The 72,089-nt window shown below is 41.0% G+C and overlaps 2 protein-coding genes across 2 annotated transcripts; both read right to left on the bottom strand.

The window, feature by feature from the left end:
• Positions 1-6,220: 6,220 nt before the first annotated feature.
• On the bottom strand, positions 6,221-27,809 carry LOC128066174 (UDP-glucuronosyltransferase 3A1-like). The gene is made up of 8 exons (XM_052659270.1): positions 27,716-27,809; positions 25,131-25,232; positions 20,112-20,226; positions 17,252-17,783; positions 14,097-14,162; positions 11,366-11,597; positions 6,857-7,076; positions 6,221-6,497 (listed from the first exon to the last, which is right to left on the bottom strand). The coding sequence occupies exons 1-8, from the start codon at positions 27,807-27,809 to the stop codon at positions 6,221-6,223; spliced, it is 1,638 nt and encodes a 545-aa protein (XP_052515230.1).
• Positions 27,810-42,649: 14,840 nt separating this feature from the next.
• Positions 42,650-71,598, bottom strand: LOC128066175 (UDP-glucuronosyltransferase 3A1). The gene is made up of 7 exons (XM_052659271.1): positions 71,505-71,598; positions 69,355-69,456; positions 57,433-57,547; positions 49,955-50,486; positions 47,033-47,264; positions 45,398-45,617; positions 42,650-42,926 (listed from the first exon to the last, which is right to left on the bottom strand). Exons 1-7 carry the CDS (start codon positions 71,596-71,598, stop codon positions 42,650-42,652), a joined length of 1,572 nt encoding a protein of 523 aa, XP_052515231.1.
• Between the last annotated feature and the right edge of the window lie 491 nt (positions 71,599-72,089).

Below are 72,089 nucleotides of genomic sequence, written 5' to 3'. Positions count from 1 at the left end.
GTCCTGTACTAAGTAAGAGTTTGTGTGAGACCACATACATTTCATTTACTTCCTTCCACTTGAATAATTGGTTGACATTTAAATAAATAATGTAACCACCTTGCAATAACTTGCAATTAGGGCATGATAAACCAAACAAAGAAAGGTTGACATACATTATGACAGTATGGTACTGGCACAAAGACAGAAATATAGATCAATGGAACAAAATAGAAAGCCCAGAGATAAATCCACATACCTATGGACACCTTATCTTTGACAAAGGAGGCAAGAATATACAATGGAGAAAAGATAATCTCTTTAACAAGTGGTGCTGGGGAAACTGGTCAACCACTTGTAAAAAAAAAAAAATGAAACTAGGATACTTTCTAACACCATACACAAAAATAAACTCAAAATGGATTAAAGATCTACATGTAAGACCAGAAACTATAAAACTCCTAGAGGAGAACATAGGCAAAACTCTCTCTGACATAAACCACAGCAGGATCCTCTATGACCCACCTCCCAGAGTAATGGAAATAAAAGCAAAAATAAACAAATGGGACTTAGTTAAAATTAAAAGCTTTTGCACAACGAAGGAAACTATAAGCAATATGAAAAGGCAACCTTCAGAATGGGAGAAAATAATAACAAATGAAGCAACTGACAAAGAATTAACCTCAAAAATATACAAGCAACTCCTGCAGCTCAATTCCAGAAAAATAAACAACCCAATCAAAAAATGGGCCAAAGAACTAAACAGACATTTCTCCAAAGACATACAGATGGCTAACAAACACATGAAAAAATGCTCAAAATCACTCATTATCGGAGAAATGCAAATCAAAACCAAAATGAGGTACCGTCTCACGCCAGTCAGAATGGCTGCTATCCAAAAGTCTACAAACAATAAATGCTGGAGAGGGTGTGGAGAAAAGGGAATCCTTTTACACTGTTGGTGGGAATGCAAACTAGTATAGCCACTATGGAGAACAGTGTGGAGATTACTTTAAAAACTAGAAATAGAACTGCTATATGACACAGCAATCCCACTGCTGGGCATACACACCGAGGAAACCAAAACTGAAAGAGACATGTGTACCCCAATGTTCATCTCAGCACTGATTATAATAGCCAGGACATGGAAGCAACCTAGATGTCCATCAGCAGATGAATGGGAAAGAAAGGTGTGGTACATATACACAATGGAATATTACTCAGCTATTAAAAAGAATATATTTGAATCAGTTCTAATGAGGTAGATGAAACTGGAGCCTATTATACAGAGTGAAGTAAGTCAGAAAGAAAAACACCAATACAGCATATTAACACATATAAATGGAATTTAGAAAGATGGTAACAATAACCCTATATGCGAGACAGCAAAAGTGACACAGATGTAAAGAACAGACTTTTGAACTCTGTGGGAGAAGGCAAGTGTGGGATGATTTGAGAGAACAAAACTGAAACATGTATATTACCATATGTGAAACAGATCGCCAGTCCAGGTTCAACACATGAGACAGGGTGCTCAGGGCCAGTCCACTGGGATGACCCTGAGGGATGGGATGGGGAGGGAGGTGGGAGGGGGGTTCAGGATGGGAGACACTTGTACACACATGGCTGATTCATGTCAATGTATGGCAAAAAATCACTACAATATTGTAAAGTAATTATCTTTCAATTAAAATAAATTAATTAATTTTTTAAAAAGAGAGGTTGACATAAGGGAAAATCACATCTACAGAGCACTGGTATACATGAATACACAAAAGTATCAATATGAGGTCACAGCTGGAGGTGAGGCAAAAACAGGTAAGCACAACAATGAAAGGAAATGTACATGACATCTTGAACTTCATCTCAGAATCTTAAAACGAACCTCCAAAAATAGGTATTTAATGCATAAATCCTTAGTTTATATCATGTTTAATGTCCATTAAAGCTCAAAATTAAATATTTTCCTGTGCTTATAATTTCTCAAATGTGTAATTCTATGTCATAATTATGGAAGAACCCAGGAAACCACTCATAAAATAGACATGGATTAGGTCTGAGTATGTGAACTTGACCCCTAATCTGACCAAAGCTTTTACAATTAGTCCTCTCCAGAAAATTGCCCTAGTGCTTGCACACATATACTCCTCCTTTTTCAAAATTTGGAAATTATAATGTATTTGCCTTTTCAGTTATATTTGAATGCAACAATAACTCCCAAATACTAAAATTTGAGGTACTCAAATAGAAAAACGCTTAAAAACATGTATTATCCATAGAGATTTTCAAATCAATTTTAAAGCCTAATCTGTGTATAAAAAAATGGCATCCACTTTTGATGGGTATACCCAGATACAAAGCCACCACTGAAATCAAGATACAAAACACTTCCATCACCCCATTTACAGTCCACCTTCCCACAGCCTATAGCCCCATGCAACCAATAGTCTACCTTTTGTCAGCAGAAGTTGGTTTACATTTTCTTGAATTTATATAAGTGAATCATGTGGATACATATTTCTTTGAAGTCTGGCTTCTTTTGCTCAGCAAGATCATTTTGAGATTCATGTATACAGTTGGGTACATCAGTAGCATGCTCCTTTCTATTGCTGAGCCATAGTTCTTTTATGGATGTTCCACAACGTGTTAATCCATTCACCAATTTTCTTAAGCTGAAGCTGTTACAAATAAAGCCACTGTGAACATTTATGTTCAAGTTTTCAGGTGGACACATGTTTTCATTTAATTTAAATAAATACCTGGAATTGGAATGGCTCAGTCAAATGGTAAGTGGATGCTTAACTGTTTGGGAATCTGTAGAGCAACTTTCCTAAGTAGCTGAATCACTTTATGTTCCCATCAGCAGTGAAACATGGATTCCAGTAGCCCTATCTCCTTGCCAACTATTGGTATTGTCAATGTTTTGAATAAGAGTCGTAATTCAATAACTACCTGCACTACGAAGACTTTCTTTTGGAATTTTCATATTCTCAACATTTATGTTTAGGCCTTTTTGATACACTTTGAGTTCATTTTGTGTGGTATGAAGTCCAGTCAAAATCCTTTTGTGAGATACATGTACCCTTATGTTCATAGCAGCACAGGAAACAACCTGAATGTCTATTGACAGATGAACGGATAAGGAGATGTGGTGCACACATACCATGGAATCCTGCTCAGCCATGAAGAAGAATGAACTAATGCTATCGGCAGCAACACAGATGAAACTAGAGATTATCATACTAAGTGAAATAAGTCAGAAAGACAGAGAGAAAAATGCCATATGATCCCACTTATATGCAAAATCTAAAATACGACACAAATAAACCTGTCTGAAACAGAAACAGACTCACAGACATAGAGGAAGACATAGTTTTCAAAGAGGGTAGGGGTAGAGCAATGGCAGCCCACTCCAGTACTCTTGCCTGGAAAATCCCATGGATGGAGAAGCCTGGTGGGATGCAGTCCATGGGGTCGCTAAGAGTCGGGCACGACTGAGCGACTTCACTTTCACTTTTCACTTTCATGCATTGGAGAAGGAAATGGCAACCCACTCCAGTGTTCTTGCCTGGAGAATCCCAGGGACAGAGGAGCCTAGTGGGCTGCCGTCTATGGGGTCACACAGAGTCAGACACGACTGAAGCGACTTAGCAGTAGCAGCAGCAGCAGCAGGGGTATGCAGGGTTGGGGAAGAGAGGAATCAGGAGTTTGGAATTAGCAGATGCAAACTATTATATATATAGAACGGATAAACAACAAGGTCCTACTGTCTAGCACAGGGAACTATATTTAATATCCTGTGATAAACCATTTTGGAAAAGACTATGAAAAAGAATATATGTATATATATATATATATATTTATATATATATTTATATATATATTTATATATATATATTTATATATATATATATATACACACACACATATATACATAAATAACTGATGTCCAGCAGAAATCAACACAATCCTGTAAATCAACTATATTTCAATGAAATACATTTATAAAAATATCCTTTGTGTATATTAAATTAAGGCCAATCCCATTCAGATATACAATTGTTCCAGTACAGTTTGCTGAAAAGATTTTTCTTTTTCCATTGAATTGCCTTTGCACTTTTGTCAAAAATCAACAGAACATATTCAGTGGGTCTCTTTCAGAATTTTCAAGATGTGCCTGCTGCAGTTGCCAGAAAGAGATCATGGAGACCTTGTATTCCCTGCAATGGGGGCCAACAAAGGACTGTGATCAGAGAGTGATGGATCAGATTTCCATGCCATCAAGCCCTGCAGAGGGTACTTGAAGGAAACAAGCTGGAGGCCTCATTCTGGCTCAGTGACTGCTATTGGTCAGATTTCCTGGACTGGGACAGAGCCTAGAAAGTAGCAGAAAGGGTTGGCTTCACTGAGTTACCTGATCATCGGGGAGGATTTTGTGGTGAGAGCAGGAAAAAGGGAGTTACCAGCCAGGGAGCCTCATCCTTAGGTCCCTGTGTTGCCTATGAGGGGAATAAAACTCTGGTCATTCATTCCAGTGACAACCCAGATAGGGCTGCATGTCTGTCCCTCAAGAAATTTACGTCAGAGACCAGTTTACGAGATTTCATTAAGAATTATAGAAATAAAACCTTATCTCTCACACACACAGACACACTCACTTCTGCATCTGACATGCTCCTGACTGTGTGGGACTCCCTTGCAGCGTAAGAACTCACAGAACTGGTAGACACTGGGCACCCACTTCTCCATACAACCAGGCAGACCCCATCCCAACATTAGCAGGTGTGGTCTTTTCCTATCTCTGCAGGGAGCATTTGTAGTAACTGCTTCTTGTTTTCCTTTGAACTATTTTGACATGTGATTAACAACCCAGAATTAAGCAACCCAAAATTGCAGTTGCCAGGGCTATCTCTTGTTTCTAACATTTTCTTCATCATGTTTTAATCCACTGGATACCACATGATGAAACTTTTAAGGAGGAATTTAATTCCATTTCAGAATGCAAAAGCGAACAGGAAGACAGGATCACCAAAGGTAAAATATTTCATGAGAGCAACAAACCAGAGAGGCAACTTAGAAGAACAGTACAGGACAGGTGTTCAAAAAAAAATTTTTTTTAAGCTACAGACAGCAGGATGAGTCAACACCCCAGCCCTCCACCACCTATCTCCAGGCTGTGTCCAGGAAATAAAAAAAACACTTTAAAACTCCAGAGTGTTTAAGCCACTCTTTTTCTAGCTTCTGTTACTAGGAACTGAATGTCATCCCTAAGGGTTTACCACATGTAGGGATGTTCTTTGCTAGGTGGGATGGTAGATGGAATGTTTCCTGTATCAAGAGGTTTGGGCCAGCCATAGCTCCTGGACCTAAGGCCCCAAGCCTTGCATGGAGGTTCCATTTCTCCACTTAGGTTTTCGTAACCCTAATTATTCAAGTGGGGATCTTGAGGATGGAACATTGAAACGTGGGCAACAGGTGGCCTCAGCTGTGGACCGAAGGAGGTGCTCTGTGCAGGAGGGGACCAAGTCCTCACAGGGGTGTCCCTGCTAACCTGCAGGACAGAGGCCAGGCTTCCTGAGCTGTGAGGTGAGATGAAAACGCAAGAGGAAGGCTGACAAGGAAGAACTGACCAAACAGCTCGAGTGAGTTTTATGAAAAATGAAAGAGAAATGGGGAAAGAGTCTGAGAAGGCTCCTGGACAAGGGAGGCTAAGTCGTCAGAGCACCATGTGCAGGGATCACAAGGGAGCAGGGAGCAGGCTGGGCTGAGGAGAGGCGTCCCTTGGTCGGGGCAATCCAGAAACTCAAGTGTAGATTCAGACACAAAAGTAGACATGGGCTGCTAGAACCTTGATGGTGGTTAAGGGAAAGCTGGGGGCGGGGGCGGGGGTGGGGTGCGGTATCATTTAACCTGTGTGGAATGTTAGTTTGGAAAGATGAGTAGAGTTCTGGAATTGGAGGATAATGATGTTTGTGCAGCTGAGTGAATGTACTTCATGCCACTGAACTACTACTTAATGATTAAAATGGTAAATTGCATGTGATGTATTCTTTACCACAGTATCTTTAAAAAGCACCCCAAGAGTTCTTCAGAAAGATTTCTAAACAGAGACAAAAAGGAGGGGAAATGCATGTTCTATCATCAAGTAAAAGTGAAGGGGAGGAGGCAAGTACAGTGCTGGGGGAAGACTTCAAAGAGCCAGTGGCTCCCCAGCACACCCTCTCCAAGGCTCCACTTGGCCTCAGGCTTTCTTTAGTTTCCTGGCCCCACACAGCCACCTGGCCACCAGGCCCAGTAGCTTCCCACAGAGCCACACAGTGCCCAGGGTAACCATCAGCAGGAACAAGAGGATGTCCAGTAGGTACTGCTCATACCACGGCTGCTGGAAGGCATGGGGCTTGAGGTGGGCTGCACCCCCTGTCTGGAGGATGTGGTCGATCCAGCCCACCAGCCGCTGGGCAGGAGTCAGGGGCTGCGAGCGCGCGATGATGCTGGTGGCCTCTGCGGCAGATTTGTACCTGTCAACAGAGACAGAGGGGAGGTGTTAACTCAAGTGGTCTCAGAAGTCTTAGAGACCTTGTATCACACACACATGCACACACATACTTTCTACCATAGGCACAGAAGACTTCCTTTCAAGGAACATTGTTGACTTGGTCTTGCCACTATCCAACTGGGTTCGCTTGAAAAGTTCAAATTGATTCCTGCACGCAAAGACCCATGCTTAGTGCTGAAAGTGCTAACATATAAAAGTACACCCATATTATTCTGTGTCCTGGAAGTTTCAGCTTTTACTGCAATAAGACCCACGTGGTGCCCATCATGGCTTATGCCTCCATCAAGCATTAAGGAACCACAAGCCCCAAGAGCTGCACACCTCTTGTCTTCCATGACTTGCTTCATCTTCAGAGCCAACGTCTCAGCCTTCATCTGCTCTAACTTGATAGAGACACCAAACTGTCTGGTTTCTACTCGGAGCAGGTTTTCATCCTGGTCCTCAAAGACAGGAATCCCCACCATGGGCACGCCATGCTGGATGGCCTCCATGATACTATTCATCCCACCATGAGTGACAAAAAGGCGGATGCAAGGGTGCGCTGTTGCAAATTAGAAAGAGAGTAGGACACCTCAGGATCAAAGTTTCAGGACAATAAGGAAAGCAACAAGGGCAAAAACAATGTAAAAAGGGATCTCAACATGCTGTGAAAAAAATGAATTTACTGACTTATCTCAGGACACATTCAAGGGTGAATATTCTAAGACACAGATTCTGCTCTTGTCTCTGTACAGAAACGTCTCACCTCAGCCCTAATCCATCTAAGACTCAGAACCCAGGGAAAGCTGCAGAGAAGAGTGAAAAGTAAGGCATATTCCTCCCCACCTATTCATCAATCTGTCCATCCATCCATCCATCCATCCATCCATCCATCCATCCATCTCTACCCTGTCTCTTTACTTCTCATCTCTGTTCCCTATTACTTTCTCACACAGTCATTCTCTATGCCTCTGTTTCTCTCTCTCTCTCTTTCTGTCTCTTTGTCTTTAGCTCACTTGATTTTTTTCTCTCTGGGTCTCTCCCTCTCTTCTCCACTACCGATTCATTTCTCATTTATCTGAATTCTTAACACTATCATTGACATAACAACTCATGTGGCATTTATAAAACTTAACACTACAAGTATTTTCTCCTCAATTTTATGAGAAATCTTTACGGTAGGGAATAATGGACCATACATTTCATTATTTCCAGTTCCTCTTTGCCTATCTCACCCTTACTTTTGCCGTTGTTCAGTCACTCATGCGATGCCATGGCCTTGGCTTCCCTGTCCTTCACCATCTCCCACAGCTTGCTCAGACTCATATCCATCAAGTTGGTGATACCATCCAATCATCTTGTCCTCTGTTTCCCCTTTTCCTCCTGCCTTCAATCCTTCCCAGCATCAGTGTCTTTTTTAATGAGTCGGCTCTTCGCATCAGGTAGACAAAGCATTGGAGCCTCAGCTTCAGCACCAGTCCTTCCAATGAATATTGATTTCCTTTAGGATGGACTGATATGATTGCAGTCCAAGGGGCTCTCAGAGTCATCTCCAACACCACAGTTCAAAAGCATCAATTCTTGTGTGCTCAGCCTTCTTTACGGTACAATTCTCACATCCATACATGACCACCAGAAAAACCATATATGGACATTTGTAGGCAAAGTGATATCTCTGCTTTTTTATATGCTGCCTAGGTCTGTCAAAGCTTTCCTTCCAAGGAGCAAGCATCTTTTAATTTCATGGTCGCAGTCACCATCTGCAGTGATTTTGGAGCCTAAGAAAATAAAGTCTGTCACTGTTTCCATTGTTTACCCATCTGTTTGCCATGATATGATGGGATTGGATGCCATGATCTTAGGTTTTCTGAATGCTGAGTTTTAAGCAAGCTTTTTCACTCTCCTCTTTCACCTTCGTCAGGAGGCTCTTTAGTTCCGCTTTGCTTTCTGCCCTAAGAGTGGTATCATCGGCATATCTGAGGTTATTGATATTTCTTCCAGCAATCTTGATTCCAGCTTGTGCTGCATCCATCCTGGAATTTCATATGTACTCTGCATATAAGTTAAATAAGCAGGGTAACAATATACAGCCTTGACCTACTTCTTTCCTCCTTTGAGCCAGTCTGTTTTCCCTTGTCCAGTTCTAACTGTTGCTTCTTGACCTGCATACAGGTTTCTCAGGGGGGAAGGTAAGGTGATCTGATATTCCCATCTCCTTAAGAATTTTCCACAGTTTATTGTGAGCCACACAGTCAAAGGCTTTAGCATAGTCAGTGAAACAGAAGTAGATGTTTTCTGAAACTCTTTTGCTTTTTCTATGATCCAACAGATGTTGGCAATTTGATCTCTGGTTCCTCTGCCTTTTCTAAATCCAACTTAAACATCTGGAAGTTCTTGGTTCATGTACTATTGAAGCCTAGCTTGAAGGATTCTGAGCATTTCTTTGCTAGCGTGTGAAATGAGTGCAACTGTGTGGTAGTTTGAGTGTTCTTTGGCATTGCCCTTCTTTGGGATTGGAATGAAACTGACCTTTCCCAGTCCTGTGGCCACTGCTGGGTTTTCCAAATTTGCTGACATATTGAGTGCAACACTGTCACAGAATCATCTTTTAGGATTTGAAATAGTTCAGCTGGAATTTCATCACCTCCACTGGCTTTGCTCCTAGTGATGCTTCCTAAAGCCCACTTGACTTCATGTTCCAGGATGTCTGGCTCTAGGTGAGAGATCACACCATCGTGGTTATCTGAGTCATGAAGATCTTTTTTGTATAGTTCTTCTGTGTATTCTTGCCACCTCTTCTTAATGTCTTCTGCTTCTCTTAGGTCCATAATATTTCTGTCCTTATTGTGCCCATCTTTGCATGAAATGTCCCTTGGTATCTCAAATTTTCTTGAAGAGCTCTCTAATCTTTCCTTTTCTATTGTGTTCTTCTATTTCTTTGCACTGATCACTGAGGAAGGCTTTCTTATCTCTCCTTGTTTTTCTTTGGAACTCTGCATTCGGTTGGATATGGCTTTCCTTTTCTCCTTTGCCTTTCAGCTATTTGTAAGTCCTCCTCATACAACCATTTTGCCTTTTTGCATTTCTTTTTCTTAGGGATGCTTTTTTTTTTTTCTTGGGGATGCTTTTGATCACCATCTCCTGTACAGTGTCACGAACCACCATCCATAGTTCTTCAGGCATTCTATTAGACCTAGTCCCTTTAATCTATTTGTCACTTCCACTGTATAATAGTAAATGATTTGATTTAGGATATAGCTGAATGGATATACCTGAATGGTTTAGTGGTTTTCCCTACTTTCTTCAATTTAAGACTGAATTTGGCAATAAGGAGTTTCTGATCTGAGCCACAGTCGGGTCCCAGTCTTGTTTTTGCTGACTGTATAGATTTTCTCTATCTTCGGCTGCAAAGAATATAATCAATCTGATTTCGGTATTGACCATCTGGTGATGTCCATGTGCAGAGTTGTCTCTTGTGTTGCTGGAAGAGGATGTTTGTTATCACCAGTGCATTCTCTTGACAAAATTCTGTTATCATTTGCCCTGCTTCATTTTGTACTTCAAGGCCAAACTTGCCTGTTACTCCAGGTATCTGTTGACTTCCTACTTTTGCATTCCAATCCCCTAAGATGAAAAGAACATCTTTGTTTGGTGTTAGTTTTAGAAATTCTTGTAGGTTATCATAGAACCGTTCAACTTTAGCTTCTTTGGCATTAGTGGTTGGGGCATAGACTTGGATTACTGTGATACTGAATGGTTTGTATTGGAAACAAACTGAGATCATTCTGTCATTTTCGAGTCTGTACCCTTATTGACAGAAAACTAAAACAAAATGTTAGTGAAGAGTTCATTTCAAACTCTGCCTCTCAATAGGGATGTGAATCAGAATCCACTTGGCTTCTTTGGAAGGGGGACTTCTTTTCCCTACCTCATGCCTGCTTAATTCAATGTTCAGAACTCTCTATCTTAAATTCCCCAATATGTTTTTGAACCACAATTTTGGATATGACCCTCTGATTCAGTCAGTGTGACAGTGAAGAGTGTCCAAAAAACAGTAAAGAGACAAAGAAAACCTTTTTGGATGTAATGATCTCTCCACTACCAAAGGATTTGATGAACCAAATAACCAGCTGTGAGATTACTCAGTACGGCATGTAGACATTATGGCATACCCTTCAGACACCACCAGCATCAACTTTGTAAAGGTATGAGTTGCTCACACCTGTGGTACTAAGGAGAATGTATCAATATGTATGGACATATGTTTGTATAATGGCACGTGGCTGAAAAGGAGAATGGGGTGGCAGAGGGTAGTTCAATAGCATCACCAAGTCAATGGACATGAATTTGAGAAAACTCTGGGAGATAGTGGAGGACAGAGGAACCTGGCATGCTGCAGTCTTTGGGATTGCAAACAGTTGGACATGACGTAGCAATTGAGCAACAACAAAAAACGTGGCTGAACAAGGGCTCAAGAGACCATGGGAAACAGTGACAGTGTGCCCCCTTATATGAGTTCTCAGACAAACTGTTGACAAATCATCTTGGATTGTGTTTGAGCAACCCTCTTTAGTGCCAGATAAGTTATGGTCAAAATAAACCGAAAGTGATATCACTTCTGGCTGCAGGTATCAGAAATGGAAAAGAAAAGGAAATGCTGTTTGGGGCATTTTGGAAGTATAGCCTGATTTCTCAACAACTCCAGTTTGGCTGTTCCATTCCTTGAAATACTTACCTTCATTTATCAGCTGCTTCTCCTCATAAGAACAGGACTGCCTAACTAGAGGTCAGAGCCTTAATGAACCCCAAAGATACATAAGGACGAGAGAAATAGACTTGGAAAGTCCTTACCCAAGAGGTCATTCTGAGGAAGCCAGTCCATGATTTTTACGTTTGCTGCCAATTTGACATCTTTGGGCCAGTGAGAAGGGTTACACTTCCATATCACCCCTTGAGGGAGACGAGCAAAGGCAGCATGCATCTCCTTGAGAATCTCCTGGGACTGATATCTGCTCACGATGGAGCCCAAGGCCACAAGGACAAAACCAGAGTCTCCAAATTTGGCAATGAAATTCTCAAGTTCCTGGAGAGAGGTAAGAAAGGAAAGGAGGTGAATAATGTTGTCAATGAAAGCCTAAACAGCCAAAAGATGAAAATCATCTATTTACTGAACATACTCTCCTGTTAACAGTTAGAGTTCACTGCCTTGAAACTGTTCCCGTAGCCTCTACGACAGCTCAGTGCCCTCTGCACCAGGCTCAGATCCTCTGGATAGATGGCCTTGAAGAAATTTTTGTGAAACCTTTGGACACATTTTCCCATATAAATACTTTAAATACTCACAAATGGATGTGAAGAGAGCTTTAGGTAACCAGCCAGCATAATGGTACACATTGCACATGAGGTCCTTAAGACTGTAGCACCAATGTCTAGACCCAGAGCTTTCATGTATCACAATGTTTTAGGAAAGAGGAAAGTTGAAGTGGTGGGAATCTCTTTCTTCATTGAAAACATGACCCCAGTACCAGAGTCATCCTCAACCCTCATTCTAGATCCAGGCAGATATGGTCATTTAGGAGTATTCCAATGTCAAATCAGAGGAGTTAGAGCCTGGGGGAGTGCAGTCTGCCGTCCTGGCCCATTAGGGCCTGGTGGGCCTTCTGGGGACTGAGGTAGACATGCTGGGAGAATATTCTGCTGTTTGTCTTCTTCATATTCTTTTTAGAAACCTGTATAGCTTCTTTGTTGAGGTATGTGTTAAGGTTTGTGGACCACTTTTTAATTGATTTTTTTGTGTGTTATTGAGTTCTAAGTATTCTTTGTATATTCTTAACATCAGTCTTTACCAGGTAGGTTTTTGGCAAATATTTCTTTCCAATCTGTGGTTTCTCTCCTGATTCTCTTGACAAGGTCTTTCTCAGGACAGATAATTTTAATTTCAATTTAACATACTTATTAACTCTTCTAATGTACCTATTAACTCTTTCTTTCATAGAATATATCCTAGGTTTTATGTCTAAAAAGTAATCACCAGACTCTATTTCTTAGAGTTTTTTCTATGTTATCTTCTAGGCATTTTATTGGAGAAGGCAATGGCAACCCACTCCAGTACTCTTGCCTGGAAAATCCCATGGATTGAGGAGCCTGGTAGGCTGCAGTCCATGGGGTCGCTAAGAGTCAGACACGACTGAGCGACTTTACTTTCACTTTTTACTTTCATGCATTGGAGAAGGAAATGGCAACTCACTCCAGTGTTCTTGCCTGGAGAATCCCAGAGACGAGGGAGCCTGGTGGGCTGCCATCTATGGGGTTGCACAGAGTTGGACACAAGTGAAGTGACTTAGCAGCAGCAGGCATTTTATACTTTTCCATTTTATATTTAAGTATATTACCCATTTTTTGTTAATTTTTGTTGAGCAGGTAAGGTCTTGGTCTAGATTCAATTTTTTTGCAAGTAAATGTCCAGTTGCTTCAGCACTGATTGTTGGAAAGTATCTTTTCTCCATGGTATTGCCTTTAATCCACTGTCAAAGATCAGCTGACTAAATTCATGTGCATCTTATTTGTCTATTCTTTTTCTAAGACCACACTGTCTTGATTACTGTCCTTCTCAGTAAGTGGTAAAGTTGAGTAATGTCAGTTCTTCAACTTTGTTCTGTCTTCAATATTGCATTAGCTCTTCAAGCTTTTTGCCTCTCCATACAAATTTGAGGATCAGTTTGTCAATATTCACAAAATAACTTACTGAGATTTTGATTGGGATTTACAATGAATCTTTAGATCAAACTGAAGAGAACTGACATCTTGACAACATTGAGTCTTCCTATCCATTAACATGGAATATCTCTCCATTTATTTAGTTCTTTTATTTTTTTCATCTGAGTTTTGTATGTCTTCTCATATAAACTTTGTGTACATTCTATTAGATTTATTTTTAAGTATTTCATTTTGCAGAATACTAATATAGGTAGTGCAGTGGTAAAGAATCTGCCTGATGATACAGGAGATGCAAGTTTGATCCCTGGGTCAAGAATATTCCCTAGAGAAGGAAAATGATTATTCTTGCCTGAATAATCCCATGAACAGAAGGGCCTGGTGGGCTACAGTTCATGGGGTTTCAAAGAGTCGGTCATAACTGAGCATGCACACAATATATAAGATTATGTTTTAAATTTCACATTCCCCCTGTACATTGCTAGTATATAGGAAAGGTACATTAAACATGTATTCTGTGACATTCCTATAATTACTAATTAGTTCCAGTCAATTTTTTCTTGACTTTTTTTGATTTTTACTTGGACCATCCTTTATCTGTGAATAAAAACAGTTTCATTTCTTCCTTCCTAATATATATGATTTTTGTTCCTTTTTTTTTTCTTTTTTGGTCTTACTGCTTTAACCAGGACTTTCACTAGAAGTTAAAGAGAACTGGTTGTGGCCAGTCAGCCAGCATTAGCTCCAGGATCCCCTGGGGTTCTGCAGTCAGTGGCATCATGATCCAACCTTGCTAACCAGCAGCTTGCCAACTGCCCCACAAAGCAAGGCCTGGCAACCAACTGGACCAGGACCAAGTCACACCTACCAGACCATCCACAGTAGTCAACCTGGCACAACAGAAGAATCCGTGCAGCCCACATAAGGCACAGTCCTAGAAAATATAGCTCTGGTAAGCAGGGAAGGGGGCATGCACTGCTGTGACATATAGGATGATTCCTACAAAAGATCCCTTTCTCCAAGGTCAGGAAAAGTAACCAACCTAACAAGTACATAGAAATGAAAATAGCAAATTAGGCAAAATGAAGTTTCAGAGGAATATGATCCAAGCAAGTATTCATAAATAAGATAAAATACCAGAAGAGTTAAGTGAAGTAAATATAAGCAATCTACCAAAATAAGGAAAAGAATTCAAGATGATGATCATAGAGATGATCAAAGAATTCAGAAGAATGCCTAAACAAAGTGAGAAGTTAGAAGTTTTTAACAAAAAGTTAGAAAATATGAAGAAGTACCAAATAGAGGTGAAAAATATACTAACTGAAGTGGAAAATGCACTAGAAGGAACTGACAGAGTAGATGATACAGAGGGATCGATCAGTGAACTGGAAGACAGAGTAAAGGAAATCACTGAAGCTGAACAGGAAAGGAAAAAGAATAAAAAGAAGTGAAGACAGTTTGAGAGACCTTGGGGACAATATCAAACATACTAACACTTTGTAGTGGTCCAGAAGGAAAAGAGAGAGAGAAAGGGGCAGAGAACATTTATGAGGACATAATAGCTGAAAAATTCCCTAACCTGGGAAATGAAATAGACATCCAGGTACAGGAATCACAGAGAGTCCCTAACAGGATTAACCCAAAGAGGACCATACCAATGCACACTGTAATTAAAATGGCAAAAGTTAAGGAGAGAATAATAAACGCATCAAGGGAAAAGCAACAAGTTATGTACAAAGGAACTCCCATAACAGTATCAGCTGATTTGTCAGCAGAAACTCTGCAAGCCTGAAAGGAGTGGCATAACATATTTAAAGTGACGAAAGGGAAAAATCTACAAACAAGAATACTTTCATTTAGATTTGATGGAGAAGTCAAAAGTTTTACAGACAAGCAAAAAGCTAAGAGAGTTCAGCACTACCAGCCCAGCTTTACAAGAAATGTTAACAGGGCCTCTCAAAACAGAAAGGAATAGGCCACAATTAGAAACATGTAAATTATAAAAGGAAAAACGCATTGGTGAAAGCAAATATACAGTAAAGGTAGTAAATCAACCACATGCAAAGCTAGTATGAATACTAAAGGACAAAAGTAGTAAAATCATCTATTTCCACAAGAAGCAGTTAAGATGTACATAAAACCAAAAAAGAAGTAAAATATATTGCAAGAAAACAGTTATGAGGGGAGAGGGAGTAAAAAATCAGACTTGACAAAATGCATTTGAAATTAAGACTAGCAACTTAAAATAATCACATAAATGGATTGCTATATACAAACCTCACAGTAATCAAAAATCAAAAATATATAATAGATACACACAAAGAGTAAGAAATTTACACATAACACTAAAGATAGTCATCAAATTATAATGGAAGAGAACAAAAGAAGAAGAAAGGAACAAAAAACTGCAAAAACAACAAAATAGCAATAAGTACATACCTATCAATAATTACTTTAAATGTAAATGAATGAAATACTCCAAACAAAAGACATAGAGTGGCTGAATGGATACAAAAACAAGACCCATATATATTCTTCCTATAAGAGACTTACTTCAGATCTAAAACCACACACAGACTGAAAGTGAGAGAATGGAAAAAGGTATACCATGCAAATGGAAATCAAAAGAAAACCAGGGTAGCAATACTTACATCAGACAAAATAGACTCTAAAACAAAAACTATAATAAGAGAAAAAGAAGGACATCACATAATGATCGAGGGATTAATCCAAGAAGAAGATACAAAATTATAAATATATATGCACCCAACATGATGTTGTTTTGTGGTTTAGTCACTATGTCGTGTATGACTCTTTGCAACCCCATGGACTGTAGCCTGCCAGGATCCTCTGTCCATGGGATTTCCCAGACAAGAATACTGGAGTGGGTTCCCATTTCCTTCTCCATGGGGGATCTTCCACTTAAATACATAAAGCATGTATTAACCAACATATGTTGAAGATGTGGGAAAGTTGCAACACTTACACACTATTGTCAGGAATGCAAAACTGTGCAGTCACTATGTAAAATAATACAGAGAATCATCAAAAAATTAAAAATAGAACTAATAAAATAATCCAACAATCCTAGTTTTGTGTATATACATAAATGAATGGAAATTACAATCTGAAAGAGATATCTATATTCCCATGCTCATTGAAGAACTCTACACAATAGCCAAGATGTGGAAACAACCTAAATTTCCATCAAAAGATGAATGCTTAAAGCAACTGTAGTATAAACATCCTCTGTAGTATAAACGCCCTTTCCCTTCTGCCTTCAACCTCCCTTCAGTCCATGGGGTCACAAAGAGTTGGGCATGACTTGGTGACTGAACAACAACAGTATAAACATACAATTAGCTTGTATTATTTAGCTTTGTAAACAAGGAAATTTTTCAATATGTGAAAACATGAATGAACCTTGAGGTTCATTTCATGCTAAATGAAATGTCAGTCACAGAAGGGAAAATACTGCAGGATTTCACTGGTATGGGGTTCAGGATGGGAAACACGTGTACACCCGTGGCGGATTCTTGTTGATGTATGGCAAAACCAATACAATACTGCAAAGTAATTAGCCTCCAATTAAAATTAATAAATTTAAATTTTAAAAATAAATAAATAAATAAAGTATCAAAAATAGCCAAATTCATAGAATCAAAAAGTGGAAGCTGGTTTCCAGGGACTGGAGGAGGGGGAAATGGGTAGCTACTTTCCAATGGAGGCAGGGTTTCAGTGAACCAGAAAGAATAGGATCTAGAAATCTGCTATATAGCATGGCACCTATAGTCAATAATAATGTGTTGCACTGTTAAATACTTGTTAAGAGGGTAAATCTCATATTAAGTGTCTTACAACAGAAAAATAAAATACAAAATAGAAAAATTAAATTAAAAGGTATATACTAGGTGTTTTGCCTATCTTACTCTACTCAAATTCCAGGATCCCAGTGGCAGGAGCAGACCCCAACTCTGCACTGAAGACCTCTGCATGAAATCCACACTCTCAGGTTTTACTTACCTGTGGTACTGGTTTAATAGGTTTGACCATTAAGCCTCCAACATTCACAGTGTTGGGAAACAGAGGCCGAGCAAATTCAAAGGCAAAGTCAGAATTGACAAACCACAGCTCTGCTTTCTTTAGAAGATGAGATAAAACTGGCCTAGAACCTTCCTGGAAATGCTCTTTGATGGTGTTGTCAAAGGTAGAGTGTATTTGCCACTGCTCCACAGAGAAAACAAGTGACATCAGGAAATTCTTTACTCTACCCCAGAAGTCCATATGGTCAGTTAGGAAAGACTGGAATACTGGAACATAAGACAAGGGGCTTGGCAGGCCAAAGTCCAGTCTGCTAACTACTGTGGGAAGAATGGACACAAACAGCTTCCCAAGTTTCTCAGCAATTAGAAATGAACAGAAGTCAAAGGTATCAACAAATATCAGGTCGAAGTTCTCATTCTTTAAGGAATCCATGATATCACGTCTCCTTAGCAAATAACTGCATCGAGTCCCAAGTATTTCCATTAAATTTACAAAGTGTTCAGATTCTTTTCTGTAAGAAAAAAAAAATTAATAACAAATACTCACTGGAGGTCTTAATTTCACAATATTTAGGATAATCTTCAGCTCAAAGAAAACATCCCAGTTAAGAAAGACCATATCTGACAGCCTATTTTTACCCACCAATTTTACTACTGTCCAAGAAATATCCTCTACTCTACCACTCTGGTCCAGGTATTTCTACTTCCTAAAATATACTCACTTCTTCCCCTCTCCTTTCTTTGACCAATCCAAATTCACCCACCATCATGCCAATTCAAGGTCCTTCTGCTTTGGGAGCCATCTCTGACTGTAGCAAATCTCATGGTTCCATGTCTATTTGATATATTCTGTGATGTTCTGTTTTATTTTCACCTGTATACTGACTTATGAGCGACTGTCTTATTTCCCAGCCAAGCTGTGGAAGTAACTTCACAACAGAGTCCATCAATACTGATGACGATTTTGCTTTTTTTAAAACCATCTTATATATCCTGCATCTGATAGCTTGTCTCACACAAAGAACTTCCTGATACTAATATTAGAATCCAAATTCTAAACTGAACATAGAGATTTATATCCTTCTAATGTAAAGTTAAATGATTTAGAACAAACAAAAGTGAAACTTTTTTTGAAACTTGTTAACAGTCTTTCTGCTTTATGCTCACTGGGGTATTTATAGAAGTTAATGCTCAATTTTTACTGACACCAAATTAAGTCTCATTTATTACCCTATTCCAGGAACTATTCTCCATCAATGTTTTTCCACCACTGCCTGCAAAGAAAATGATCCTTTTTGTATAGTCCAGGGAAAAATAGACAAGAATGTTTGTGGCCAGAGATCACATGTACAGGTGTTTTGAAGACCCGTGGGCCTCCTAGTCTAGCAAAGGACTGAAAGAATCAATGGCTCAGCAAACCCATAACCTGTACAATACTACACCATGTCAGCCCACTTAAAGAAGACCAATAAGCTTGATAATTCATTAGCAATATGCATTGGATCTATTAGATCTATTGCCTTAGCAATAGATCTCTACCTGCTCTTTAGAATCAACGTTGAGTGACGGTGATTAGCTGAAATTATCCTCTATTATATTTTTTAAAGATTCTACATAAAGAATGATTGCCAAATATCAGGGTAAATTCAAAATAGGAAGTACAAAGTCCTCAAAAGCAGAACATTAATCCTATCTGAAATTAAGTTGATTCATTGAAAAAGATTATAAGACGACACTGTGTGGTGTCCCCATGAACTATAGCCCACCAGGCTCCTCTTTCCATGGAATTCTCCAGGCAAGAAAACTGGAGAGGGTAACCATTCCCTTCTCCAGAGGATCTTATTGACCCAGGGATTGAACCCAAGTCTCCTGCATTGCAGGCAGATTCTTTACAGTCTGAGCCATCAGGGAAGCCTTGTGCTCCACCATATTTAACATGTGTGTGTGTGTAGAACCAGTCTTCAAAGAAATCAATTTGCAAGAGAAGAAACAAGACAAGAAATGAGAAACAAGACTTACAAAACATAGGCCTAACAACACAAGACAACACAAAGTTTCAAATGAGTACTTTAGATCAGATCTCTTAAAGTGGAGAGAATTTGATCTTCTAGTTTTAGAAAGTAAGAAAGTTTTAAGAAAAAGTCAGATTTGAACACAACCTTGATAATGAGTAGAATTTTAAAAGAAAGAAGTGGGGGTGGGTTAAGCCACTACAATTAGCCAACTGAGGCATAGATTTTGTCTTTCCTCTTATATGTCAAAGATAAAGAACTTTTTATATATCCCAGATGATGACAAAAACTCTCAGACTCATCTCTCACTGTGCTTCATCAAGGTATTTGAGGTATTTTTAATGTATTTAAAAGAGAAGCATTTTAAGGTATGAAAAAAAATCAGTGTTCATGATGAATGTTTTTCCATTCTTGAATTTATATAAGGAATGGAGAAAAAATAAGTATAAAATGGTGGGTAGGGTTTGTTTATCAACAGTGAGAAATTAAGTTGTCTATCCCTCCTTCTGTGTTGGGGAGAGTACACACAAAGTCTATAAGTGATGTATCGCCAACAAGATCCTGGAGCAACAATTCCTCACAATTATCTGCCACAACTAAAAGCAGAAATTCATGCTTTTCTTGGAAAAAGGACAGTATACTAGACTAGATAGTATGAAAATCATCTGCTCCATCCATCCACCCACCACCCCATATCATTCATCCTTCTCTCCATCCATTTATCCATCAACTCCTCTATTGCTCTTAAACTTGTTCCCAGTATCCATGTATCCATCCATTTATTTGTATCACTAAAATAGTAGGTCTTTCATTGAGAGAGTAAATTACCTGTTGTGCAAAGCTTCTGTCACAAACAAATCCAGACGTTTCCTTACTTCATTTTCAAGATCTCCAGATGAATGCCAACTGATGACCTGGAATGAGTGTTCCTCTTTTTCTAAATCTAAGAAAACACCAACAGGGAAGTATTTAATATGTCACATAACTCAGATCAATATTAGCATGATATCATAGTCTACTTATTGCAATAATTTTATATATATTTAGACATTTGCTTTTTCAATTTGTTCTTGCCCTCTCATTCCTTTAATCATATGACAATACTTATTAAGAACTTTACAAATATTCAGTCACTTTTATTCGATTTAAAGTGCTAGAGTTTCCATTTAAAGCCTTTGGTTAAAGGTATTCCTCATTTTATGGGTGAGAAAACAAAGATGACTGGGGTGTCAAACAAACTGTCAAGGATGCACACGTGGTAAGTAGTATACTTTGTATTTAAGTTATATATAAATGTGTATATAATATATACACATATATTTGTGCACACATATATGAAAAAAAATTAGGTCAACATACAGTGGGGAGGATTCTGGGAAGATGATAGAGTAGGAAGCAACAGAAATCTGTCTCTCCACCTAAACAACAAATGCACTGACAGAATCTTCTAAAATAATTATTTTGGAACTCGTAGTCCATGGAGGGCTTGCAACTTCCAGGGTGAAAAGATCAATAAAATTGACAAATATTTAGCTAGAAATACTAAAAAAAAAAGAGAGAGAATACTCAAATTACTAAAATCCAAATTGAAAATGGTGTCATTGCCAATTATACAGAAATTAGTATTATAAGAAATATTGTGAACAATTGTACACCAACAAATTGGATAATCTAGATGAAATTTTAAAATTCCTAGAGACATAAAACCAATTAATAGTAAATCACAAAGAAACAGAAAATTTGAATAGATTTATAAGTCATAAGGAAATTAAATCAGCAGTCAAAACCTCTCAATAAAATCAAGTCCTGGATCCAAAAGTTTCACTAGTAAATCCTACCAAACATTTAAAGAAGAAATGCCTCTTCTCAATATGCTGCTGCTGCTGCTAAGTCGCTTCAGTCGTGTCCGACTCTGTGTGACCCCAAAGACGAATCCCCCATCCCTGGGATTCTCTAGGCAAGAATACTGGGGTGGGTTGCCATTTCCTTCTCCAATGCATGAAAGTGAAAAGTCAAAGTGAAGTCACTCAGTCGTGTCTGACTCTTAGCGACCTCATGGACTGCAGCCTGCCAGGCTCCTCCCTCCTACTCCTTCTCAAATTGTTCCAAAGAGTTGAACAGATGGAAACACTTCCAAATTCATTTTATGAAGCCAGCATTTCCCTCTTACCAAAGCCAGACAGTTTAGTACAGTCCAGTCATGCACTCGTGTCCAACTTTTTGCAACCCTATGGACTGCAACACACCAGGCTCCCATGTCCATCACCAATTCCTGGAGCTTGCTCAAATTCACGTCCATAGAGTCAGTGACGCCATCCAACCATCTCATCTTCTGTCGTCCCCTTCTCCTCCTGTCTTCAATCTTTCCCAACATCAGGGTCTTTTCTAAGGAGTCAGTTCTTCGCCTCAGGTAGCCAAAGTATTGAGTTTCAGCTTCAGCATCAGTCCTTCCAATGAACATTCAAAACTGATTTCCTTTACAATTGACTGGTTTGATCTCCTTACAGTCCAAGGGGCTCTCAAGAGTCTTCTCCAACAGCACAGTTAGAAAGCATCAATTCTTCAGCGTTCATCTTTCTTTATAGTCCAATTCTCATATCCACACATGACTACTGGAAAAACCATAGCCTTGACCAGATGGACCTTTGTTGGCAAAGTAATATCTCTGCTTTTTAATATGCTGTCTAGGTTGGTCATAGCTTTTCTTCCAAGGAGCAAGCATCTTTTAATTTCATGGCTGCAGTCACCATCTGCCATGATTTTGGAGCCTAAGGAAATAAAATCTATCTCTGTTTCCATTGTTTCCCCTATCTGTTTGCCACAAAGTGATGGGATCAGACGCCATGATCTTTGTTTTTTGAATGCTGAGTTTTAAACCAGCTTTTTCATTCTTCTCTTTATCAAGAGGCTCTTTAGTTTCTCTTTGCTTTCTGCTAAGTGTGGTATCATCTGCATATCTGAGGTTATTGATGTTTCTCACGGCAATCTTGATTCCAGCTTGTGCTTCATCCAGCCTGGCATTTCACATGATGTACTCTGCATATAAGTTAAACAAGCAGGGTGACAATATACAGCCTTGATGTACTCCTTTCCAAATCTGGGAAAGTCAGACAAGCACACTATGAAAAACAGAAACATATAGACTAATGTCCTTTATGAACATTGATTCAAAAGCCCTCAACAAAAAAGCGGCAAATCAAATTCAACAGAATATGAAGAGGATTATACATGATGATTTATTCCTCGAAGGCAAAGATAGCTCAGTAAACAAAAACCAATTGATAAAAGATACCAGATTAACAGAATGAAGGACAAAAATCACATGACCAATTCAACTGATGCAAAAAAAGCACTTGATAAAATTCAACATCCATTCATAATTTTAAAAAAACTCAACAAACTAGGAATAGAAGGAAACTACCTCAACTGTTCAGAGTCCCTTGGACTGCAAGGAGATCCAACCAGTCCATCCTAAAGGAGATCAGTCCTGGGTGTTCATTGGAAGGACTGATGTTGAAGTTGAAACTCCAATACTTTGGCCACCTCATGTGAAGGGCTGACTCATTTGAAAAGACCCTGATGTGGGAAAGATTAAGGGCAGGAGGAGAAGGGGACGACAGAGGATGAGATGGCTGGATGGCATCACTGACTCGATGATCGTGAGTCTGAGTGAACTCCGGGAGTTGGTGATGGACAGGGAGGCCTGGCATGCTGCAGTTCATGGGGTCACAAAGCGTTGGACACGACTGAGCAACTGAACTGAACTGAACTGCACCTCACCATAATAAAAACCATATATGAAAAACCAATAGCAAAAATTATACTCAGTGAAGAAAGACTGAGAACTTTCCACTAAGGTCAGTAACAAGGCAAGGAGACTTCTTAACTATTTCTATTCAATATAGTTATGGAAGATGGAGCCAGAGTAGTCAGGCAAAGGAAGCAAGGAAGGGAAAAAGGGCATCCAAATTGGAAAGGAAGAAGTAAAAGAATCTCTGTTCACAGATGATGTAATCTTACATGTTAAAAACCCTAAAGATTTCACACACAAAAATGTTAGAACTAAAAAATGAATTCATTCAAGTAGCAAGGTAAAAAGTTCACACATAAAAATCAGTTCCCTTTCTATACTATAAATGAATACTCTAAAGTATTTTCCAAAATAATTCCAAATACAATAGCATCAAAAAGAATAAAGTACTTGGGATTTAGTTTAGTCAAAGAGTTGAAAGATTTGTGAAGTGAAAACTGCAAAGCAATGCTGAAGGAAATTAGAGAAGACAAATAAATGTAAATACATTCCATATTCATGAATTGGAAGAGTCAGTTGTTAAGATGTCAATACCACCCAAAATGATCTACAGATTCAATGCAGTCTCTATCAAAATCCCAATGATGTCTTTTGCAGTAATAGAAAAAAAAAAATCCATCTTAAAACTCCTTTGAAATCTCTGCTGCTGCTGCTGCTAAGTCACATCAGTCGTGTCTGACTCAGTGCGACCCCATAGACGGCAGCCCACCAGGCTCCTCTGTCCCTGGGATTCTCCAGGCAAGAATAGTGGAGTGGGTTGCCATTTCCTTCTCCAATGCATGAAAGTGAAAAGTGAAAGTGAAGTCACTTAGTCATGTCTGACTCTTAGCGACCCCATGGACTGTAGCCTACCAGGCTCCTCTGTCCATGGGATTTTCCAAGCAAGAATACTGGAGTGGGTTGCCATTTCCTTCTCCAGGAGATCTTCCTGACCCAGCGATTGAACCCGGGTCTCCTGCATTGTAGGCAGATGCCTTACCGTTGGAGCCACCAGGGAGCTCTTTAGAACAGTCTAAACAAGAGCAAAACTGGAAATTCATCTTCAGAACTTTATAATTGCTCAGACTTATTTTTTCCAACAAAGCTGCTTAATTTTGCAATTTTTTTTTTTTTTAAGTTTTAGCAACTCTGATGGAGTAACCCAGAGCTTAAATTACCAGATTCACCCAACAGAGGGGACGACAGAGGATGAGATGGCTGGATAGCATCACTGACTCAATGGACGTGAGTCTGAGTGAACTCCGGGAGTTGGTGATGGACAGGGAGGCCTGGCATGCTGCAATTCATGGGGTCACAAAGAGTCGGACATGACTGAGTGACTGAACTGAACTGATTAACTTGCTTTGTGAACTCAAACAAATCATTCAAGTTCCCTGAGCCTCTGTATCCTTATCTGTCAACAGAGCAAAGCTGATCAGTTGATAACTTCATTTTAGCTGAAACTCTTTTTCAACCAGTGCCACTAGCTTCAGTAACTCAAGAACTTCTGACATTGCTATATACAACTCATGAGATGACTGATTTTGCAATAATAATGTATGGAGGCTTGCCTGAAATAAAGTGACATCCAGATAAAGAGGTAAACTATAGACATAAAATGTAGAGGTTATTGGGATATCCAGCACTTGTATGACTCAGGGAACTCAAATCGGGGCTCGACAACAACCTAGAGGGGTGGAATGGGGACGAAGGTGGGAGGGATATTCAAGTGGGAGGGGACATGGATAGACCTATGGCTGATTTGTGTTGATGTTTGGCAGAAACCTCAATAGTGTAAAGCAAGTATCCTTCAATTAAAGATAAATAGCTTCCAAAAGCTAAAATAAAATGCTTCCAAAAAATGAAGAAGGAACATTTTCTAAAAAAAAAAAAAAAAGATATCCAGCACTTAACATAAACACACACACACTCCACACACATTTTGTCCATTATTTCAATACTAGATTCAAAAAAGTGTTGTGTTAAGCAGTACATACAAAGGGCATTGCCTCTTTTTGGCTGGGATTGAAGAATTCAATAATTATGAAAAAAGATACCTGAGGCTAGACTTCTTCCTCTATTAGAAAGCATAGTGACGTTATGACCATGATCCTGAAGAATCTGAGACACCCGCTGCATTAGTAGAATATGGCTTCCACCTAGGAACAATATATATCATTTTTGAGAAGATGAGAACCGAGGGTATGAAATTGATGTGGAAGTGTGGGGCAAACCAGGGTAAGATAACAGAAAGTTGACAGTGAGTAGAGAAAGATGAGTTTCTCACTCTGGTTAAGCCCCAAACTGGATACCTATATTCTGCCTGCCCAGATCTTTGACCTAGGGCAATCCTCCACTAAAGATTCCCTCTTATGACTTTTGGTCTTAAGACTTATGGTCTTTGCAATAATGTAATATAATTTTGGTGTTTAAGTCTTTGGCGTTCCTGATCCTAAGGCACACACTGCATTTTAGCTGGGGGTTTATGGAGATGCCGTAGCCTAAAGAAATAACTGCACTGGTAGATATTCTGGCCCAGTGCCATGCATGTGGGTGTGAAGTGTTCCTAATAGGCAGTCAGTCCAAGCTGTTTCTGAAATTCTTCTCTTTGGACATGAATGCTAGAGTAGGAGCCAGAAATATGGAAGCTTGAATTTGGTTCTAAGAAACAGCCATTGGAAGAAAAGATGTGGAGCCACCACTTAGAGCCAAAATGCTTGAGATTCAAATATATTTCACAGGAAGTTTCTCAGTTGAATGTCTCACATCCATTAAGACAAGCAGGAAAACTGTGGGCTCCATAGGATGGGCTTGCAGTATCTTATATGCATGAGAAACAGGACATCCATCGTAGGACAATCCTGGGATCTTTAAGAAAGAGGAGGCTTAATCCTTGGGAGAGATGTGAACTCCATTACACCAATATCCTGTCTAAAATTATGTACTATCATGGGGCATTTTTCTTGCATCTGTGAGTCTCAGCAGCAGAGAAAGCCAGATCTCCAGGGAAGGAACAGACTTGCCAAAGTTGGGAAGCGGGGGTCATTAGAGGAAAGTCCCACAGTCATCAGGTCAGTGGTGAGTAGTACGTGCAGGGCTCAGTTGATAAGTCGTGTCCGACTCTGTGTGACCCCATAGACTATATAGCCCATCAGGCTCCTCTGTCCAAGGAATTGCCCAGCCAAGAATACTGCTGTGGATTGCCATTTCCTTCTCTGGGGATCGTCCCGACCCAGGGATGGAAACCCTGGTCTCCTGAATGGGCAGGTGGACTCTTTACCACTGAGACACCTGGAAACCCAGAGAGCGGTACAGAGCTACATAGTGTATATCTGTGGGAGTTACTCTAGCATTGTATATCCATACTTGTGTTGCCGGAGGTAGCACAAATTACCCAAAACATAGTACCCCTGCTTAGACTGCCTGCTGTTGTTCACATTAACTGTTGGAAGAAATGTTTGCGAGGAAGAGGTTGGCATAGACACAGCTGTTCACGTGGCTCTTCATAAGGGGCAAAGGTGGGGCTTCCAGCACCCGGTTAACTGCCCCAGCTCTGTCCTTGGAGTTGAGGCTGGAGGACAGTGTACTTTTAAGAGAGAAAACTTTTTCTCCATTACCTGTATCATTTAAAAATAGGTTTATAATAGGCTTTTTAGAAATCTGCACTGTAAAAAAGGAAAAGAGTGGAATCTGTGGAAGAGGATGGTTTTGAGGTAAGAAATCATAAGTGAATTCCCAGTGCGTGCTAAGAGAGAGGTCTGTTGTGCTCTTGTAAAAGGCACCTCATTTCCCTGACCCTCCGCCTTCCTCTCAGGAAATAAAAGGGGAGGCCCAGTAAGAGGGATTCTGTGATTTCTCCCAGTTCTAGGGTCCCCAGGTTTTCTGGGATCTAAAAGCAAGCTAGGGAGCCTACCATCTTTTCAGGATGGGTCAAATAAAACTCTTGGAGAAACTCCATCCTCTGAGGAGTCCTTATCCTGATAAAATTTCCCCTTTTGTCTTCTGTCCTCTAAAGGGCAAAAGTAATGGAAATAAAACTCGGTCCACAATGCGCAGAATCAACGGCTCCACTCTTCTTCAAAAGCTTCCATCAGCACGGGTGAGAGAAGGGCTCCCAAATGCGCCACTGCCCTGGGGTCCTCCCGTCTGCCCGCCCGCTCAGTTTTCCAGTTAGGAAACAGTTCGTGCTGCTGTCCCAGGAGCACCTGTCCCCAGAGCCTGATATGGACTCCGCCTTCTACTTTCCACCGGCATCTGCTGCACACCCCTCAGAAGTTCAACGTGACCCTTTCAAAATCCCGCAGGTACCGTGGAGGTGGAGGGGGCGGCCTGGGGTCTCAAGCTCAGAAATAGACCAAAACTTCTGGTTCCCGCGGTACCCACAGGGAAGCGCATCCAGAGCAAATTAAAAGAGAGGATAGGAAACTGCTCCTCTTCTCCAGGGCTATCAATAATTTCACCTTGGTAGTAGAGACCTCTCTCTGCCCCACAACCCTCGCCAGCCTCTCCCTCCTCCAGCCTAGGACCCAAGCCCAGCCTGGAAAACCGTATGAAAAGCCCCTCTGATTGAGGGGGCTGTTGGCATGACTCCTGGCCAGGAGCCTGGGACAAGCCTGTCCTGATTCTCCGGCCAAGCACTCACCCAGTGAGGATATAGTCAGGATTTTGGCGGCCTCTGAGAGCAGGAGCGCAGGCAGTAAATATATGACTAGAAGAAGCACCCGCTGCGCCCCCATCGTCGCTCCAGAGAGGCTGCGGAGCCGAGCCCTAGGCTGCACGCCCGGCGCCCCGGAACCCGCGCGCCCTCCACGCGCAGCGCGCAGGCAGGGAAGGAAAGACGCAGGCCGGGAGCCGGGGACAGAGATCCTGTGGGTGTTTGCTCTGTACGTCCGTCTGGCCCTTTGGACTCTGCTCCCCAGGGAAGTACACCATTGGATATTCTGTCCTCACCCTCCCTAAATCTGGGCAGGGGGAAGGAGGGATTAGTGTGCTTAACCCTCTCAGTCCACGTAATCACCACACTTTCCGGATAGAAAAACACTCTGAACCAGTAATGGTAGGGACCTTAGGAAATCACATCGAAGAAAGTTATACCTCCAGATGGTGCCGATCCAACTCCCTTTCAGGGATCCATCCAGAAGTTATGGGACCCCATCTTTCGAACTGCTCTAAAGATCTCCTAGGGCCATCTGAACGCTCCATTTCCCTGGTACCTGCTTAAAATCTCTGATTGTCTCACGCTCAGGATATCAGAAACTGATTACCAAAGGAAAGTGACTTACCTTTCTTTATTGCTCAGTTTCTTTGGAAAGTACTGAGTAACTCACTCATGAAAGTTGCTAGTGTCGTGATTTAAACACCTCTGGAAGTCCAGGTTCAGAAGACTGAAGCTCTAAAAGCTGAAACTACAATTCTGAATGAGAATCATAAAATGGGATTGGTGAGCATCAATGATGTTCTATTTTTATAAAAGTATGAAATTTTTCTTTAGAAAATATTTTAAACTCTCCTAATAATTATTTCACTTTTTCCCCTTCTGAGTCCCTCCCTCTCTGTTTTGGGCTATATTGTTTGAGGCTATGTGAGTATGTGTGTTGTTGTTGTGGTTTAGTCTCTTAGTCAGGTCCAACTCTTGCAGCCCATGGACTGTAGCCGGCCAGGATTTCCCAGAAAAGAACACTGGAGTGGGTTGTCATTTCTTTCTCCAGGAGAGCTTCCACATCCTAGGATTGAACCCATGTCTCTTGCACTACAGGTGGATTCTTTACTGCTGAGCCACCAGGAAAGCCAGATTACAAGCATACACATTGACAACTGTCATCTTTTCAGATGTCTTCTCAGTGGGGGAAAATAAATTGATCTGCAACATGAAGGTACCATTTGACATTATGTAATAACATTACCTTATCTACAAACTTATTCAAATTCGATCAACTGTCTCAATAGATATCCTGTGCTGTAATATTTCTGGTGCAGGAATCAGTCTGGGATCACACACTGCATTTAGCTTTAGTAATCCCCTTTAGTAAGGATTGATTTCTCAGCCTTTCTGTTTTTCTTTCATGTCTGACATTTATTTTGTAAAATGGCTCTCAATTTGGGTTTATCTGATGTTTTCTCATTCTACTTCACATTACAGAGTTTTAGCAGGAATACCACAAAAGCTGTGTTGATTCCATCTCAGTGACTCACAGCAGGAAGCCCGTGATGTCAGTCTATCCTAATGCTAGTGATAATAACTTTGATCACTTGTTGAAGGTGGTGTCCAGTGAGATTCCCAACTGTAAAGCTATGATTTTTTAGCCCTAATTAGGAAATAAGTTGTGGGGAGACCTTTTGAAACTGTGTAAATTCTGTTCTTCATCAAATTTCACTCACTCATTTTATTATGTTTTCTATTTTTGCCTGATTCAATTTTCCTTTTGTGACAAATTAATGATTTTAACTCCATTTTCTTTCTTCATTTATCATACAGCATTCTGTTGTATGGACATGAGTTTGAGCAAACTCTGGGAAATAGGGAAGGACAAGGAAGCCCAGTGTGCTTCAGTCCATGGGGTCGCAAAAAGTCAGACACAATTTAGTGTATAAACAGCAAATACTGTTGCTAAAAAAAGTTTTGCCTTCTGCCCCATCTATTTAATTATCTCTCTACCTATCTATCTGCCTCTATTCATTTATTATCAGTCTTTACTCCTGGATCCACATTTCTCCAATGGGATATACTCCCTTACCATCATTATTTTGGAGACTTTTCTTTCTTGCACATGATTTCTAGACTCATCTTGTACTTTCCCTTCCTCTGTTTTACATTTATCCATTCCTTTAGGAACCTTTTAGTAGGAATTGGTGTTTAGAACCCTGGATATGGCACTAGAAGTACTCACTGCTATTGAAGCACCACTGTTTATATCCCCCAAATGGACAGTTATGAAATATATAGTGCTCAGTTGCTTCAGTCATGTCCAACCCTTTGCAACCCTATGAAGTGTAGCCCACTAGGCTCCTCTGTCCATGGGATCCTCCAGGCAAGAATACTGGAGTGGGTTGCCATGCCCTCCTCCAGGAAGTCTTCCCAGCCCAGGGATTGAACCCATGTCTCCTGCAGCTTCTGCATCGCAGGTGGATTCTTTACTGCTGAGCCACTGGGGAAACCTGTGAAATATATAGATATAGACATAAATATTACATACGTGTATCTCTATATATAGTCAGATTTATATCTAGTTTATTTAAAAAGCATGCATTCACACTGATACCTTCAATTTCAATACAAACCAGTGATGATTCTAATCTTTGCCACTTTCACACTTGTAATTTCCTTTTTAAAGTTAAAAAATCTGACTCTCAGCCTCTTTGGTGTATTGATATTTGCTCCTTTGCTCAATCATACTGAGCACTGAAAGAAGGTGCCAATATACTAATCCACCAACTGTGAACAACAAACCTACTTAATAGACCACACAATTTTTTGCAGTTCTCTTTTTTTTTGTACTGACAGCACAGTTTTTAAAGTATTGTGTTCAAACGGCAATTTTTTTAAATTTTATTTTTACTTTATTTTACTTTACAATACTGTATTGGTTTTGCCATACATTGACATGAATCTACCACGGGTATATACGGCAATTGTGAGATCAGATTTGTGGTTACCAGAGGAAGGGGTGGGGGGTATTGGGAGTATAAAAATTTTAGATGGCATGATTCAAATGAACTCTAAAAATTTATGAATATTAGAGAAATAGGAGCATAATATTTGATGATATTAAATAGTTACTATTCATTTGGAGAAGCATCATGATGTTATTGTGGCTATTTATTTAAAAAGAGATACCTTGGCTTTTCAGATCCGTTCTGGAAGACAGGTGAAGTAGCAGGGTGTTTTGGATTTGCTTCAGAATAATTTGGGGCAGGGGATGGAGGTAATGTTGAAAATAGGTGGGAATATAGAGGAAAGAAAAATTTCCAGGAGTTTATAATCTTAAATGTTGGACATGGGAAAATTCTGATTTCACAAATAATTAGACATTTGTCATTAAAAATTTTTTAAATTCTCTCACTATGATTCTAATTTTTCTTGCTGTTCCAGTTTTTGAGGTCACACCAGTAGTGTGTATACATTTTCATAGTTTTACACAGTCCCCGTGAAATAACTCACCTTCATTACAAAAACAACAATTTTGTCTCTACTAAAGCTTTTCACCTCGAGTCTGTCTCAGGTTATTCCTAATTGTTCAAGTCTTCTTTTCCATAGCATTCATGGCCTGTCTTTTTCTATCCTTTTATACTCAACCCTCCTGTATTCCCACGTTTTAGATGTGCAATTAGCACATCTCTTGAAATGGCAATTAGCTTGTTGTTAATCAAGCCAGTCAGTCTTTGTATCTGAACTGAAGTGTATAGGTTTACATCGACCATGTTCTTATTTCTCCCTCTTATTCTTTCTTTTCTTCTCTGTTTTGTCTTCCTTTTCAGCTTGGAATACTTTTTGTTATTCCATTTTCTCTCTCTAATGATTCCCCTCTTGTCTCTTTTCTCCAAATGAAGTATCCCAGATTCACAGCATGCCTTTATCACTTATCAAGGTCAAAAATTAATCCTTAACTTTACCTACTTCTGGGCAACACAAGGACCTTAGAAGTTCTATTTTCCCCCTCCTGACTTACTTGCTATTTTTGTCACACATTTGGAGTCTATATTTTTAACCTCAGGAAATATTATTTTTTACTTTAATTATTAACTGTATTTATCAAAGACTTTGCACCAGATTTCAGAGAACTCAATAAGTAAATGAGAGATACTGAGGCATTACAGAGTTAGTAGCTATGGAAGGCCACCACCACCCCTTGTGCTAAGGGAACAAAGGAAAGAAGTGAGAATTACTAAAATTTAGAGCCTGGGTAAAGAATCTGCCTGCCACGCAAGAGACCCCCGTTTGATTCCTGGGTTGGGAAGGTCTGCTAGAGAACGGATAGGCTACCCACTCCAGTATTCTTGAGCTTCCCTGGTGGCTCAGCTGGTAAAGAATCCACCTGCAATGTGGGAGACATGGGTTCGATCCCTGGGTTGGGAAGATCCCCTGGAGAAGGGAACAGCTAGCCACTCCTGTATTCTGGCCTGGAGAATTCCATAGACTGTGTAGTCCATGGGGCCGCAAAGAGTCAGACACGACTGAACGACTTTCACTTTGAGTCTTGGTAGTGAGAGCCGTGCAAAGCTTGGAAGAAGGGAGGAGTGTCTTACTCATCTGGTGCTGATGCTTTAGGACCACAGACGGAACTGAAACCCAGACCCGGGAGGGGCAGCCACCAGCCTGTCAGTATCTGCCAGTGCCTGCTAATATCTGTGAGGGGCCCAGTGAGGCTGACTCCAGTATTTCGGAAGAGCTGCAAACAGAAAAGCACTCCTGGCACTAAAACTGTCACTGCTACCATGAAAAACCATCCTGTGGTGTTGCTGGCATAAGCAGGGAGCACACAGGATGTCCCTGTCCCCACCTGTCCCTGCGGCCTTCCTCTGGTGTCGCCTGTTTGCAGAGTCCCAGAGGGAGAGAGCTGGGCATGCATTTGGCAGATTACCAGTGTCACAAGGCGGGGCAAAGTTTATCGAAGCTGAGAAACAACAGCTTCATAACTGGTATACCTGGCCTGCCATTTCTGGAACCAGAAATCCAACTGCCTCATTCCTGGTCTCATGGTTGTACTAGCAAATAACTGTTATTTCTATATCAATATCTTGAAAATGTAGTTTTCTTGACTGTATTTGCATTTGAACATGCTAAAAAGTTCAAATACATTTTTTATTTCCAAAACTATTGAACAGATAAGATTATTTTTTCAAAAAACGGACTTCCCTGGTGGTCCAGTGGTTAAGAATTTGCCTGCCAATGCAGAGAACACAGGTTCAATCTCTGCTCTGGGAAGATCCCATATGCCACAGAGCAACCAAGCTCGGGTGCCCCAACTACTGAAACCCATGCACTCTAGAGCTCACGTACCATAACTAGAGAGTAGCTTCTGCTCTCTGCAAGTCTAGAGAAAGCCCACACACAGCTATGAAGACCCAGGGCAGCCGATAAACTTTTTAAAAAAGAAAGAGATATCTAGTTAATAATTGGTTTTAGGAAGTGTTCTAAGTAGTCGATTCCCATAATTCCCTAGTTTTCATAATCCCAGTGCAATTGGGGACCAGTTAATGCAGCCACTTACCACAACTTCGATATACCATTTCACATTGGATCAGAAAGAAAATGTCAGGCCAAATACTCTAAATTTGCTCTTTGTGGACAGGTAGGAAACATATCAGCCATGTGAGTCTCTATCTATACTGTACATACATATTTTAATTAAATTTTTTTAATTGTGGAAAAAGTCACTATTTCATTCATGTTCCTGTTCTTAACGTGTTGAATGATATAGCTATCCAGTGACGGACAGATGTCGATGTCTAATAATATACAGAATTCTATAAATAATCTGCAACTACAGTCTTGTTAATGTATGACTCTTATTTTTTCATGATGGGTTTAAGGATTTGTATTGTCTAATCTTCTAGCTTCCTGCTGTCTTTCAGGACTCATGTTTCCCTTGGTTGCTTTTTTTTTGTTTTTCCTACCCAATACCCAAAGAGAGCTTTCGTTCCCTTTCGCCCTCTCCTTCTTCAGAAATGAAGTGTTTGCAAGACCGTTACCTTGGATCCCCTCATGTTGTCATGGCCCTTTCCTGTTGTCATAGCTTTGATCTACCAGGACTTTTTTTCAAGATTTTTATACAAAATGTAGTTATTCTCCTTCTAGGTGCAGTTTTAACTCATCCTTGGGCCTTCTAGGGCCTTTTTCTCTTTTTTATATTATTCTTCTGGACTTACCCTCTAGAACTTTGTAGTTTCCACTTATGGGAAGGTGTGGGTTTCATTTGCTCTTGTTGCTTGAACTTCTTTCGACTGTAAATAGCATTGGATTCTCTGTAGCTTGTGGAGGACAAAGCCAGGAGAAAAGTCCCTGTGTCATGCTCTGCCTCCTCAGTCCTGTTCCCTACTACCAGCATTTTACAAACCTTAATGCCAGGCAAAGGGAAGAAGATTACCAAAGAATTGGGTAGGCTTAATGAACAGTTTGGGGACAGTATTCATGAATGCTCAGGTTGAAACTGGCATCTGTTAATGGGTCTAACATCCACATACTCCTGCACAAGGCAGGACATTTTGCTATTTTTAACCTTCAGTCAATAGTATAAAGTCTTTTGCACAGAAGTTTTCAGAGTTGTGCTGATTGGCAAGAGAATCCATTTGCAAGTCACATGTTCCACAGAACTCTAAATAAGATGACTTTCATCCTTCTGAAACCACGAAACTTAGTTCCCACTCATTTGTGGAAATAATCCCTTGATGCACAGCATATCTTCCTCTCTGTACTGTCCTTGGAATCAACAGTCACAATTCCATCCCCTTCTTCTCATCTGCACAGGGATCGAGGCTGGGGCTCTGTGAAGGAAACCACTGCCTCCCTTACCCTGACTGTGGTCCCCATCACACTGAGAAAGTCATTGAGGTCAACTCTGAGCCAGATGTCTCCTTAGTCCCAGTCAGAGATGGTAACCAAGAGACAAAAGTTATTCTTTTTATTGTGCCAAGACTGTCTGATGATTTGATAGTCAGATATGTTCAGGAACTGATTTCATGATCCCAATCCTTACATCTTTTCATATCTAGAAAAGCACTAAATCCCTTCATGGTGACATGAGCTCCTCGTGACAAGCAGAAAACTTTTTGTAAAGTAAGTGCTTAGTTGCATTGAACTTCTCCTTCACCAAAATCTTATATATTGACCTTCCTCCACTACCTGTTTGGGACAGTCTCTCAGAGCTATCTGAGGTGCTATCTCCCAGGTCAGAGTCCTCATTTTGCCCCAAATAAAACTTAACTCGCAACTCTCACATTGTGAATCTGTTTTAGTCAACACTATAAATATCAATAACCTCAGATATGCAGATAACACCACCCTAATGGCAGAAAGTGAAGAGGTACTAAAGACCCCCTTGATGAAAGTGAAAGAGGAGAGTAAAAAAGTTGGGTTAAAACTCAACATTCAGAAAACAAAGATCATGGCATCTAGTCCCATCACTTCATGGCAAATAGATGGGGAAACAGTGGAAACAGTGTCAGACTTTATTTTTCTGGGCTCCAAATCACTGCAGATGGTGATTGCGGCCATGAAATGAAAAGACGCTTACTCCTTGGAAGGAAAGTTATGACCAACCTAGATAGCATATTGAAAAGCAGAGACATTACAAAGGTCCATCTAGTCAAGGCTATGGTTTTTCCAATAGTCATGTATGGATGTGAGAGTTGGACTGTGAAGAAAGCTAAGCGCCGAAGGATTGATGCTTTTGAACTGTGGTGTTGGAGAAGACTCTTGAGAGTCCCTTGGACTGCAAGGAGATCCAACCAGTCCATTCTAAAGGAGATCAGTTCTGGGTGTTCATTGGAAGGACTGAGGCTAAAGCTGAAACTCCAATACTTTGGCCACCTCATGCAAAGAGTTGATTCATTGGAAAAGACCCTGATGCTGGGAGGGATTGAGGGCAGGAGGAGAAGGGGACGACAGAGGATGAGATGGCTGGATGGCATCACTGACTCGATGCACATGAGTTTGAGTAAACTCCGGGAGTTGGTGATGGAGAGGGAGGCCAGGCATGCTGCGATTCATGGGGTCGCAAAGAATCAGACACGACTGAGCAACTGAACTGGAACTGAACTGGATAAATATAGACTAGGACAAAATTTCAAAACACAGAAAATTAATCTTCCAAGAGCCAAGCATTTGGGAGAGTTTTTTGGCCCTTTGCCGTGTGCATCACTACAGGTTGTTTAACCCATCACCCACTTATAGCTGTTAATCCTCACCAGCTGCCAATGCAGAAATTTTTCACAGCCTCTCTTACGGTCTTGACTGGTTCAGTGACAAGATTCTAGGCAAGAGGAAAGAAGCCTCTTGGTGAGAGGAGGAGGGAAGGTAATTCTGTGAAAATGTTTACTAGCTCATATTTCCTCTTCTCCATTTTTGTCCTCCTTGGGACATTGACATGAATGATATTTGGAGCTGGGCAGCCATCTCGAAACCATGAGGGAGAATTATAAACATTTTCTTCCTGACATTGTAGAGCTATGGAAACATTGCTGTCAGTTGCCTGCTTCCCTCCCATCTACTTCTCATGAAGGAAAAACAATCCTCTTTTTGTCAAAGCCACTGACAAAAAGAGTGATCTTCTCAACTAATTTATACTTTGTAAGAACAAATTTTTTAATTGACATCTAAAATATCTAAGTTTAAATAACTGAATAGGATGTCATTTCTAGTCATTGTAATTGTATCATTTAACAATAAACAGTTGCATCATTCTGTTAAATGTATGCAGTGAGTTATAAAATCCCAGTATGTCAGCACTGATACCATCATTTATTCTTAATATAGATAATGAGCTGTCAACTTTCAGTGGGAAATTTTATGTCATTCCATTTTCTTCTTGAGATTTTATTTATGTTCCACTTTCTCCAGAGAATTTAATTCTAATCTATGTATCTTTATGCATGAAAGCACTGTACTGAGTATTCTCTCATAACTTTGAACATTATAAATATTATTCAAGTTAATATTTATAGTTCCTATAAGAGCCCAATATTTTTACTAAATTATCACTTTCATTTAATACTTGCATTCACTTGGTCAAAGCTACCTAACATAATCACTTAACAAAACATAAAATTTTATTGGAAACATATCTTACAATGAGAAAGGGGCTGTTTTTTCAACTTTTAAAAACTTAATTTATGTATCTAAAAATCAATGTTGCTGCTGCTGCTGCTGCTAAATTGCTTCAGTCGTGTCCGACTCTGTGCGACCCCGTAGATGGCAGCCCACCAGGCTCCCCTGTCCCTGGGATTCTCCAGGCAAGAACACTGGAGTGGGTTGCCATTTCCTTCTCCAATGCATGAAAGTGAAAAGTGAAAGTGAAGTTGCTCAGTCGTGTCCGACTCAGCGACCCCATGGACTACAGCCTACCAGGCTCCTCCATCCATGGGATTTTCCAGGCAAGAGTAGTGCAGTGGGTTGCCACTGCCTTCTCCGCCATGGATCCTAGACCCCTCTAATTCTATGCCCAGGAAAAGGTCAGACTGTGAGCTGCTTGGACAACTCACAAATCAGACAGCAAGTTGGGAAGAGCGCCCTCTAGTGTCTAAGCTGTCTGCACAGAGAGACACTCCACCAAGGGACTCGCAAAAACATGGGACAACTGTCTATTCAGAAAAAGAAAAAAAGCCCAAATTTACTTCCAGTCAGCCCTGGTTCAGATTACAGCAAACACTTTGAAAACCAGCCACCGAGTTGAAAACACAGGCCAAAATTTTCAACAGTATTTAACAAGAAACCCATAGGTAAGACTGTTGACTTATGTACTCAATACTTTGTGAATATAAAGCACCATTACACTGTTATGAGGATACAGCTGAGTTCTGAATAATACCTACCTATTGAAGACACTCAACCTAAGGATTAGCCAGATTGGGGTAGAAAGTTCTTTTGTGTCTATGTATTGTTACGATAATACTGAGTCCTGACTACTTTGCAAGAAATTAACACTGAACCTTCAACTTGTTTTATCTGTTTGAAATAGGTAATTGAATTTACTCAGCCCATTCTTAGTAGAATGCTTGTGCAGGAAATTTAACTTGTGATTCACACATTATAATGGTTAATTCATTCTCTATGACCCCACTCACCTGAAAACTTCACCTGCATTTGAATGGCTTGAATTTACCAGGACTGTTTTCTCTGGTCTTGAATTTCTCCCTAGAGGCCAGTATATGTAAATTAACTTTGTGATCACAAAATTAATCCTGGAAAACAGTATGTATTTTCCTCTATGCCAAACAGAAGGATATTAATGGCACTCTTTGTGAGCTGTGACCAATGTCCAAAAGACAAATACTGTTGACCTTTGAACACGGGCTTGAACTGCCTGGGTTCACTTATATGTGGATTTTTTTCAATATATTGGAAATTTGAGGGGGAGATTACAATTTAAAAATACAATTGAGCTGCATGACCCAGAAATATCTAAAAATTTGAGAAAAAGTTGGAGGAGAGGGCTGAATTAGTTGGCTGGCATCAATATATACACATCACTATATGCAAAACAGACCTATTGTATAGCACAGGGAACTATACTCAATATCTTGTAATAACCTGTAGGAGAAAAGAATCCAAACATACACATATATAAATGAATCACTGTGCTGTACTCCCGAAATCAACATGTTATAAATCATTTATACTTCAGAATTCATATATAACAGTGCATGATTTATTTAATAAGGAAAATTTAGGTATGTCATAAAAGTATAAAATATACATAGATACTATAGGGTGAGTGAAACTTAATATAAAATTAATGTGTTGTTTCCTATTTTATAACTTTGCTCTCAAAGAATTATATTACCATACAGTATGTTTCTAACTGGAAGAACTGCGTATCATCACAGGTAAGTTTCAAAAAAAAATGCAACATTTCCAATACTGTGTTACCTAGTTCTAAAGATTAGTTATGCAAACACTGAAAAACTATTCACATAAATAACAGGAGCACTAAGAGTTTTGTTATGAACTGTCTTGAAAATGATGTCCCTCCATTCTTGGAACAACTTCAGAATAATGTGCTACATAAATACGCCATTCTCACAGCAATCTATTACCAAAAGTTACTGTCTTTAAAGATCTGTCAGCTGAAAAAAATCACAGTTCATCTTTGGATTTTGTTAAAACAAAGAATTACAAATCATCTGAGTTACAAGGACTTTCTGGCTCAATCACCTCTACTTTTCCACCCCCAGGCAATGCACCAAGGGAAGAATGGGAGTGGGTGACAGGTGTCCATTTATTCTGTAAAATAAAAGTCAGGCAATTGTGAAAAGTGTGGTAAGAAAGAGGATCTGTCAACTAAACACAACACCTTGTTAGGAAGACCAGTTTTAGAAAACTAGAGTACACAAAGGTGGAAATTTATCACCTCCAAACTGTGTCATGAAGCCCTTGGGAAGTTTTCATGTATGCATGATACTGAAGGTAGCCTAGTTTGAAGGCCACTGGCTTAGGCTGTTCTACTGAGGCTTCCTGCTACTGCTTGCTAATTGGTTTCCTAGCAACAGTAACTCTCATCTGAGATGATGCCAAGTTCATCAATGGTCACTAAAGGAATATGGAACTGCAGGCTTTAGCTTAGTAATATTCCATGAGATGGAATAAACTACAAAAAGGGGAAGGAGTGATGGCACTCTTTTCTGTTATATTTTTTAGGCTTACTCATCTGTAAAACCAATTAGAAGATAGATGAAGCTCAGCTCTCAATAGCACAAATGAGAAAGCAAGAGTTGTCACCCAGTGTCATCATTCTCAATGATCTTGTAGTCAGGGATCTATAGTCAGGGAGGTGGCCCCACCACCTGGAGGGTTCACAGGCCTTGTTTGTGGAACCTTCCTTTCTTTGTGTAACACAAAAAGATTCCTCAAAATTCATCTTGAATTTTTAAATCAGAAAAAAATAAATAAAACCCAGGGGGACTCAATCACCAGTTATCAACTATTAATTGATATCACTTACTGTTATCTTGAGATGAAATTTGAAGAAGTTAGTTTAAAATCCACTCTGGCAGATGTGTGTGTCTCTAAATTTGGAACTTTCATTTAAGAACTTATTAAAAAGAAATAATTAACTAATTTAAAGCCTGGAATGGAGAAAGGAGCCTTCCTGGATCTTAGGGGCAAAAAAAAAAAAAAAAAAAAAAACCCACAAAATTTCCCAAGGGAATTCCTTAGCAAACCCCAGTGCCTTCTGTCTACATGAGCATGAAATTGCCCTGGGTGGGAGGGGTATACCAGCCAGGACCACCCTGTGGTAGGGCAGATTATACTTGGCAAACTCATGCTCACAAGAGGGGGCCAGTGGGAGCTAAAACCAGCCCGTCCATTCTCCAAGCCACGTACCCTGGCTGGAGCAGGCATCAGGGATGAGGTGGCAACAAGTTTTACTGCTATAGTCTTAATTTACACAATGACTCTCCTCTCCCTCTGTGGTTGCCCCTGTGGTTCCTGTTTCTTTCCAGGTGAATGGATTAGACACAGGTGTCCCATTAAATGGCAGAAAGGAAGATGAAAGAACTTGGAACAAATAACACGTCACATTGGTAAAAGATTGCTATTCTTATTTTGAATGTTTCACCCAGAAAGGCAGTTAAGGCTGTCCCTGAGGTCACTAAGTCACCAGGTCACAGGTGAAACATACATTCAATCCAGCCCTTCCCTGCCCTCCACATGTGACTGAGGATCTAGTTTCCTCCATTATCCACTGTCTTTTTTTTTTTTTCTTTCTAACACCCATTCGCCACCCCTCATCCCCCAATTACTTGGAGTAGTAGTGTACCCAGCATTGCAGTCAGAGCTGGAGAATATTTATGTAGCTAGGAATGGTCACATGACCCACATCTCTCAATGAGATTTAACTGGAATTCTTTGGGAAACCTCTTTAAAGACACTAACTCAGCTAGCATGAACCTGCTTTATTCCCTTTCCTTGAGTTTCCCTTTTCTTGCCTAAAATTCCATGTGCTGACTGGATCCAAAATGACTACCTGGAAAATCAGGATGACCTTAAGGCTGAAGCCACTCATTAAGGAAGGCAGATCAATCAGACAAGAAATCTGGACTATTGATGACAGCATGGCACTACCACACCAGCTCTGGACGGCCTGCCTACCGACACTACACTGTTTTGTTTTGTTTTTTTCAGCCATGCTACCAGCTTGTGGGATCTTAGTTCCCTGATTAGGGACTGAATTCTAACCCTCTGTAGTGAAAGCTCAGAGTCCTAACCACTGGACTACCAGGAATTCCACTACACTTTCTTTTACATGAGAAAAACAAGAAAAAAAAGAAAACCCTAAGCAGTTCCAGTCACTTTTTTTTTTCTGGTTTCCATTACTATCAAGATCACCGGGAGAAATACCAGCAACCTGAGATGTGCAGATGATGCTACTCTAATGACAGAAAGTGAAGAGGAATTCAAAAGCCTCTTGATGAGGGTGAAAGAGCAGAGTGAAAAAGCTGGCTTAAAACTCAACATTCAAAAAAGTATGATCATGGCATCTGGTCCCATCATTTCATGGCAAATAGAATGGGGAAAAGTAGAAACTGGCAGATTTTATTTTGGGGGGCTCCAATATCACTGTGGACAGTGACAGCAGCCATGAAATTAAAAGACACTTGCTCCTTGGAAGGAAAGTTATGACAAATCTAGACAGCATATTACAAATCAGAGATATCACTTTGCCAACAAATGTCCGCATAGTCATGGTTTTTCCAGTAGTCATGTATAGATGTGAAAGTTGGACTATAAAAAAGGCTGAGCACCGAAGAATTGATGCTTTTGAATTGCGGTGCTGGAGAAGGCTCTTGAGAATCCTTTGCACAGGAAGGAAATCAAACCAGTCAATCCTAAAGGAAATCAACCCTAAATATTCATTGGAAAGATATTCATTGGTGCTGAAGCTGAAGCTCCAATTCTTTGACCACCTGATGTGAAGAGCTGACTCTTCGGAAAAGACCCTGATGCTGGGAAGGTTGGGGGCAAGAGGAGAAAGCACAACAGAGGATGAGGTGGTTGGACGGCATCACTGACTCGATGGACATGAGTTTGAGCAAGCTCCAGGAGTTGGTGATGGACAGGGAAGCCTGATGTGCTGCAGTCCATGGGGTCGCAAAGAGTCGGACATGACTGAGCAACTGAACTGAACTGAACGCAATTTCCAACAGTACGTCAGGTACAGAAAGGCTCAGCTATGTAGAGGCTCTTCTTAGTTTATAAAGAAATTATCTTCTTTCTCATGATTTCGTTTTTTAAATAGGAAAGTTGAAAAGACAGCTCACAGCTATGAAAAGCAAAGACCAGGGACACTTCAGCCCATGAGTAACCTTCAGTCTCCACTGCAAAGGATTGATCTGCAGAAACCAAGGCAGAGACCACGCACACAGGCAAGGGTGTGTCTGGCCCCAGATGCTCGTGCCCAGGATAGGCTTCCTGAGCTTTGACAAGAGTTTTTGGGACAGGCAAACAGAAAGCAAAAGGAACAACAAAGCACCTGCCTTAGGGGTTATTCCATGACAAGTGGTGGAGGAGGCGTGAGGGAAGGAGGCTGACAAGATGCAAGGGAATGGAGACTGAAATGGTCTAGGCTCAGTGCCAGGAAGAAGAGTGTGATACAGAAGGCAGTTTCTAGGCTTCAGATCTTATGGTCACATATCCAAATTACCTAGGGACAGAATCACAGAAAAGCCCTGCTGACTGGCAATCAAGGCTACAAGGGCTCAGTAAAAAATTGCAGTCATGAGAAGAAGCCAGTGAGCAGGAATTTGTAGCAAAATAGCAAGTGGATAAGATGTGGAGAACCACGGTTGACAAAACTGGCTGGAGATGCCAAGAAATGCTGAGTCTGTCCAAACACTCCACCTTCCTAGGCTCCATTTGGCCTCAAGCCTTCTTCAGCTTCCTGGCCCCACACAGCCACCTGGCTACCAGGCCCAGTAGCTTCCCACAGAGCCACATGGTGCCCAGGGTGACCACCAGCAGGAACAAGAGGACGTCCAGTAGGTACTGCTCATACCACAGCTGCTGGAAGGCATGGGGCTTGAGGTGGGCTGCACCCCCTGTCTGGAGGATGTGGTCGATCCAGCCCACCAGCCGCTGGGCAGGGGTCAGGGGCTGCGAGCGTCTGATGATGCTGGCAGCCTCTGCGGCAGATTTGTACCTGTTGACACAGAGGGGAGGTGTTAACTCAAGTGGTCTCAGAATTCTTAGAGACCTTGTATCACACACACATGCGCACACACACTTTCTACCATAGGCACAAAAGACTTCCTTTCAAGGAAAAGTTGTTGACCTGGCCTTACTATTGTCTAGTTGGGTCTCTTTTAAAAGTTCAAACTGATATATGCATGCAAAGATCCATGCTTGGTGCTGGAAGTGCTAAACTACAAAAAGGTGACTACATCTATAAGGACTAGTCTCTCCCACAAGAGGTTCATGATATATACTACAGAAACCATTATATTTATTGAGTGTCTACTTTGTGCTGGTGTCTGGGCTAGATAATACATGACTCTGAGAACCACAGCCCAGGAAGACACCTGCATTTCCCTGCCCCTTTCAAAGCATCATGTTGACCAGCACTGGCTTCATGGGCTGTAAGCCTGCCTATTTCCAGAGGGCTTCACCCTTAAATCAGCCTTATTGTTTACTCACTGTCAGGTCTGACTCTTTGTGACCCCATGGACTGCTGCCTGCCAGGCTTCTCTGTCCATGGGATTTCCTGCAAGAATACTGGAGTGGGTTGCCACTTCCTTCTCTGGAGGATTTTTTCCAACCCAGGGATCTAACCTGGGTCTCCCTGGGATTGAACCTGGGTCTCCCACATTGCAGGCAGATTCTTTACCACTGAGCCACCTGCTGCTGCTGCTGCTAAGTCGCTTCAGTCGTGTCCGACTCTGTATGACCCCATAGACAGCAGCCCACCAGGCTCCCCCATCCCTGGGATTCTCCAGGCAAGAACACTGGAGTGGGTTGCCATTTCCTTCTTCAATGCATGAAAGTGAAAAGTGAAAGTGAAGTCGCTCAGTCATGTTCAACTCTCAGCGACCCCATGGACTGCAGCCCACCAGGCTCCTCCATCCATGGGATTTTCCAGGCAAGAGTACTGGAGTCGGGTGCCATTGCCTTCTCCACTGAGCTACCTAGGAAGCCCTTTTAAATCAGACATGCTTGATTTAATTATCTGCTGTCATCTTCTTAAAATCCTTACGCATTATGACAAGGGGCTCCACATTTCCATTTCACATAAGGGCACATGAATTCTGTGGCCAGCCCTGATGTCCAATGTCTGTGGACCATTCCAGCCCAGATGATTGCTTCATAGGGCTGATGGATCATGCACATTTGGGTCTAAGTCTTTGAAAATATAATGAAACTTACAAATCCACTCATTACTAAATGAACATTTTAAACACATGAGATACCAAATATATATACAGTTTCTGGGTTATCTGATCCCCAGAGTTTAACAACTTTCCTGGGGTTGGCATCACATGTAATGTGGTTATTATTTGGTCATCTAACTACTTACATAATGTTGTACAGTAATGCTAAGTCTTGAGATATGCTTCAAGTGTGTGTCCCTGAAGCTGTAAGTTTTTCAGTCTTCATTGTCAGAAAGAAAATATATATATTTCTTTCTCTTCACACATGAGATTATTGCACTGGTTGGAAAGTTTCTTAAGAGATGAATGGGTCCCTTTGTATTGATTCACTTAACAGAAATCCATTCAGACTTACTTTATGCAGACCCTGAGCTGGACCCTGAGGACACAGCAAGAGACTCATGCTGTTATGCTGGAAGATACTCTCTGTCTTCTCGTGTAGGGTGCATGCATGCATGGAAAGTCACTTCAGGTGTGTCCGACTCTTTGCGACCCATGGACTGTAGCCCAGCAGGCTGCTCTGTCCATGGAATTCTCCAGGCAGGAATACTTGAGTGGGTTGCCATGCCCTCCTCCAGAGGATCTTCCCGACCTAGGGATCGAACCCACATCTCTTATATCTCCTGCATTGGCAGGTGGATTCTTTTCCACTACCACCACCTGGGAAGCCCTTCATGTAGGGACAGACAATAAATTAAAACATAAAGAAATGAGGTGATCACAGATTTTGAGATACATCAAGAAAAAAATAATGTGTTACAATTGGGGTGGAAAAGAGAGGAAGCTTTGAGACTATCAGAGAAAGGTCTCTCTGAGCAGTTGACATTGGGATGAGACCTCAGTGTCATGAAGGAGCCAGTCTTGTGAAGAGAAGGAAAGGCGTGTTCTAGGGAGCAGCACAGGCAAGGGGCCTGAGGTGGGGAACAGTGTGGGATATCGGGAATAGAAAGGCAACCTCCTGCCTCTGTTGGAATTCTCCTACAAACACCTCCAAAATAGAAGACTTCTCAAAGACAGACTGTGTCAATAGTTCCAGTTCCTCACAGCTAGAAGGTAGAAAACCAACATCTAACCTAAATTGCCTTAGTCTTCTTCTCAGAGGAAGTAAGTCAGCTATTAGCATCATACACATATGATTTCATGTCCTGGAAGTTTCCGCTTTTACTGCAAAAAGACCCACATGGTGCCCATCATGGTTTATGTCTTCCCTCATCATAAGCAACCACAAGCCCAGAGAACTGCACACCTCTTATCCTCTATGACTTGCTTCATCTTCAGAGCCAGTGTCTCAGCCTTGATCTGCTTTAATTGGATAGAGACACCAAACTTTTTGGCTTTAACTCGGAGCAGGTTTTCATGTTGGTCTCCAAAGAGGGGAATCCCCACCATGGGCACACCATGTTGGATGGCCTCCATGATACTATTCATCCCGCCATGGCTGACAAAGAGGCGGATGCGAGGGTGCCCTGTTGTAAATAAGAAAGAGAACGGGACATCTCAGGATGAAAGTTTTCAGGACAACAAGGAAAGCAGAAAAGGCAGAAGAAGATACCAGTGGGAACTCAAGGGGTGTTGGAGCCACTGTAAAGATGATTTTGCTTGCTACACATTCAAGGATTTCAAATCTTGCCTTTGTAGAGACTCCTTAACTTGGTCATAACTGGGGGAAGACTCAGAACCCAGGGAATTCTATAGAGAATAGCGCTAGTGCTAATCAAGGCAACTATCTCCATCCATCCATCCATCCAACATTCCATCTATTCTTCTCTCTATCCCCTCAAGTCTCTTCTTCTCTCATCTGTTTTCTCTTTATGTTTCCCTATGTCTATCTTTGTTTTCCTTCTTTTCCTTGAGAAAACCTCTCTCACTCACCAAATAATAGCCCTCTCCTATAAATTCCTGGACATCACATTCATTGACATCACAAGACATATAACACTCATAAAACTTATACAGTATGTGTTGTGCTCTTTAAATATATAAGAAGCTCCTTGAGATAAGAGACTGGACCCTGCCCATCAGTATTTGCAGTTCTAGCCTTTGTATCCCATCTTTATGTAGCAATAACTAAAATGATTAATGATAATGAAGAGTTCACCTCAGCCTGTGCTGGTCTACTGGGATGTGCATCAGAGCCTCCTCATTTCTTTTTTCAAATGAGAATCATGTCCCACACCCAAGATATAAAGAAATACATTTGCAGACATAGAAATAAGAATATGGTTTTTTTAAATTCTACAGATTACTTGGTTATAAGCCTCTGCTCCAGTCAGTGGCTATGGCAGTGAGGGGTCTCTAAGAAGCAGTGCTAGCCATAGAGATACCCTGTTGGGGGTGAGGAAATTCTCTGGTATCAGAGACTCAATGTGTCAAGTAACTGGATAGGAGTTTACTCAGCTTGGGACTCAGGTATATTGGCATCAATGTTGTGAATCTATGAATTGCTTACACCTTAGTAGCTAAGGAAGATATATCTATATGTGTGTGTGTGTGTATGTGAATGTGTAAGGGAACATAAGTGAACAGGTGCTCTTGAAGCCACTGAAGACAGTGGCAGTGTATCTCCTGGTATGTGTTCTCAGTGTTCACAGATTGCTTAGGATTATTTTGTGGTGATCTTGTTCAAGACCAAAGGCAGTAGGTGAACGTGACTTCAGTGGTTTCAGACATGAGGTCTGAGATAGAAAATGAAGGGCAGATAGCTGTTTTGGCATCTGAGCTCATTATAGCCTGATTCCCCAAGGGCTCCAGCTCGCTGCTCCATTCCTGTCATCGAAAGACTTACCTTGTGCTGATGAAATAATCCAGCTAGAGATCAGAAGCCCAATGATCCCCAAGACATGTAAATGAGAAGAAAAAAGCAATCCTGGGCAGTCCTTACCCAGAAGGTCATTCTGAGGAAGCCAGTGCACAATTTTCACATTTGGGGCCAATTTGATGTCTTTGGGCCAACGAGAAGGGTTATACTTCCATATCACCCCTTGAGGGAGATGAGCAAAGGCAGCATTCATCTCTTTGAGAACCTCCTGGGACCGAATGAAACTCACCATGGACCCCAGGCTTACAAGGACAAAACCAGAGTCTCCAAATTTGGTGATGAAATTCTCAAATTCCTAGAGAGAAATAAGGAAGGAAAGAGGAGAAAAATGTTCACAAAACACTAGATGGTCATGAAATGAAGTTGGTTATTCACTGAACACACTCTCCTGTCTTTCGTGGAGTTCACTGTCCTGAGACAGCTCAGCACTCTCAGTTGTGCTCATGCCCACTGTGTTGGTAGGAACATCTTTCATTTTTGAAACCTTGACCCTACTGTCAAGGCAATCATAGACACTCTACTCATTGTAGGTCCATGAAGATACAGCCACTTGTGTGTTTTCCAAAGCCAGACCAGAAGTGGAATGTAAGGAAGAACCTCATAGGGAGTCAGGGTCCAGCAGAGGGAGGTGGGCTATCTGGAGGGTAGATGGAGAAGCTGAGAAGAAATGGAGGCAGAATGGGGAGGTGACTGGCCCCCCATACCCCATCCACCATGTAGTGTGCATTCCTCTGATATCCCATGATGTTCTTAGTCACTGATCTTTGCAGTTTATCTCCTGTCTCAGTGGTTCACCCACATGACTGCACATTATATTCACATGGGAAGAGTTTTTAAAAGTAGCAATGCTGCACCAAGTCTCAGACCTCAGCAGTTCTTTTCTTCAAATCCCCGAGGCAGTTCTGAAAAACTGTTCTGATCTAAAGCTGTAATCTTGGTTTTAACACGTTTTTGTCAATTCTTCCAAATATTTCTTTGGACCCTGACTCTCTCTGGATTTCTTGTGACTCCCCCAGTCCCAGATCCTAGTTGTTATTGTTCAGTCTCTCAGTTGTGCCCGACTCTTTTTAACCCCATGGACTGCAGCACACCAGCCTTCCCTGTCCTTCACCATCTCCCAGAGTTTTCTCAAATACATGTTCATTGACTTGGTGATGCCATCCAACCACCTCATCCATCTCATCCAGCTCCTAGACCTTCACCCTATTGGGCTGATTTCATTTAGCATAACATTGCCTGATTTACTGCTTCAGAGGACCACTTTGACAACAGTTTTGTCAATCTGTTATAATTAAAAAGCAATGTAAAATCATTATATAAAAACTGGAAAATGCGAAGGAGAAAAATTTTTGAAAAAGTTACTGTTATCTCACAATCCTTCCTCCCATCACACTCCTGCTTAAAAATTCCCTTCCGCAGTCTTGTGGCCAGGGCTGATCCACCCACCTATCCAGTGAAACTTCCTGCAGTCTGGCCTGGGCATCTTTGTGCAACTGCATTTTCCTCTTTCTGGTCCAGCTGGAGTCATCAGGGAACCCAGAGACATCTCACTTCATCTTCACACTTTGGGCCTCCTATTCTCTCTACCTGGGAACATCTTCCCTCCCAGATTCATTTCTAAAAAATTCTTCTGCCAACTCAAAACCCACATAGCCCAAGCATCATTCCCCAACTCTTCCTGCTCACCTGATGCAAGTTCAGTAGGGGATGGATAGATAGCTTCATTCCTAAAAGGCCCAGGCCAAATCAGGACTCTCTCTGGCTTTAAAATGAATGAAAGTGGGACAGCCACTTACACCACCAGAGGCCTGTCCCCTTCTTTATAAAGATGGAGGTCATGGGACTTCCCTGGTGGTCCAGCAGTTGAGAATCTGCCTTGCAATGCAGGGAACATGGGTTCAATTCCTGGTCAGGGAACTAAGATTCCACATGCCGCAGAGCAACTAACCCACACTCTGCAACTACTGATCCTGAGTGCTTTGGAGCCTGTGTGCTACAACTAGACAGTCTGTGCCACAAAGAAAGATCCCACATGATGCAGCGAAAATCCTGCATGTTGCAACTAAGACCCGACTCAGCCACATAAATAAACAAATATTCAAATTTTAAAAAATTTAAAAACAAAATTAAAATGGAGGTCATCACACCTCCTTCTAGGTGGCAAGAGATTATATAAGATAAATTCCATAAAATTGCAAGCCTGTGCTGTTAGATGACAAGCAACACACTCATCTTAAAGTGTTAGTCACTCAGTCATGCCTGATTCTTTGTGACCCCAGGAACTGTAGCCCAACAGGCTCTTCTGTCCATGGAATTTTCCAGGCAAGAATACTGGAGCAGGTTACCATTCCCTTCTCCAGCGATTGAACCTGGGTCTCCTGCATTGCAAGCAAATTCTTTACCATCTGGTCTTAACTCCCCTCCATTTTGAAAACTTCTACAGCAGTGGTTCTGAGTCGATGCAGCCAAACTGATTGGGCAGCTTTTATAACTTACACTTTCCAGGCTTGACCCCACATCAATCAAATCAGGAGGTATAGGCAGAATTATGGCACTACTGCCTCAGGATGCTGGTGATAAAGCCTGCACTCTCACTATCAGTCTCACACACCACCTCCATCGTCATGCTGTTTTGTGTTTCCATGTGAGTAATTCATCCCCTTCATGATTCCTGCATGTGACAGATGCTCACTACATGCTTACAGAAAATAAGAGCATAGAATTAAAATGGAAACTTCAAGTTACTGAAAGCCTTTTTCTACCAGCACCAGGACTAAGGTGAGGCAAGAGAAAAGACTTTGGATATAGTATTTAAGGAGGTCAGTCTGTACTTTCATGATACTGAAAGTGAGTCTTTCCTTTCAAAGGGTCCCCTGGAGCCTCACTTGCCTCACCTTACGCACTCCCAGGATCCCAGTGACAGGGTGGCCACCAGCTCTGCACTGAGGACTTCTGCATGAATCCTCACCCTCAGCATTTACTTACCTGTGGTACTGGTTTAACAGGTTTGGACATTAAACCTCCAATACACACAGTGTTGGGAAGCAGGGGCCGAGCAAAATCAAAGGCAAAGTCGGAGTTAACAAACCACAGCTCTGCTTTTGTTAGCAGGTGAGACAAAACTGGCCTAGAGTCATCTGGGAAATGCTCCTTGATGGTGTCATCATACGCAGACTGGATTTTCCACTGCTTCTTGAAGAACTCAAAGAACATCAGGAAATTCTTTACTCGGCCCCAGAAGTCCATCTGGTCAGTTAACAAGGAATAGAATACTGGCACATAAGACAGAGGACTTGGCAGCCCAAAGTCCACAGTGCCCAGTGGGGAAGGGAGAACGGCCACAAATGGCTTCCCAAGCTTCTCAGCAACCAAGAAAGGACAGTAGTCAAACATTTCCACAATCACCAGGTCGAAGTTCTCATCCTTTAAAGAATTCATGACATCATTTCTCCTTAGCAAATGACTGCAGTGGTGCCCTAGTAGTTTCATAACATTTAAAAAGTGTTCAAATCTGCATCTGCAAGAAAAATAAATAAGTGATAAATATTTGTTGAAAGTGTTTACATCACAATATATAAAAGAACCTTGGTCCATCAACAGATGAATGGATAAAGAAGATATGGTATACATATACAGTGGAATATCTCAGCTGTAAAAAAAAAGAATGAAATAATGTCATTTGCAGCTACATGTATGGAACTTGAGATAATCACACTAAATGAAGTAAGTCAGAGAGAGAAAGACAAATACCATATGACATCACTTACATATGGAATCTTAGAAAATAATGCAAATGAGCCTATTTATAAACCAGAAATAGACTCACAGACATAGAAAACAAACATGGCTACCAAAAGGGAAAGTGGAGAAGGGATAAATTTGGAATTTGGGATTACCATATACACACTCGCTTGCTCGCTAAGTTGCTTCAGTCATGTCCGACTCTGTGCAACTCTATGGACTGGACTGTAGCTCCTCTGTCCATGGGATTCTCCAGACAAGAATACTGGAGTGGGTTGTCATTTTCTTCTCCCATATGCACACTACTATATATAAAATAGATAACCAACAAAGATCTACTGTAGAGCGCAGGGAACTATATTCAATATCTTGTAATAACTTATAAGGGAAAATAATCTGAAAAAGAATACGTGTGTGTGTGTGTGCATGTGTGTGTGTGCATGCGTGCTAAGTCATTTCAGTGATGTCTGAATCTTTGTGACCCTATGACTATAGCTGGCTAGTCTCCCCTGTTCATGGGATTCTCCAGGCAAGAATACTGGAGTGGGTTGCTGTGCCCTCCTCCAGGGGAGCTTTCCCAACCCAGGACTTAACCCAAGTCTCCTGCAGCTCCTGCATTACAGGCAGATTCTTTACCACTGAGCCACTGGGGAAACCTATAAATGTGTGTAGGGCTCAGACGGTAAAACATCTGTCTACAATGCGGGAGACTCAAGTTCAATCCCTGGGTCGGGAAGATCCACTGGAGAAGGAAAATGCAATCCACTCCAGTACTATTGCCTGGAAAATCCCATGGACAGAGGAGCCTGGTAGGCTATAGTCCATGGGGTCGCAAAGAGTTGGACACGACTGAGTGACTTCACTTACTTATACATACATACATATATATATATATATATATATATGTACACACAGATATATATGTGTGTATATATATGAACTGAATCACTTTGCTGTTCACCTGAAACACTGTATATGAACTATATTTCAATTTTTGAAAAAGGATCTTGGGAATTCCCTGGTGGTCCTGTGGTTAGAAATCTGCCTTCCCATTGTATTTTATGAGTTTTTCCATTTTAATTATTGAATTAAAATAAGTATTCAATTAAAAAAAAAAGAAATCTGCCTTCCAGTGTAGGGGACTTGGGTTTGATCCCTGGTCAGGGAACTAAGAGCTCACATGCTGTGGAGCAACTAAGCCTTCATGCCACAGCTACAGAAAAGCCCTCACAATGCAGCAAAGACCCAGTGCAGCCAAAATTTAAAAACTTGAATTAAAAAATCTTGGGCTACAAAGAAAATATTCCAGGAAAGTAAGCCCACACCCAGCAGCAGCCACCCTACTCCACCACTGTCCATACACACGTTCCCTCAGGCAGTCCAGGCAGACGTTCTGCCCTTGAGAGTGTTCCCTTCCGTCCCCTACTCCCTTTCCTCACTGCTACAAATCCCTAGCACTCTCCACAACACTTCTCAGACAGTAATTCCAGAAGTCATTGGGCATAGATGAATTATGTTAATGGAAAAGGAATTCCCATCCTTGGGACTTCTGCTCTGGGAGGCTTCTTTGACCATAGCAGGCCTCACAGGTCTCTTTCTGCTTGATGAATTCTGTGACACTCTCCTTAAACTTTACTTACATACTGAACCTTGATGAGTGGTTTCTTTGTTTACTCAGCAAATCTGTGGGAATCACTTGATGACACAATCCCATAAATATTGACAAGACAGACTATTTTTTAAAATCACTGTGTATTCACATATGACAGATTTCCTCATCCAAGAGGTTATTGGATCATACTAGAACCCAAAATCTCAGTTAAAAATGGAAACTATCTTTCTATGTCCACACTAAACAAAGGGGAAAACTCTGATTTTGAAACACATGATTAGCCTTTCCACTGCACTGCAGGCTAATGGATCCAGAGAAGAAAAGCTTCAGTTCAGTTAAGTTCAGTCACTCAGTCGTGTCTGACTCTTTGCAACCCCATGAATAGCAGCATGCCAAGCCTCCCTGTCCATCACCAACTCCAGGAGTTTATTCAAACTCATGTCCATCGAGTCGGTGATGCCATCCAGCCATCTCATCCTCTGTCGTCCCCTTCTCCTCTTGCCCTCAATCCCTCCCAGCATCAGAGTCTTTTCCAATGAGTCAACTCTTCACATGAGGTGGCCAAAGTATTGGAGTTTCAGCTTTAGCAGCAGTCCTTCCAATGAACACCCAGGACTGGTCTCCTTTAGAATGGACTGGTTGGATTTCCTTGCAGTTTAAGGGACTCTCAAGAGTTTTCTCCAACACCACAGTTCAAAAGCATCAATTCTTTGGCGCTCAGCTTTCTTCACAGTCCAACTCTCACATCCATACACGACTATTGGAAAAACCATAGCCTTGACTAGACGGACCTTTGTTGGCAAAGTAATGTCTCTGCTTTTTAATATGCTGTCTAGGTTGGTCATAACTTACCTTCCAAAGAGTAAGCGTCTTTTAATTTCATGGCTGCAATCACCATCTGCAGTGATTTTGGAGCCCCAAAAAATAAAGTCTGACACTGTTTCCACTGTTTCCCCATCTATTTGTCATGAAGTGATGGGACCAGATGCCATGATCTTTGTTTTCTGAATGTTGAGATTTAAGCCAACTTTTTCACTCTCCTCTTTCACTTTCATCAAGAGGCTTTTTAATTCTTCATTTTCTGCCAGAAGGGTGGTGTCATCTGCATATCTGAGGTTATTGATATTTCTCCCGGCAATCTTGATTCCTGCTTGTGCTTCATCCAGCCCAGCGTTTCTCTTATGTACTCTGCATAGAAGTTAAATAAGCAGGGTGATAATACACAGCCTTGACGTACTCCTTTTCCTATTTGGAACCAGTCTGTTGTTCCATGTCCAGTTCTAACTGTTGCTTCCTGACCGGCATACAGGTTTCTCAAGAGGCAGGTTAGGTGGTCTGGTATGCCCATCTCTTTCAGAATTTTCTAGGGTTTATTGTGATCCACACAGTCAAAGGCTTTGGCATAGTCAATAAAGCAGAATAGACATTTTTCTGGAACTCTCTTGCTTTTTCCATGATCCAGCAGATGTTGGCAATTTGATCTCAGGTTTCTCTGCTTTTTCTAAAACCAGCTTGAACATCTGGAAGTTCACAGTTCACGTACTGCTGAAGCCTGGCTTGGAGAATTTTGAGCATTACTTTACTAGCATGTGAGATGAGTGCAATTGTGTGGTAGTTTGAGCAGGCTTTGGCATTGCCTTTCTTTGGGATTGGAATGAAAACTGACCTTTTCCAGTCCTATGGCCACTGCTGAGTTTTCCAAATTTGCTGGCATATTGAGTGCAGCACTTTCACAGCATCATCTTTCAGGATTTGAAATAGCTCAACTGGAATTTCATCACCTCCACTAGCTGTGTCATAGTGATGCTTTCTAAGGCCCACTTGACTTCACATTCCAGGATGTCTGGCTCTAGGTGAGTGATCACACCATCGTGATTATCTTGGTTGTGAAGTTCTTTTTGTACAGTTCTTCTCTGTATTCTTGCCACCTCTTCTTAATATCTTCTGCTTCTGTTAGGTCCATACCATTTCTGTCCTTTATCGAACTCATCTTTGCATGGAATGTTCCCTTGGTATCTCTAATTTTCTTGAAGAGATCTCTAGTCTTTCCCATTCTGTTGTTTTTCTCTATTTCTTTGCATTGATCGCTGAGGAAGGTTTTCTTATCTCTTCTTGCTATTCTTTGGAACTCTGCATTCAGATGCTTATATCTTTCCTTTTCTTCTTTGCTTTTCACTTCTCTTCTTTTCACAGCTATTTGTAAGGCCTCCCCAGACAGCCATTTTGCTTTTTTGCATTTCTTTTCCATGGCGATTGTCTTAATCCCTGTCTCCCATACAATGTCACGAACCTCATTCCATAGTTCATCAGGCACTCTATCTATCAGATCTAGGCCCTTAAATCTGTTTCTCACTTCCACTGTATAATCATAAGGGATTTGATTTAGGTCATACCTGAATGGTCTAGTGGTTTTACCCACTTTTTTCAATTTGGGTCTGAATTTGGCAATAAGGAGTTCATGATCTGAGCCACAGTCAGCTCCTGGTCTTGTTTTGCTGACTGTATAGAGCTTCTCCATCTTTGGCTGCAAAGAATATAATCAGTTTGACTTTGGTGTTGACCATCTGGTGATGTCCATGTGTAGAGTCTTTTCTTGTGTTGTTGGAAGAGGGTGTTTGCTATGACCAGTGTGTTCTCTTGGCAAAACTCTATTAGCCTTTGCTCTGCTTCATTCCATATTCCAAGGCCAAATTTGCCTGTTACTCCAGGTGTTTCTTGACTTCCTACTTTTGCATTCCAGTCCCCTATAATGAAAAGGACATCTTTTGGGGGTGTTAGTTCTAAAAGGTCTTGTAGGTCTTCATAGAACCGTTCAACTTCAGCTTCTCAGTGTTACTGGTTGGGGCATAGACTTGGATTACTGTGATACTGAGTGGTTTGCCTTGGAAATGAACGGAGATCATTCTGTCATTTTTGAGATTGCATCCAAGTACTGCATTTCGGACTCTTTTGTTGACCATGATGGCTACTCCATTTCTTCTGAGGGATTCCTGCCCACAGTAGTAGATATAATGGTCATCTGAGTTAAATTCACCCATTCCAGTCCATTTTAGTTCGCTGATTCCTAGAATGTCGACGTTCACTCTTGCCATCTCCTGTTTGACTACTTCCAATTTGCCTTGATTCATGGACCTGACATTCCAGGTTCCTATGCAATATTGCTCTTTACAGCATTGGACCTTGCTTCTATCACCAGTCCCATCCACAACTGGGTATTGTTTTTGCTTTGGCTCCATCCCTTCATTCTTTCTGGAGTTATTTCTCCACTGATCTCCAGTAGCTTACTGGGCACCTACCGACTTGGGGAATTCCTCTTTCAGTATCCTATCATTTCGTCTTTTCATACTGTTCATGGGGTTCTCAAGGCAAGAATACTGAAGTGGTTTGCCATTCCCTTCTCCAGTGGACCACAGTAATGTTATAAAATTTCCTAGAGTGTACTTCATCAGTCATAATTAATATTAAGCTAACAAATAGGAAAAATATCAAGAATGCCTGTTTATTTATATCTGTTTTCAAAATATTAAAGTAGGGAGGAATAGACAAAGCATATACTTAATATATATAAATAACATCACAAGATGATATAAACTAAGTATCAGTTGAGTAGATTAGATCAGACCTATACCAGGGGGCTTCCCTGGTGGCTCAGATAGTAAAGAATCTGCCTGCAATGCAGGAGACCCAGGTTCAATCAGGAAAATCCCCTGGAGAAGGAGATGGCAATCCACTCGGGTATTCTTGCCTAGAAAATCCCATGGATAGAAGAACCTGGTGGGCTACAGTGCATGAGGTCGCAAAGAGCAGACATGACTGAGCGATTAATGCACATACGAGAGGGACCATGGTCATCCAGTCTGAGTGAGGAAAAGAGGTTTTATGGAAATAGTCAGATTTGAGCAGTACCTTGATTAGTAAATAGATTTTCAAGAAGAAAATAGGGGATGAGTCTTCTGTAATTAACCAAGATAGGCATGGATTTCTGTCTTTCCCCTTTAACATTAAGAGTAAGGAGTTATGTGTTCCTTTTCATGTCAGATGAAGCAAAAGGAGTCAGCTTCACATCTTATTTTGCACAAGGTTGACTGCTTTTTAAAAGGACTTTACATGGTCAGATGCTCAACTTCTACAAAAGCGCCGTTTAAAAGTCTTCTCCGTTAATAAAAACATATGAGGAGAAAATGAAAAAATAAACAAAAAGATGTCTTTAATGTCCCTACCAACAGTGAGAGGTTGAGATACATATACTTCTGTGTTGGGGAAATTATAGACAAAGATTGTAAGTGAAGTATTGTAAGTAAATCCCAGAACAAACTATCTACCTCCTACTTGCTACAGGAATGTGTGTGTGTGTGTGTGTGTGTGTGGAATACCTTCATGCTTATAGTAAAAGAAAGGACAGAGCAAGGAAAAGCCTTGAGTGGCTGGAATGGGTGATGTACTGTGAAACACCTATCTACCTAAATATCAGTATCGTTCATCCATATCTCCATCCCTCTGTCCATCCATCCAACCATCCTTTATCACATATGTACTCTCAGCATCTATCCATTCACTTATATTACCAAAATTGTGACTCTTTAAAAAGCAGGGACATTACTTTGCCAACAAAGGTCCATCTAGTGAAAGCTATGGTTTTTCCAATAATCATGTATGGATGTGAGAATCAGACTATAAAGAAAGCTGAGCGCCAAAGAACTGATCCTTTTGAACTGTGGCATTAGAGAAGACTCTTGACAGTTCCTTGGACTACAAGGAGATCCAACCAGTCCATCCTAAAGGAAATCAGTCCTGAATATTCATTGGAAGGACAGATGCTGAAGCTGAAACTCTAATATTTTGGCCACTTGATGTGAGGAACTGACTCATTTGAGAAGACCCTGATGCCAGGAATGATTGAAGGTTCGGGGAGAAGGGGACAACAGAGGATGAGGTGGTTGGATGGCATCACTGACTCCATGGACATGAATTTGAGCAAGCTCCAGGAGTTGGTGGTGGACAGGGAAGCCTGGTGTACTGCAGTCCATGGGGTCACAAAGAGTGAGACACAACTTAACAACTGAACTGAACTGAACTGTGACTATTTAGTTTGAATAATTAAAAAAATTACCTGCCCACAAAAGTTTTCTCCATAAAGGAATGAAAAGATCTCTTAAATTCTTCATTACAGTCTTCAGGCAGAAACCAGTTAAAAACTTTGTATGATTTCTCCTCCTCTTTAAAACCTACAAAAACATCAATGGGTTAAACACACTAAATGTGTCACACAACATGTATTAGCATTAGCATGATGATACTAACATTTGATTGTATCTTTTGAATTATTTTTATGACGTTTGGTTGCTTTCTCATTCAATCTTGTATGCTGAAAATATTTCTTGAGGACCTTGCCACAATTCAGGAATGCTCTTTAGTTTAAAGTTATGGAAACTTCCATTTAAAGCTTTAAGTGAATGTATCACTGTCTGTCTCATTTTACTGCTGAGAAAACAAAGTTAGTTTAAGATAATGTGTCAAGGTTGGTTCCAGAGTCTCTGCTCGTTCTGTTTTAGAAAAATTCATCTTCATGATTTAAAGTGATATATCCAAATAGTTTTGTGATTCAGTAATCCTCTGTACTTCTACTTACTAACTTGGTTTTTCCCTCAATTACCCAGGTGTAATCAAAAGTCTGAGTTCGTTTCTGATGTTTGATGCTGGTGGGTTTCCGTCCCTATCTCTGTTTCTTGGGCAAACTGGTAAGAAAGGTGCATGCTCCCTCTCATGGCCCTAAGTGGAAGTTTCAAACCATGCAAGTCAGGTCAATGAGGGGTAATCTTCACCACATACCACCACCCCACCCCCCACAACTCACAATAAAAACTCAAGCTAATCATCCCTCCATACACTGGATGGCCATTTTTCAGGTATTTGGGAACCTGTCCCATTCTTTCAAAAAGGCCTTATTATTTGAGTAATAAATCTTTCATACTCTGTTAATGCTTGCTTGCCTACATCAGTCATGGCATCTAGCCAACTTGTAAGGTTTGGGAACAGATAATGCACAGTTCCATACATTACAGCTTCCATACTCAGTGTTAGTAAAATGACTGACTCTGTCCAAGGATCTACCGGAAAACACTTAGCAGTCATAGATTTGGCTAATATCTTCTGCTCAGTACATCTTTAAGCAGGCCCTCGCCTATAGTTTGCCTCCTTGTGGCTCAGCTGCTAAAGAATCTGCCTACAATGCAGGAGACCTGAGTTCAATCCCTGAGTTGGGAAGATTCCCTGGAGAAGGGAAAGGCTACCCACTCCAGTATTCTGGTCTAGAGAATTCCATGGACTGTATAGGCCATGGGGTCACAAAGAGTCAGACAGGACTATGTGACTTTCACTTTCACACACTCTCACTGGAAAAGGCACAATACAGCTCTGACTGGTTGCCAATGGATACTTCAACAGCTCTACCACTGGCCACAATCTTTGCTGGCAAAATATTAACCATATCCAACTTCCCCTAGGATCATAGGTATTATATTACATTGAGGATATCTTCCTCCAAGGTGATTTGTTCCACACACTCATTCAAGACAGAAACGTTCTCAAAAGCTCACACAAAGGGATGTGCCATTGCCCCCACACAAAGCTCAAGACCTGGTGAAAGTGAAAGTGTTTAGTCACTCAGCTGTGTCCGACTCTTTGCAACTCCATGGACTGTACCCCACCAGACTCCTCTGTCCATGGAATTCTCCAGGCAGGAATACTGGAGTGGGTTTCAGTCCCTTCTCCAGGGGATCTTCCTGACCTGGGGATTGAACTCAGGACTCCTGCATTACAGGCAGACTCTTTACTGTCTGTGCCCCCAAGGACGCCCCCACCCCCACCCCATACCTAAGTTAAATTTCTCAGAAGGATTTAGTTGGTCTAAAACTTTTCTATCACTCACATGGTAAAGAAACAACTAATGATACCACAACATTTCAATGGCTCCAACATCTTTTAGGCCTTTTTACATTCTAGAGACAACATATTTCTAATTTATATGTTTTACTTAAGTTCATGTGTGCTTGAAAATCAGCCCACTTTGGATAGAGGCCCAAATAAGAAAAGCTCTAGGACTTCCCTGATAGTCCAGGGGCTAAGAATCCACCTGCCAATGCAGGGGACACAGGTTTGGTCCCTGGTCCAGGAAGATTCCATGTGCCACAGGGCAACTCAGCTGGTGCTTCACAACTACTGAAGCCTGTGTGCCCAAGAGCCAGTGCTCAGCAACAACAGAAGCCACCGCAATGAAAAGCCTGCACACTGCAATGAAGAACAGCTCCAGCTTGCTACAACTAGAGAAAGCCCATGTGCAGCTCTAGAATCCATCCGAATTATAATACAATGGCCACTGCAATTTGTGGCCCTCAAAGTTGGCTTTAGCAACCTACTCTCCTGCCTTTAGGAGGGATCTAATCTCCTATGATGACTGTAAAATAGCTTCCTAGGGCTGCTGTAAAATTTACTGCAAACCTAGAGGCAAAAAACAACGTTTATTATCTTATAGTATAGAAATTCAAAATGGGCCTTATTGGAGTAAAAGCAAGACATGCGCAGGGTTGCATTCTTTCTGGAGACTTAAGTGGACAATCTTTTTCTTGCCTCTTCCAGCTTTCAGTGGCTGCCTGCATTCCCTGGCTCATAGCCTCCTTCCAACTGGCAATTATATCACTCTGACTTTTCCTTCCTCTATCACATTCTTTCTGTTACTCTCTTGTTAGTTTCTTTCATTTAGAAGAACTCAAGTAATCACACTGACCCCACCTGGATAGTTCAGGATAATTTCCCCATCTCAAGACCCTTATGTTAATCACATCTGCAAAGTCCCTTTACCATGTAAGGTAGCATATTCACTGGTTCCAAGAATTAGAACAGGGATACCTTTAGGGGGACACAGTCTGCCTATTATATTCTGTTCTCTGCACCTCCAAACTCAAGTATATCACACAAACAAAATGTATTCACCCCATCCCAGCATTCCAAAAAGTCTTAAACTGTTACATCACCAATCCATAGTTCAAAATCTCATTTAAATATCATTAGCTCAAATGTCCCAAATTATAGCATCCAAATAATTTAATAAGTATGGGTGAGAATCAGTGTATGATCCATCCAGAGGTAAAATTTCTATCTGTGGGCCTATGAAATTAGGGAATAGGTTTTCTGCTTCCAAGAAACAGTAATGGGACAGATATAAGACATGGGTTACTGATCTTTATTAATCTAGGTGCAACAGTTTGGAAGGAAAACATCAATCACTGGTCATAAGAAACTTTGACATCCAAGTGGGCAAATAGTATTAGATTTCAAGAACTAGAAACAGTTTTCAGTTATCTGAAACTCAGCCATGTGAGATTGAAATTCTAACTTCTAATTCTTCACCTTCAGAATTCTTCTTTGTTCTCCATAAAATATCACGAGTTTGCAGCTGAATAGTTTATCAGCTTGTTTCTTCCTCTATGGGAGTTCAAAGGCTTCATTTCATCTCATCCTTTCCCTGTCTCTTTCATCCCAAACTAGCCATGTTTCTTATGGTATAAAAATCTCAAGTACCTTGTGGATCTCCTGGTTATGTCATGGGAGTTACCTCCATTAGACAAGAGGCTGCCCCCACAGATCTTTAAAAATATCCTCATCTCCACTTTTGGCTTCTGCCAATGTGTCTGAGGGCTTCCTTGATGGCTTAGATGGTAAAGAACCTGCCTACAATGTGGGAGACCTAGGTTCAATGCCTGGGTTGGGTAGATCCCCTGGAGGAGAGCATGGCAACTCACTTCAGTATTCTTGCCTGGAGAATCCCCAAGGACAGAGGAGCCTGGCGGGCTAGAATCCATGGGGTCACAAAGAGTTGGACATGACTGAGCAACTAAGCACAGCACACAATATGTCTGAAAGGATCCATGAGTCACACGCTTCATCTTCAAGAAGCTCTCTGTTAGAATTTTGGAGATCAAGATGGTGGAATAGGAGGATGCTGAGCTTACCTCCCACGATAAACACATCAAAGATACATCTACCGGTGGAGCAAGTTTTACTGAAAGCAAACTGAAGACTGGCAGAAAGACTTCTACAGCCTCGGCTGTAAGGGAAGACTACATGGAGCCACGTAGGAAGGAAGGAGAAGCAATTGAGTCAAGACCCACTCCTCTAAACAGGGGACACAGAGGAGGAGTGGGATATCATTTAGAAATCTTCCATGGGGGTGAAGGGCTCCAGTCACATATTGGGCAACCCAAGCCTGGAGTCCAAAGCAGGAAGATGAATCCCATTAGCTAGTTTGAAAACCAGTGGGAATTATCAAAGCCTGTAAGAGATCAAGATTCCTGAAAAGTGAGCATACACACTTACTTACCCCCAGGAACAAAGCAGAGGAAGCAGATGAGCAGAAAATGTGACAATGCTTGGGGACCTGGCTGGTTTTCTGAAACCACCCCAGTGTGCACCCTGGCCCACGCTAGGTACCTGTTCCAAACCATCTTGCTCCAGTGCCGTCCTCACTAGAATGAAGGCTGCTGTTGTCAAGAAGTACAACAAGCAGAACTTCAAGCAGAACTTAGTGAGAACGAAGCCTCCTCAGACACAGCCCTGCATCTGAACAGAGCAAAGCAGCCATTGCTGGCGTGCAGGGAGGCAGTCCTCATTAGCAGATTTTTTTAAATCTGCATTTCCACTAACAGTCTGTCAAGGCAATCTAGGCTTTCTCTTTCATACTCCTCAATATTCTTTAGCCTCCATCAGTAACCCAATTGTGATTGCACACACTGATTGCAGCACATGAATCCATACATGTGAGTATCAGGGCTCTTTGCTTCTTTAGTGCCAGTGATGTTATTTTTTTCACTAAAGTTTTTAATAAATAAGAAATATGGGTAAGTGTGTTCAAATTAGGAGTTAGAAAATGGTTCAAATATTTCAATGCACTGAGATGAGCACCAGGTCAGAAATTTAGATTTAATCATGTATTTTCCTGATTTGCAGATACCTAGCCTAGCTCTACTAATGAAGTGAAGAGTGAAAATGCTGTTTCAAAGCCTCAGGAATGCCCATGATTAGGGAATATTGAAAGAAATCCTAGACATTTAAACCTGAAACCTAAGAATAAAACTGAATGGATCCATAAACTCCTTAAATTGTTTGTAGACTTTAATGCACATATGTTTGTTAAAAGGGTAGAATATAATTCAGTAGTTTCCCAAAGTTTGTGCAAAACTTATTTTTAATCTAAAATTTTGATTTAAATTAAATTAAAAAGAAATAAAATTAACGATGGAAAAGACTTCTGCTTTTGTGATTACATGGAAGGGCATTTAGACTAACTGTAGTCAGGCTCTGTCGTAGGTGTCCCCTTCAACATCTCACCTAGACTCTTTAAATAGCTTTTACCACTCTCTCTTTTTTGATTTTAGATCTCATACCAGTCATTCTCCATAGAGGAGTCAGGTAAATTTTCTAAAAATACATATCTTAACTCTGTAGCTCCCAAGTGTTTCACAAGTTTGAAGATCAAGGTCAAAAAATATTTTAAAAAATACATTTTGGTTTAAATTAATTTAAATTTTTAATTAGGTTAAATTATAATTTTTAAAATTATGTATTAATACATTACACCTATTTCATCAGATCTGCTGTCAAAAAAAGGTGCAAAAGGATATACATATAAAAGATGTTCACTGAAAAATATAGAACTTAATCTAGAAAGTGATTAAAGTGGATTTAGATAGGGACTCAGATATTTGTACACCAAAGTTCATGGCAGCATTATTCACATATCCAAAAGGTAAAAACAACAGACATATCCATCAATAGATGAATAGACAAATTATGGTATAGACATTCCATGGAATGTTATTCAATGTTAGAAATGAACAAAATACTGATACAGACTCCAACATGAGTGAAAGTAAAAGACATTATGCTAAGTGAAATATACAAGATACAAAAGGACAATATTAAGTGATTTCACCTATATCAGGCATCTAGAATAGTCAAATTATTAGAGAAGTGAAGTGGGAATGTTTACCAGGGGCTGGGGAAATGGGTAATGAACAGTTATTTTTAATTGGTACAGAGTTCTAGTTTGTGATGATAACAAATTTTTGGAGGTGGATGGCAGAGACGGTTGCACAACCAGGAATGTACTGATGTCACTAAATCTCACTTACGTCACTAAAGTCTACACAAAAATAGTTACAGTGGTCAAGTTCATGTTCTGTATATTTATCACAATTAAAAAAAGAAATTTCAACAGAAAAAGAATTATTTTAATACAGTTTGAACAATTGCAAAGCCTGAAGTCACCTTCTGAGTTTTATCATTTCTCATGATTTTTGTTCTTTAGTGATTCCACTTAATACTGGATTTTCTGTTTTTAAATCAAGTCTGAGCAATACTTTAGATTGAGCAATCCAGAGTTTAAAGTCCTAAATCCACCCAACACTGTTATTAACCTGTCATATAACTGCAAGAGAACCACTGAAGTTCTCAGGGTTGCTATTCCCTTTTCTGTTGACAGACAGGAGTTGCTAAAATGTAGGAGCTCATTAGAGCTAAATTCTTTGGATTTAGGCCTCTTCTGTGTCAACATGCACAAATTCATGGGCAGTCACTGATTCTCAAGAAAACAAGATCACCTTAACGGTAGAGTCTGATCTTAGCTGCATAAATAAGGAACCCCTTGAGAAAGCTTCCTTAAATTTCAGATAAGTCATCTATGCCATAGAAAAAGAAAAGTGATCTTTACCTATTAGAAATCTTGTATGTCAGTAACACATTTGTTCAACAGGTTCTCAAGCCAAGTTATAAAATGGTATCAAAAAGTCTACAAGCAATAAATGCTGGAGAGGGTGCAGAGAAAAAGGAACCCTCTTACACTGTTGGTGGGAATGCAAACTAGTACAGCCACTATGGAGAACAGTATGGAGATTCCTTAAAAAACTGGAAATAGAACTGCCATACAACCCAGCAATCCCACTGCTGGGCATACATACCAAGGAAACCAGAATTGAAAGGAAAACGTGTACCCCAATGTTCATCGCAGCACTGCTTACAATAGCCAGGATGTGGAAGCAACCTAGATGTCCATCAGCAGATGAATGGATAAGAAAAACTGTGGTACATATACACAATGGAATATTACTCAGCTATTAAAATGAATTTATTTGAATCAGTTCTAATGAGGTGGATGAAACAGGAGCCTATTATACAGAGCAAAGTAAGTTAGAAAGAAAAACATCAATACTGTAGAAAACAAGGTATAAAGAAGGTTGAAAAGTGCTTGCAAACGAGACTCTCAACCAGGGCTGAACATTCTTGCAAACGAGATGTTCTGCCCAGTGTAGGAAACTAGGTATAAAAAAGGTTGAGAAGTGCTTGCAAACGAGACTCTCAACCTGAGCTGAACATTCTTGCAAACGAGATGTTCAGCTAAGAATCCTGTTTGTTCCCATGGAAAAAGAACATTTCTTGCACACAAGGATGTTTCTCTGATTCCTCAAAAGGAACAGACCCTGGGACAAAACGGATTCTAAGTTGATAAAGAAGTTCCCCAAAACACAGTCTTAGCTGCAGTAAATAAGTCAAGGTAAAGGTTATCTCGCCCTGCGCCTGTGCACTGTATAGTCTCTGAATCATAGTGCTTGGCAGCTTGCCCTGTAGCTTGTTGTGCTAGGGATATAAAATAAAGTAGCTGTAAGAAGCAAGTGTTAAAAATATAAAGATTTAAACCACTCTGCAGTGTTGGTGTTTCAGTCCGTCTCCAGCATCTGGCGCCCAACGTGGGGCACGATGAAACCAAAAGGGTAAGCACCCCAGGGCAAAAGGCTGAAAGGGGGACTTTCGGAAAATAAAAAAAAATAAAATAAAAATCCAAAAGGGTAAACACCCCAGAGCAAAAGGCTAAAAGGGGGACTTTCGAGAAAAAAATAAAAAAATAAAAATCCAAAAGGGTAAACACCCCAGAGCAAAAGGCTAAAAGGGGGACTTTCAAAAAAAAGAAAAAAAAAAAATCCGAAAGGGAGAGCACCCCGGAGCAAAACGCTAAAAGGGGGACTTTCGGAAAAAAAAAAAAAAAAACTATGGGAAATTCCCCATCTTTAAAGTCACAATATATGGAGCTAGTTAAGGGGCTCCTGCATTCTATAAAAATTAAAACATCTACTCGCCGCTTGAGTGAGTTATTCTGTCTTATAGAGCAGCATTGTTATTGGTTTCAATATCAAACAGAAGTACAGCTAAATTTAAAAAAATGAAAAGTGGTGCAAAAAGAGTTAAAAAGGCAGCATCAAAAAGGAAATGTGATTCCTTTAAGGCTGTGGACTCTATGTAGCGCTATAACACAGGCTTTAAAATTAATGGCTGCCAATAGTGAGGCCGCCTCATGTTATCTTGAGGAGGGGGCTTCACCTCGGCCTCCGCCCAAACCTCCGGATGATAGTACAGATTCATCCACTGAGCAAGATAGAGATGTAAGTTCTTGGGAGGATTCAGATTCTGTAAAAGCAATGACTGCTGCCTTTTAAAAGGTTTTATTAAATAAAAAACAAACTTCCAAGGCTGTTAACCCCTCTGCACCACCTTACGCATCCCTATTTCTGGTAGCTGCCGACAAGGCTGAGGTAGGGAGAGAGAATCAATGGTTTTAAAAGTACGGAAAAAAGTATATTTTGGGAAATGCTTATTAATGACTCTCGTCCTTTAATGTCACTGATTATTAAAGGTAAACAGTTTAAAGGATTAGTGGATACAAGAGCAGATGTTTCGGTTATTTCTCTCCAGCAGTGGCCTAATGACTGAAAAAAAAAAAAAATTCCTCTTGTTTTAACAGGCTTAGGATCAATAGCAGATGTGTGGAAAAGCGCTCAACCTTTGTCATGTCAATTGTCTAATGAAAAAAAAGTATTTATTTCTTTTTACATTGTTAATATACCTATTAATATCTGGGAAAGAGATCTTTTATTTTCTTTAAAAACAACGCTTACCATCTCGTCGGAAAACTTGTAGCCACTGCTCAAATTCCTCGAGCTCTCCCATTAAAATGGTTAACTGATGTCCCTAAAGGGGTTGAGCAGTGGCCGCTTCCAAAAGTAAAGCTCGAGGCTTTAAAACAATTAGTAAAAAAGCAGCTTCAATCTGGCCATATTGAACCTTCTACGTCTCCTTAAAATTCTCCTGTTTTTGTCATTAAAAAAAAATCTGGTAAATGGAAAATTTCTAGAAAAATGGTCAAATCGATCTTTAAAATGACATCGCATAAATGGTACCCTGAATGGTCAAGAAAATAAAACTGTAAAATGGCAACATTTTGCATTGGTTCCACCTCAATTACAAATGGATGGGCACCCTCAATTACAAAGAGATATATAAAAATTATGGGCAGTGTCAGGTGACCTTACTATATGGACGGAAAACTTTACTTTAAATATTAATGATCCTAAGGGGCCATTTCAAGTTCATTTGCATATTAATAAATCTTACTCTGCTATAGCATGTGTAAAATTTCCTTATTCTTTACTGTATGGGCAATGGATTTAAAATAAAATTTTGGGAGTTATATCATGTTCTGATTGTAACTTGACTCAATGTATAAATCGTTCCTGGTGGGAAAATGTTGAAAACAAGATGGTCCATTCCAGTAATTATTCTTTGGTCATTGTAAAAGCACGGACTGAACTTTGGTTGCCTGTTAATCTTACTCGACCTTGGTCAGACTCTTTTGCTGTTACTCATCTTGTAAATGCTGTACAAACTCTTCTCCATCGATCTCGAAAAATGCTTGGCATTGTCATCGCATCAATTCTTGCCGTGGCTTCAGTAACAGCAACAGCAACTGTAGCAGGTCTTGCTTTGCATCAAGGCATACAGACTGCTGATTTTGTCAGGAAATGGCATAAAGATGCTCATTTATTGTGGCAACAACAGCATGATTTGGACTCTCAATTGGCTACTGATGTATTAAATTTACGACATACTGTTTCCTGGTTAGGAGATCAAGTGACTGTGTTAGCTACAAAGAGTGTGTTAAAATGTGATTAAAACTCATCTCACCTATGTGTAACCCCTGTTCCCTTTAATATGAGTAAGGGTTGGAAAAAGGTAAAAAAGTCTTTAGTGGGACACCAAAATTTAACTGCTAAAATTATAAAATTGGAACAAACTATATTGTCAACTGTTAATAAGACGCTGCCTGATATTCTTGGTTCTGATATACTAAAGAGTCTTCAAGAAAGATTAGATAACCTTAATCCTTTAGGGCATGTATCTACATTGTTAACAACATCCTTTGTAAATACTTTGTTAATTGTTGCTTTATGTTTTATTGCTTTCATAGTCTACCGGCTATTAAAAAAAAAAGCTTTGTGTATTCAAGCGCTTATTCAGCATCTACAAAAAAAGAAAGGGGGAGATGTAGAAAACAAGGTATAAAGAAGGTTGAAAAGTGCTTGCAAACGAGACTCTCAACCAGGGCTGAACATTCATGCAAACGAGATGTTCAGCTAAGAATCCTGTTTGTTCCCATGGAAAAAGAACATTTCTTGCACACAAGGATGTTTCTCTGATTCCTCAAAAGGAACAGACCCTGGGACAAAACGGATTCTAAGTTGATAAAGAAGTTCCCCAAAACACAGTCTTAGCTGCAGTAAATAAGTCAAGGTAAAGGTTATCTCGCCCTGCGCCTGCGCACTGTATAGTCTCTGAATCATAGTGCTTGGCAGCTTGCCCTGTAGCTTGTTGTGCTAGGGATATAAAATAAAGTAGCTGTAAAAAGCAAGTGTTAAAAATATAAAGATTTAAACCACTCTGCAGTGTTGGTGTTTCATTCCGTCTCCAGCAAATACAATATATTAACATATATATATGGAATTTAGAAAGATGGTTATGATGACCCTATACGGGAGACAGCGAAAGAGACACAGATGTAAAGAACAGACTTTTGGACTCTGTGGGAGAAGGCGAGGGTGGGATGATCTGAGAGAATAGCACTGAAACATGTATATTATCATATGTGAAACAGATCACCAGTCCAGGTTCGATGTATGAGACAGGGTGCTCAGAGCTGGTGCACTGGGATGACCCAGAGGGATGGGATAGGGAGGGAGGTGGGAGGGGGTTCAGGATTGGGAACACATGTACACCCATGGCTTATTTATGTCAATGTATGGCAAAAACCACCACAATATTTTAAAGTAATTAACCTCCAATTTTAAAAAAAAGTAGTATTTACCAACATGGTTTGTGGGAATGTGTAGAGGGTTTGCTTGAGATGCAGAAGTCAGGTAAGGGAGGAGAGGGCTTCCCAGGTGGTGCTAGTGGTAAAGAACCTGCCTGCCAATGCAGGAGATAAAAGAGATGTGGGTTCCATCCCTAGATCGGAAAGATCCCATAAAGTAGGAAATGGCAACCCATTCCAGTATTCTTACCTGGAGGATCCCATAGACAGAGAAGCCTGACAGGCTATAGTCCATGGAGTCACAAAGAATCAGGCACAACTGAAGTGACTTAACACAAGGGAAGAGAACATAAGATCACAGAACATGGAGTTTCATGCTCATGCTAAGTTGCTTCAGTTGCGTCTGACGCTTTGCTACCCCATGGACTGAAGCCCGCCAGGCTCCTCTGACCACGGATTTTTCCAGGCAAGAATATTGGTGTGGTTTGCCATTTCCTACTCCAGGGGATCGTCCCAACCCAGGAATCGAACCCACATATCTTATATCTCCTGCATCGTCAGGCAGGTTGTTTACCACTGAGCCATCTGGGAAGCCCATACAGAATCCTGGTGAACAGAGCCAAGAAGCTCTCCTATAGCTTACACACACACACACACACACACACACACACACACACACACACATGCGCCTGCGTGCGCTTTTCCTTCTTTTAATCCAATTAGATTTAAAGAAACTATCTGAAAAGCCCTTCTATGCAAAAAGCATTAGTTTCTTTCCAGGAATATAGGAAATCAAGGATTAGTGGGGAAAATTTTTTTTTAATAATTAATGGGGAAAGGTACCTGGTAGCAATAAATTTCCCCTTTGGAGAAGCATGGTGACATTATGACCATGATCTTGAAGAATCTGAGAGATCTGATTCATCAGTAGAAAATGACTTCCACCTAGGAACAAAGCGCAAGTTCATTTTTATAACGATGAGAGTGGAGATTCCACAACTGATGAGCTGAGAAATCCAGGAGGGGAGGGGTAGGGAAGCAGAGAGGTGATTGGGAGTGGAGGAAATGAGTGCCATCAGTCAGCCTCTCCATCTCATTCTGAGTATGTCCAACTCACCCCCAACCCCTTTCCCCCCCACCCCCCAGAACCTGCTGGCCCAGCTCCTTGACAACTGGCAAACCTCCATCAAAGATTTCCTCTTGTGACTCTGGTCTCCATGTCAGTGTGATAAGCTTCTCAGTGCTTAGGTCCTAAGGAGTTCCTGATCTTAAGGTACACACTGCCTTTTAGCCAGGGGCGTAGGAAGACACCGTATCCTGAAAAAACAGCTGCACTGGTAGAAATTTTGGCACAGTGCCATGCACGTGAGTGTGAAGAGTTCCTAATGGACAATCCATCAGAACTATTTCTGGGATTCTTCTCTTTGGAAATGTATGCTGGAGTAGGAGTGAGAACTGTGGGAGCTTGAATGTGAGTCCAGGAAGCAACCACTGCAGCAGAGGGATGTGCAGCCATCAGTTAGAGTCAAAGTGCTTGAGATTCTAATATAATTAGCAGGAAGTTTCTCAGTGGAGGCCTAAATGTTTCACACCCATCAGGACTTGGGGGTGGACTTGTGGGACAACTGTGGGATGGCCTGCAGAATCTTATATGCATGAGAGACTGGAACACTATCTATCCAAGGACAGTCTTGGTATCCTAAGGAAAGAGAAGCTTAATCCCTGGGAGAAGTTGGGGCTCCATCACACTAAGTTCTTCTCTTAGAACCTGCACCAACACAAGGATGCTGCTTGAATCTAAGGGTCTCAGCAGTAGAGAAAGCCAATCAGAAGAGGAGTTAGTGGCAAATGGCAAATATTTGGAGACTAAGGTTAGAAGGACATGGTGCTAGAGAAATAGTGTGTACCTATTTCTCAATTTTTTTAAAACACCAACTTGTACAGTCTGACATAACAGGAAATGATAAGTACAAATCTCCCACACGTCTTGCCCATGTGTTAATCCCTAGACCTGGGAGAAAGGGCAAGATGAAGGGCAACCACACACGCATCCATTCATGGAGGGTCCTGGGGAGCCCCAGTGCGTTCTGAGCTACCAGCCCCTCACAAACCACACCAGCTCCCTCCCAGAGTCTGAAGCTAGGAAAGAGTGTACTCTTAGGGGGGCTGAGAAAGCTGTCCTGCATTATCATTACAAACAATCAATAAGAAAAAAGATTTCAAATAGAGACAAAGAGCGCTTTTTAAAACTCCCCACTGAAAAATGAGTGACAGTGGAAGCTTGAAGAAGTTGGTCTCGGGGATAGGAACGCCTGAGTAAATATTTGGTATGTTCCGTTAGGGGCTTCTGTTTGCTCTTGCAGTCGATGCCTCACTTTCCTGACCCTTAATTTCCTGCTCAGGAAAACCTAGCGGGAACTCAATTAGAATTTATGGTTCTTTCCAGCTCAAAGATTCTCAGTGAAATAAGAGAGCCCACTGTGGGTTAAAATGAAGTCTTAGGGAACTTCCATCTGTGATTACCCCTGTATCCTGATATATTCCTCTGGGTAAAACACTCCACTCTTCTAATTATCGTTGTAATATCTTCCCTGCTCCACTCTGGCTCTCATGCAGGCTCAGAAAACTCTTAATATTACTGCTGCCCTCAGGGGCCCCTTTCCTTCCCCCTCTACACCCTCCCTCCGCCCCCGACACACACACGCCCACCTCCCTGCAAACCACTAGTTAGCCACAGTCCTTACTGTGTGCCCTCCAAATGTTTAGTGAGAGCCTCTGAATTTCCAGCTCACCCCCTGGAGGAGGCAGCCTGGGGCCTCCTGCACTTGGCTGATCTCAAACTTCTAGTCCCAGCCCCACACCTGACCCACATGGATGGCTCCTACCTCTTCATCAGCCAGCCAGGGTAAAAAACATGCCTCGGACTGGAAAAACACACGACTCTCTCACCAAGGGCTGTTTGCCTGTCTCTGGATCTTCAGTCAAGCACTTACCCACCAGGGACACAGTTAGGATTTTGGCAGCCTCTGAGAACAGGATCCCAGGCAGTAGAAATCCAAACAGAAGCAGCGCCTGCTGCCCTGCCATCCTGGCTCCTGTAGAGGCTACAGAGCTGAGCCCTGTGCCCTCGCACACAGACCCGGAGTACACGTAGGCAGGGAAGGAAAGGCGCTGGTTGGGAGCTTGGTGAGAGATGAGGTATCCCCTTGTCTTCCTTTCCGTTGGTCACCTCTTGCTCTCTGGCCCATCCTCCCTCTGTGAGTAAGCCACTGGCCTGTCCTCACCCTCCCTAACCTTGCCCAGCAGAAGGAGGGGTTAGTGAGCTAATCCAGTGCTGTCCACATCATCTCCACCCTCCCTGCCAGGAAAACACTCCGAACCAGTAATGGTCGGGACGTTTAGGGAGCAAGTGGATGACAGCTCCACCTCCAAGTTACTTGGGTCCACCTGTCTTATGGACCCTTCCCCCAGACTTTTGGTACCCCACCTAATGGTTCTGATTACTTCATACTGCCCATATCCAGGGCTTCCCTGATAGCTCAGTTGGTTAAAAAAAAAAAATCCACCTACAATGCAGG

Source organism: Budorcas taxicolor, chromosome 20, assembly GCF_023091745.1.
Source record: "Budorcas taxicolor isolate Tak-1 chromosome 20, Takin1.1, whole genome shotgun sequence".
Taxonomy (NCBI): Eukaryota; Metazoa; Chordata; class Mammalia; order Artiodactyla; family Bovidae; genus Budorcas; species Budorcas taxicolor.
The sequence above is the reverse complement of the archived record's forward strand: the minus strand, read 5'-3'. Positions and strand labels throughout refer to the sequence as shown.

Bases quoted from the DNA above. Each gene is read 5' to 3' on its own strand.
- LOC128066174 (XM_052659270.1), bottom strand. From the start codon at position 27,809: ATGGGGGCGCAGCGGGTGCTTCTTCTAGTCATATATTTACTGCCTGCG. The intron at 25,233-27,715 runs GTGAGTGCTTGG...TATTGTTCCTAG, and splicing joins CCTGACTATATCCTCACTGG to GTGGAAGCCATATTCTACTA. The intron at 7,077-11,365 runs GTAAGGACTTTC...AATTTGCAACAG, and splicing joins TCCTCAGAATGACCTCTTGG to CGCACCCTTGCATCCGCCTT.
- LOC128066175 (XM_052659271.1), bottom strand. From the start codon at position 71,598: ATGGCAGGGCAGCAGGCGCTGCTTCTGTTTGGATTTCTACTGCCTGGG. The intron at 69,457-71,504 runs GTAAGTGCTTGA...CTTTGTTCCTAG, and splicing joins CCTAACTGTGTCCCTGGTGG to GTGGAAGTCATTTTCTACTG. The intron at 50,487-57,432 runs GTAATTTTTTTA...TTTTTCTTGCAG, and splicing joins GAGAAAACTTTTGTGGGCAG to ATGCAGATTTGAACACTTTT.